We start from the raw sequence: 72,089 nt of genomic DNA, 5'->3' as shown, positions 1-72,089 counted from the left end.
TTATCCGAAAGAGACTCACTGTCCTCAAATAAAATGACCGAGCCTCCAACATTTTAACAACAGTCTTTCCGAACATTTTGTAATGAAATCATCACGCAAATGTGTAAAGACAGAGGGAAGCAGCTCACACGTTATACAGCGTATCATACCAAGTAAAACACTTACCTGGCATATATTATTTTAGTTTCCTCCCGCCATGACGCTGCATGGTTGCCGTCGTTTAAGTGAAATATTCTTGAGTACGGCGTACAACACAAATCAAATAAAATAAATAAATAAATATATTATTTTAGTTATTAGGATTAAAACAAGCGCATGTGACATGCTATCACCCTCTGATATATTCTTTACCGCCTGGTTAAAATCGCCATGACGCATGGAGACAATACAGAATGTATGAGTATAGACATCAGTGGTTATGCCATTTTTTCGGATTTTACAAATAACGTAAAATCAAGGGCGCTCGTCTTAGGGAAGGCTTTATGGGCAGGCTTTATGGGCAGGCTGTTCATAGCATAGTTGTCTGTTGTCTAAGTGACGCTGGAATGTATTCTGTTATTATAACATAATTCTGAGTCACTAGTATGTTCAACATTATAACCTGTTACATATTACAAAATATATGTGTTATATACAACAGAATATTTGTGTTATATATAACAGAATAATATGTTACAATAGCAGAATACATTCTAGCGTCACTCAGACAACAGGTTCTCTGTTGAAATTAAAAGATTAACTATTTTCGTGTATATATAATTAGTTCTTGTGTACACTATTAAGGAAAGTTTCTGTGGCGATTTTCACCTGTTTAGACGAACAGAGCACTTCTTGTACAGATGTAAATAAACAGGCCAGTCGCAATATAATCCGTGTACTATACGTACTATACGTCACTGCCGTCAGACGACTTCGTTAGTCCTAGTCACAGTGCATTACATTAACCATGTCAAGAGAGGACTTGGACTTGACAGAGAACTGTATTAATCAAGCGGACGTAACAATGGAGATGGACAAAGTAAGCGTCCTTGTATTGGATTACTCAATGCACATTTTGACGACAGTAGATATGATCATTTTACACTTAGGCACCTATCCTGCTCATATATATTTTAGCTGAGACTCAAGTGAAGAAAGATATCAATACCAACTTTACGTCGATAATTTAAGAGTATTTGGTCTTACTTGACCCCGGGTGTTGAAATATTTTTTTATACACATTTGGTGGGCATATTTCTAACTGTTGCTGTTAAACACCAAAGCGCATGCCATGCACATATTAATTATCTTGGACAAGGAGCCCCATATGTCGCTCTTTGTTGATCGGTAGGTCGGTCAGATCTTACATTTCAAAATGCGCCATTCACTTAACGAAGGTCCTGGGTGCACGACGACATAGACTTGTTGCAGGATGTCGCAGATATTGCGAATCTGAACTCGTTACATCAGTGAGTGAGTGAGTGCTTGGGGTTTAACGTCGTACTCAACAATTTTTCAGTCATATGACGACGAAGGAATCATTAGGGTGCATGCACGTGTAATGTGCCTCCTTGTTGCAGGACGGATTTCCACCGCGCTTTTATTTAGTGCTACATCACTGAGACGACTTACCGAAGGCAAGTAAGCCGCCCCGCCCGAGCCATTATACTGATACGGGTCAACCAGTCGTTGCACTATCTCCTTCATGCTGAACGCCAAGCGAAGAAGTTACAACTTCCTCTTTTAAAGTCTTAAGTGTGACTCGATCAAGGATTGATCCTGGATCTACCGGTCCCGAAGCGGACGCTCTACGTTACATCAATGTATTTCTATGAGTGAGCACCCATTAACTAGTATTGGGACCATCCATGCAGAAGTAAGACCGATCCATGGGTGCCAGCTCAAACTTATCTCAGGACGCGGGCGCTGAGCTGCATTTAGCTAATTACTCTTTACATAGTCATCGCACATCATCCTCTCCATAACAACCAAACATCGCTATAAAAGTGCTTTACAGTGACTTTGATGGTGTATTTATGTATGTGGCCAGTTAGCTGTGACATGCAGTATCAAAGAATCTCCGGTGTAAGGGCCATCAACCTCAATATGAGTCACCATGCAATCTGAGGTACTTTGCGGATGCCATAATAGCCTGTAAACCTCCAGGGGAACGATTTCCACAGGTTACGGACTGAAATAAAATGGTCATTCTATTCTACCCCAGATGATAACACACTTTACTACTGGATTTATCAAATCTATTGCTTGGTTATATCGATTAGCGAAAAAAAAAACCCACGGAGGTCACACTAGGTGGTTATACGACCAGAACTGCCTGGATTCAACACACGGCTTGCGCCTTCTTTATGTGGAGCGACCGTCCGGTATCTGTAGGTGAAACTATTGAGAAAATGTGATTAAAATGTAACCACGATGAGTCATCGGCTTGTCTATGTAACCTTTACCCTGGGCATGTTTAATTAACAGTCCGGAGGCTTACTGAACCATGCTTGGTCTATAGATGAACTGATTGGAGCTGTATAATCACCCAGTATTGTATCGATGGACAAACAGTAATGTTATGCTATACTTGACGCAACTCATTCCGAAGTCGTTAAGCTGTGTTATGGATTTCTAGGTCTTCTACCAGAAATGCATATTAATTGTTAGCCGCTTGAGATGGCATTGCCCTATATTACTACAGTATTATTACACTCTTGTACGAAAACAAGTTTGTCAGTTATCTAACCATACCATTCATTTATACATCAGAATACCGGTGCGTTAAATTATATTAAACGAAAAAAAGACAATAAAAAATGAGTTCATCATCTTCGGATACACCAAGTTCTGTTTAATAACTATGCAAAATACCCTTTGTTTAAAAAAATTCTTGAGAAGAAAAGATGATGTTATTTTTGTGTGTATTAAATTTTACCTGTGTGTAGTTGGCCATCGATTAAAAGTTCATTTTACCTCACTGATATGAATACATGAAGTATGCAATTTATTTTCAGAAGGGGGCCTCCGTGGCCGGGGGGCTTAGCACGCCAGCAGGGCGCAATGACCCAGCAGCCCATGTGGTCGTTGTGAGTTCAACTCCAGCTCGTGCTGACTTCCTCTCTGGCCGTATGTGGGAAGGTCCTCAGCAACCTGCTGATGGACGTGGGTTCCCCCTAGGCTCTGCCAGGTTTCCTCCCGCCATAATGCTGACCGCCGTCATATAAATGAAGTATTCTTGAGTGCGGCGTGAAACACCAATCAAATAAATAAATAAATTTTCTGAATATTATAGTGCTATTTTCATACAGCAAACTTTGTGACAAACTTCAGTCATTTGCCTGGGGCATATAAACATGCACACGTGACTAAAGCTCGCCTAACAATCTTATGAAATAACTTGGAATATTAGATCTTTGGAAAACAAAAGCGGACAAAGTTCCGACCCATCTGAAAATAAACTTTTCATGCAAGCTTGAAGGGCACCACAGCTTATATAAGCTCAATAAGAATTGTGAGTTTTGTGTGTGAAACGTCTATAATATTTATATTAGTCCAAACTGTAGTGCCCTTATGTAGGTCAGTATTTCTGGTTAATGTTGAAAGTAAGATTTAGCAAAGAAATATAAGAAAATGAAGTCATACGGCTGAGTCATAAAGTGTATATACATGGTGGAGCAAAAGTCTGGAAGGGGGCCTTCGTGGCTCACTTGGTTAGCCCGCTAACGCAGCGTAATGACCCAGGAGTCTCTCCCCAATGCGGTCGCTGTGAGTTCAAGTCCAGCTCATGCTGGCTTCCTCTCCGATCGTACGTGCAGCAACCTGCGGATGGTCGTTGGTTTCCCCACCCACCATAATGCTGACCGCCGTCGTATAAATGAAATATTCTTGAGTATGGCGTAAAACACCAATCAAATAAATAAAAGTCTGTTGGTTTATGCTAATAAACCAAGAACATTACAAGCACTAAAAGATAACATCACACAAGAAATTGAAACCATAAGAGGGAATAACTCTAAGCTTCGAAATGTGCAAAGATCATGTGTTTCCCGAGTAAGAAAGTGTTTGGAGGAAGGTGTAAGTCAGTTCGAACACTTATTGTAAGCTGTAAATTGTTATATAGTAAATTGCCTATGGGCCCAGACTTTTGCTCCACCCTGTATATACACTTTATGACTCAACCGTATGATTTCATTTTGTTATATTTCTTTGCTAAATTTTACTTTCAACATTTACAGGCGGCATAGATTTGAGAATTTCGAGAAAAGTTCGATTGATGTTTATATACAAGTTGAAATCAATTTAAATTTTAAAAAGTTAAACCGCTTTTGCGTTAGGCTGTCAGCTGTTGCTATCAAGGATCGGAAGCAAATCTATATTAAATCGCTTGTTAAATACATATGCCTGTTTTAAAACCTTTTTTGAGCAAGGGAGTACTTTTTCTCAACAACGCGTATGCCAGTGCATGATACCCTAGTGACAACATGTCTCCTATCCGTCATTCCACTTGTTAGCTGTTCCCAGGAAACAAACCCACTACAACAAAAGCATTTACTTTTTGCCATCTTCTTTGTAATCGAATTCCAACACAGCCAAGCAGCTGGCGTTTGATTCAATTGACTAGAGAGATTGGTCGATAGCTCGAGATATCCAAACACTTCAGAGGGCCGACAGTAACGCTTGAAAACAGCGCGGCCGGCTTGGCGCCTCTTAGACCATAGGGGAATTGTCGGGAATTATAATTTGATGGATTATTTCGGCCTCTCGGCTTTTTAAAGCACTCCTACTAGCAAACGATATTCACCTGAATGACACAAGCAGCGAAAACATCTCATGCAAAACTGATAAATCTTCGATTTTAGTCATCGAGGTCTGCTCGGGCCATCAGTGTAGATAATACAGTTTGTCGGACTGGAGGGTATAATGGCTGCCTGGAGATAGCTGACAAGGACCAGGTATGGGATTATCAGTCCGTCAGGTTTTAGATGTGCCGGTGATGAGCATAACACAAGATCCTCTGGGCACTTTTTCAACCAGCTGGAGCGACACAGCGTCGCCTGGCTTAAGCACATAGTCATTTATCACGCAATTTGGCACGATTGCCGCTGTATTGTTTAATCTTATATATGCCGGAGCAGGCACGAAGAGTGTCCAAGTTCCACAACACCGCATATGTGGAACCTAATGTCTTTTGACTACCATGTATGACCGTCTTCTAGGAAAGGAAACCAGAGACAAAACCAAAATCCAAGGCTGTAGTAAAAAGATTGTCAGTGGGTGTTCGCCAAGAAAAGAAAATTGATCCTTTTCATGTCGTGTCCTCTGAGTAATGCAAGCAATTGACAAAATCCAAATCCAAGAAGAGCCGTGGTACCGGTATAGCATAAAATATAAATTAACATACCATTGTTGTTTTGTTATTGGGGTATACTCCAGAAAAAGAAAATTTATCAATTTCTTGCCAGCTGCAGGGTTTCAAAAATAGTGTTTTCCCATTTTCGAGCTGCAGGTATTCGTCACTTTCTTCTTTTTGTCAGCGGACGTTATATTGCATACATACCACTCTTTAAAAAGTTAACATGCACGATACGACTTTGCAATGCTAATGTGTAGGTCTTTGATTATTGATACATATATAAACAGATATTTATATGTATATATTATATCTCTCTAAGATTTCTACTTCATCGTCTCAAAGTATGCCAGCCATGACTAGGTATTAATGAGGAATTGCGAAAATTGAAGGTTTGTTCTGCGAATTTATGCGACCAGACTGTAAGTTAAGGGTGAGTCGCCGACTGTTTGGAAACGGCCTATAAATTACAAACAAAGTCTCATGCCATGCAAGAAAATATTGCAAACCCATATTTTGGATGGTGTACCTTGAGCTATAAGAGACGACAGTTGCACACTGAAGTAATAGATGCCAGGCGTGAGCATCTTTCTCCAGTACTATCCATTAGTAAGTCCAGAATTTAGTTCCATTTAACGGTGTGATTGCTCTGCGTGGTTAAGTGCCGTCTATACAACGACCGGAAGTTATTATGGTCAATAGCCCTGTTGTGGTACCATACTGGCGAGTGCTGTTGATGTTATCCTCCGCATGCACAGAGCAAGTCGATGTCTCAGCATAGAGCGCTCAGAACCAAATAAATCACTTATGGTTGGCTCAGACAGTAGCGTATTATCATCGCCGAGTAATAACGGAAGCCTCTAAACAATTGGATTGACGGCTATTGAAGGAGAGGACGAAGAGAGGCTGAGGCCGCCACGCCGGCGCCAGTCCCGTCATCAGCTGGACCGAGCCGCGGGGAAGGCCGTCTATCCATCGATCGTTTGTCATATCCGAGAGGAGGCGAAGGTGGGAGGCTGGGAAAATGCTATGTTAGTTATCTCTCTCACAAATTATAGCACATCACGGGAGACATGTGATAACTGGTCGTAAGTACATTAGGCGTGTGACCGTATTGCTGATGGGTTTATCCATATGACATGTCGGAAGTATTCAATCTGTAACAGGCCACTGTCTGCAGGGTAAATAGTGATCTTGCTGGCAGGTTCGTAATTGTCATCGTCAACTCTCACTATTGTATAGAGTCTGGGATAGATCGGACAGGCTATTTAAGACTACCTAATCAGTATACTTAAAATATTAATTAACAGGCGTCTTTTTGTAATGCATAAAATTTATTTATAGAGATATATATGGAATCATAATGTGAGCCGTTTCCTCCCACCATAATGCTGGCCGCCGTTGTGTCTAGTGAAATATACCTGAGTACGGCGTCAAATACCAATCAAACAAATAAATCGAATGATCAATTAATCAAGTATATATGCATGCAGGACGTCACCAGTCTAAATCGATCAATCAATCACCGACACTCAAAATGTCAGTCAAGCATTCAGTCAATCAAGAAATCAGTTAGTCCAATCATTCACTATTGTGGTAAAGTACTTAATCACGTAAAAATAAGTGGTATTTTCAAGGTGAAAGATCGAAGACTGTATGATGATACTCACCAGAAAAACAATTTCGAGGAGTGTATACTGAAAAATGGGACTGTTATGTACAAGCAGGTTACGACAGAGTGTTAAGCTAGTCCGATCTTCTTATGCAGAGGACTGTAGCCGTATGTCCACTCAACGTTCTGGTTTAGAGAGACTTGTCCGAAGTGCCTTAAGTCATCTCTTTGACGTTGGCTCTGTTATGCACTAAGCCTTTCATGGGGTCTTCTCCTGTCGACTGTACTCCAGTTGATGGAAAACAGTAGGGGGCTATAGAGCAACAATCTCAGAACGTACAGATTAATGGGCATAAAACAACTTCCTGTTAATTTTATATGACTTTAATGTCCATTGCCTTCAGAATATTGTGCTTGCCAGTATCAACTCTACTGCCTCGTTGAGGCAGGGATGCTTAAGTTTTACACGGCCATCTTCTTTCATCAAAGGCTTCGAATTTGAATCCCACTATCCTGCTACTGACTGGCTGTTCCAAGCTTGATACTGGACTCTATTTTGTCCGTTATCGTTCAGTTATGGTAAGACAGAGTTCATTTCGAATCGCAGTCTATTATTCAAAGGATTGCCCTACAGGGCCATAGGTTAATGTGCTTGAAAGTTTCTACAAGTTCCACCACATACGTGTACAAAATCTCGCCAAAATGGCAATAACTCATCTTGCACGGAAGTAAGGGGCTATTATCACACAGTGTTCTATACTGCTTGCAAGTGCACCTCTTTGATATACATGCATGTTTGGGGTCACTAGAGCTCACAGTGGTGAAATCTGAAAAACAGTGCATTTATTTGTGACAGATTTTCTTTCCATTTGATGAATCAGCTGAGTGCCATTGACTAACTGGCAGACGGATTAGTCGAGAACACGGTATCGTGATTTCCCGTGAACTCTGTCCCATATACCACACCCAGGGAAATATAATTGTATGTCCAGATCAGTCTAACAAGTAACTGAACAAATATAATTATAACTGAGGCAATCTCTCGATGGCACGAACTGTACTTTCCTTTATTTTTGTATCTTGGGCCTACGTGGAAAATAGGACTGGAAAGGGGAAATTGGATTTATTTATTTTTTATTGATGTTCTACGTTGTACTGAAGAACATAACTTGATACCTATGACGACTATGGGTGAGGGATGAGGAGGTACTTGGCAAACATCTTTACATAAAACCGCAGCAGAAAAGTGAAAGCTGGTTTTGAACTCATGACCCTCGAGGTTAAAAGCCAGCCTTTTACAGCGGGTCCAACGCTTTCAAACGGTCGGCCTGTATGGACTTGTCTGCAGGAAATACCGCAAATGTTGCGCAACTATCAAAGGGAGACAACTTTGTGCGGGCAAGTCGTTCGTTGGAGTAGCTGGGTTATTTAGGGGAGATAACCAGATTTCTTGCTGCGAGATCAAGCAAGTATAAGTGATGTCCCTGGATACAGTTTCGCTCCACGCCTTCGTGGTTTCAATGGGTGTTTCTATCACACATTTTTTTTTCGTTTTAAGATATTGGACTCTAGACGTAGTACTAAGAATGTGAATATGGGTAGTTCGCGTCTTACTTTGTTGAGGGCTGATCGTGATCGAGTTGTTCAGACGATTCTTGTCTTTCAATCAAGTGAAGCGATTGGTTCGATCTCAACGTTCTCCAATATAACTGCTCCTCACATATAAAAATGATCATCCACACATAAAACAAGAAATGAGTGATTTGCAAAGTTTGCTTATTTTCGAGGGGTCTTCTCTGGCCATTTTTTTCTGTAGTCATTCACTACACTTTTTTTTAAACCTAATTCCGTTTTACGGTGGTGGGCGCTAGAAGGCGTGTAATATGCTGCTATGTAGGCATTTACATTATCAGAGTATAGCCATCACTGAGGTAAATTGTCAGGAGCTCGTATTTCACCAGCTCCGTGCGATTATTTACTTACAGTCCCACGTTCGTCGCTGCATTGTTTTGCTCATCTCTATTCTGTAAGTCTTAAAATAATATTCAAGAAATCGACCGTTGCGTGTTTAAATCCGTCTCTTGATAGGTTCGGGTGCGGCTTTGTGTCAGGACGTTTTTCAGATTCCTGGCGAAGTGCGATTGTTTTCATAGAGCTCTGGGCGATTTACTCCTCCTCTATATCTAACCCCCTAGTTGTTTATAGGTGAAATATCTTCGAGTAAAACATAAAGCAATCAAATCAAAAGATTGCTTTCTGTATAGTTTAAACCTTTGCACCTTGCTTTTATTTTTAGCAAGGCCTTGAAAGAAAAGTGGCGATTGAAAAGGTTGGTTCTTATGAAGATTAGACTCTGACACCCATATGTCAAGTCAGATCCTTATGTTTTTATTCATCAATGTGTAGATAAGTGACAAAATTTAGCCCGAAGGGAAGGAGAGGCGGTATTTTGCATAAATCACGATGAGGTAATTAAGTAAGAATACGTTTATATAGAAATGCGTGTTTTTTGGTATTTACAGAAACTGGTTTTTTTTACAAGTGGCCAATAATTTACGGTAGATGTTCCAACTTACATGTATATTGTTTACATATAAAATCGTACCATGTCATACTTGTGCATGGTACCTTCCTCTCCGATCGTACGTGGGAACATCTGGCAGCAACCTGCGAATGGTCGTGGGTTTTGCCCCGGTTTCCTCTCACCATAAATGATGACCGCCGTCGTATAAGTGAAATATTCTTGAGTACGGCGTAAACACCAATCAAATACAATAAATAAATCAGTCATACATGAGTGTCCATTGTTAAATAAACATTGTCTTTGCAGTCATATTTAATTAGTGTTTCTCCACACTCTGTAATGCATGTGGTTGGAGTCACATGCAGTAATTACAGGAAATTGTTTAATATTAGTCTAGTCGTTCGATACCCACTGGCTGTTGTTAAAATAGTTCCTTCGAACTCAAGGCACCTGTTACGGGGAGGCTGCAAAAGTCGCGGTAACCCATACTAATAGTTAATCATTATGAAAAGTTTGAAGTGATAGGTTACAAAGTTTTTGCATGATGATATGTTTTTATCAGCCATATTAACATCGTTAATCAGTTACACGCCTTTAACCTGGGGCTAGCCGCCCTGTATGCATCCTGTTAAATAAAATTGCCAGGTTGGATATAGAAACATTTGCAACCAAAGCGCCACTGGATTCAGATTTTTGATTAAAGTAAACATAAAGTAAGTCACTAAAGCTGAATGAATTAATAAAGCAGTATTCCAGAAACGTTATAAGAATAATAAAAAAAAAATTCTACAGCGCTTATCAACAAAATAAATAGCAAACAATTGTCAGCAGGCTTACCTAGCCTCTCATTTGGTAACGCCGTACCATCGGTATTAAACAATGTGACGATGACAAAATACAAACAAAAGCACCTAATGCCCAACGAAAGAGTATCAGCTCTGTTTCGTGTTCAAAGAGCCGATGTTTCTTTTAATCTGGCGTTCGATTGATAACATTTCAAATTTTGGGCTCACCCTGACAAGTTACTGCAGTATCCTGACTAACATGTACGCCGTGTGACATCCCTGCTTATAAACGTTTGGTTCAAAATGCATCAGTTTGACACTGAAACTAGCTGCAAAATTCAATTTATTGCATCGATATCTGTTTATCCACTATAAGAAACCGCACTGACAATCAAGAGCTAATAGGTTTCTTGACGTGATAGCCAATTATCACGTGACGCTTTCAGTGCAGGTGATTGGCCAAGTTCATAAGGGCTTATAAACATGGCTACTCTGAGTGAAATGTCCGTCAGTGCCATAACTAGTCGTCCGGCCCAGCCGTACACTATGTTCTACACGATACGGCCGGATGCCAAGATCAAATTTGCTTATTTTCGGCCACAGAGGTCAATTTTATCGAGACAGGTGTGCACCCCAGAGTGTGGTTTAGTGGTCAAACTTGGTTATTTTATAACAATGCTCTAATTGAATCTACAAAACTTGGGCTTTCCAAACAGGTACAACTTGTGGGTAAGAAAATGTTTTAATGAGTTACGAGCCTAATATAAGTTACACTGATATGTACTCATATATACATGTTCATGACATAAAAATGCGTTTTTCTCTGAATAACTGCGAACGGCTGATCCAGATAGAGAATTGTATTTTACATAACTACCTGTGTAACCATGCTGGCACAACCAGCTACAGTACTAATCCATGTTAGATATGTATCCCAGAACGTATTCCACAACAACGGAACATAAGCCAGGCGTATATCTGCAGTGCTTTGGACATAGCGGTCAGCTAACAACAAATGACAAAATATAGCAGTTTAAGGAGAAATGTATTACAATATTTTCGGAATTTAAGCATTTCTAAAACTGGTACATTGGTAAGTATTTGGCGTTTTTAATTAGCTATGAGCTTCATATAAGTGGGAAATTATATTAACATACACGGAGATTCGCAACATTAAAATGCCATTTCTCCCAAATTACAGTAACGGATATATAGGCTACATGCAAAGTATTATTGCTCCATTCGGCAATATCACGCCAGTTTCTTAATTTATTATTTGTCATCTACATTACCATATAATTCAGAGCTGAAAGAAAATAAAGGTAAAAGTGTTCACTTTTGCATTTCAAGACGGATTTTTACGTTTCGTACTGTATATTAATTGTCATGGTTGAGTCACTGTTCCAGAAATTGTTCGGATAGATTACAACAGTTTCCTGCATTACATCCACACGCAGGGGTGCACACCTGTCTCAATACATAACACTTACAGTTTGCACGGCAACATTTTATCTGACAACCTCAGGAGATAAACTCAGTGCAGGATTGTGGGATTGATGGAATCCGCGTCCACACTATCGCCAAGGCAGCTTCGTCGATTGACCATCCTCCGCACTTGGATGGGTCTTCGGCAACTAGATCTGGTATGTCCTGTTGAAACTAAATGTTCGTTTAATAATCAGACCGCTTCCAATGTAGTTCAAGGGGGTCTTCTGTTGGTGGGAGCATTTCCAGTGATTTCTTCCCCTTGACAAACACGTCATGTCTTCCTTTGTTTACGCCTCCATGTGGATCTGGTACCTTATACAAACGACAAATTCCTGTGCCTGTTCAAAGCCTGCATGTCGACCAACTCCAGGTTTGGGTTATTGACATAAACCTTCCAACTGGCCTTTTTCCAAAAACGGTGAACGATGAACAGGTATCACATCCTGTTATCGCGTGAAAACCCAACAGGTTTTCAATAATTGGTTGAGACAACTTCGTGACTATTTGGTGGACAGAATAATATTTCTGTTGCTTGTAGGAGCCACCGATCATCCACGCTTTCAACATCGCTGGAAGCAAAGAAGTGGATCAACATGAAGAACACATCAGTATCTCTACACAATACCTGGATTCTTCTAACGCCAGTTTTCGCTGAATTTAGGCTGTGTAATATCAAGCGTGTGTCAGCTTCTTCGTGGTTAGCGGAGAGTTCCGGTATAGTTCCATGCAGGCTTGACTGTGTCTGGTGTTCGTCGGTAAAGCCACTGGTTTACATGAAGATTTTTTCCTATCATCATCATATCTTCACTAAGGAATCTTGCCAGATCAGCCTTGTTTTTATCAAGACTGATGAACTGATGAATCCGGGATAGAGGTACATCGCTGCGGTCAATAATTCTCTTTTGCGCTTCGCCCTTTTGGTCCCTTGATGGATGTTGTACGATATCGATCAAATACAACGTCGACCCTTTGAACGGATGAACTGAAATGTCTTATAACTGTCTTTTTAGAACACATTGCTGTAATCTCCAAGCGTTTGATAGTCCCTGGGTTTTCCAGGGGATTGGATTAACGCGTGACCATCTACAATTACACAAGCACATCCGGTGAAAGGGGGTAAAATAGGTTGGAACATTGATACCCGTTGACAAAATACCAAGCAAATCCAACTTTGACGTAGAATTCATCTGACCTTCAGTTTTTGCCAATGATAAAGGTAGGCACGATAATTCATGTCGCAGTATCGTAGCTAGCTGAACCTCCCTGCCTGCTCTGGACGCATTAACCAATTGCTGGATTAACTTTCTGTCGGCTTTAACAACGTTCGTCTCATTGTGTGATGTTGCGTCGGTTTGTGCGTTTCACAATAAAGTGGCCCATGAGGAACTCTGCATGTACTACTGGTGATGTCATTGGTAGGCCTTTCATGTCCGCCAAATACATTGGTCCCCACCTTACGTGGTTAGTGTGATCGTACACCGTCATCCATGGAAGCACTGCAGCGAACGCATCCAGATGAAGCTTCCAGTTTCCTTCACGGTCCGCTCGAATGAAGTCAAGCGGGATTTCCACCATATCCATATATGATGACCAAAACTGGAAATTAGGATGAACTCCAAATTCAGATTTGAACTCTGCAAAAAGTTCTTGTACGTTCGATCATTTGTGTCACGTGCTGCGACAGCTGAAATTCGTTGAAACTCTTTTGTTCGCCGAAGGCTTTTACCAGTCTCTCAACATCTGCATTGGCATCAGTTTGTCGGTTGGTACATTGAAGCCATTCATAGAACGTTAATGCTTCGTAAGCTAATATGTGCCCTCTCGCGGCTTTGTAGTAAGTTTTACCGTCCAGTACAGCCTCAGTGCTGTTGCGTGCAAAAAGACCGGACTCAACCCACACATCATCAAGCCAAAAACTTTGAAGGTGTTGTTCAGTGGCCTTATGGAAGTTGAACATGATATGCAGATTGCCTAGCAGAACTGTTACATTATTGAATTTTTCTGGACATACCCAAACGATCCTGCTGTAAAGGGGCCGATCTACTATGACGACTGTGTTTATCTGGCCGAGATGTCTATAAATAGCCATGAATCTGTTCAAGACGGTTGTCATTGTGTCATTTTCATCAGCTGGTGCATGTAAGATGGGCATCATGCTGGCTATAGTAATTGGTGGATCATCTGTACTGGTTGCCTCGTTAAAAGCCCGCCACGAAGGTACCGCCCCATCAGAATTCAACCGAGACAGGAGCGATGCTTGGTTCTTCAGACTAGCATTGTGTCTCTCCTTGCTGTCATCAAACCATTTGTTGACGTCAATATTCAGGTTTTCTTCAAAGTGTGGACTGGCCGTAGTGCCAGGCAAAGCTCGGGCTGAGTCAAGCTGATGCAGTTTGACAACCGGTTCTTGCTTTGGCGCTTTGTCTCTGCCAGTCTCAATTTGGGCATCATCAGTATCTTTCAGAGAAGGACCTCGCTGCCATAACATCATCTGGCTGCAGTGGAAAGTATTTTTCCCATCCAGCCTGTCTTCTAGTACATCCATGTTGTCGCAGGAGACCATAACCAGCATCCCAGGCTGATAAGGCGTTATACCAGTTTAAATGTAGACGTACCCATTCTCTTCAAATCGTTTAAGAATACTGGTCGCAATTGATATTTCGATACGCCTGATTGCGTCCATGCATATGGTGTGACCTGCAGAATGGAACAGATCAACCAGTGTCTTAGATCGAGTGGCCTGATGTAAACAATGTCCCAGACCTACATGTTTTGGTGTAAGCTTTCGGTTTTTGGAAATGGCATACAAGATGTCCTGGACCATGTTACATATAACACCTTTTCGTGATTGATCCTGACTGATTTCATCTCCGTCTTGTTCAAATATTGGCGTTCCCCTCAACAACACGCCAAGGAACAAATACAGAATTATCATCTCAATATGGTCCTGGTCAATTCCTGTCCAGGCAGATATGTGACCGGGGGTGTTGTCTAAATCCATTCTTATGTTCAGGACACTGTGGATTAGCTCCTGTATGTTGTTCTGTCCCGTGGATACATTTGGGAGTTCTATATCATCTTCTGACTGCGATGACACGCTCGATGTCGCAAGGTTCCTTGCTATTACAAACTCGGATTGGCCACTGGCATACATCAGGAGACATGATTGTAGATTCAAAGGACGCACGAAACTGGCTTTCGATCCGATACATTGGCTGACGTCATCGTAGAAAGATTGCGGTCTTGAAAGATACCGAGATGATGGGGTGTTTGTTTGTGCTTCTTCCAAACTTCTCCCATGTCATAGAGATGGCCCAAGGATAACCCAGCCTGAATCTCCAAACAAAGTTTGTCCAATGAAGTCTTGATCGTATCATCATTTTTTCATTTTTTCCTATATCATTTTTCTATGAATATATAGTGGCAGACTTTATGTTCACTTTAACGATAACTTATAAACTAACACACATCTTACGCGATTGGCAATGATTAAATTTCCGGCATCCGTGAAAACTGTCGACTGATTCTGTTATATATACTCCGTTCTTATATTTCTTACCTTTATATACTTTATATACGTATTGGTTTGTGTTAAACATCGTTTTTGGAAATAGTTCTTGCAATTATTGAGGTGGCGCGCCCATTAGGTTTGACGGTTGGTATGTGAATGTCTGTTATGACGCCGAGATTCATTACTGTTTCAGAATAAGATTTGGGAACACATGCAGTGTATCGGCATTTAACATTAAGATTTTGATATCCAAGTTTACTGGCTATAAAAGTATAGCTGCGATTTTTTTCTTATAATTTACAGCATCGCGGTTTCTTTATATTGGAAAGAAGTTTAAAAAAAAGTGGTGAAGAATTGGAGTAAATCCGTAGAATGTTTACGATGTGAAATTACCGTTGATGCAAGGGGCTGTACAAGGGCAGGTTGTTTTCTTTTGTTGTTGTGAAGTATCTGGCATCAGAGGGTTCACCAATTGGGGTCGGCAAATAAGGGAGGAATTTGATATCGAGGTTGAAAAAATAAAAAAGCAACAGAGACAATTGCAGGGATGAATCGGCCATCGGGTTTGATAACTGCAGGATGAAATGAACAGTTGGGGTTCACCCTTGCAGAGACGAAGAGGCGATCAAATTTGACTAATGCAGGTGGGAACAGGCAGTAGTGGCTTTTTTTTCGTAGCAATTTCTTATGCCTATTTATAAGGATATTTCAAGAATACGCGTGTCGAGAAGAAATATAGATTAAATACTGCTGATGTGCTTTTCCTAGAACTCTTTTATCGATACAGCTAAAAAAAAGTCCAACTGTACCATGTAGGGCCTAACCTCTCAAAAATGATAGACAAATATTTTTGATCACATTCACTATACCATGGCCGTGTGAAAAACATTTCACAGAATAATTTAGAGTTGACGAAGGATGGAGAAAAGTGAGGAGCTAAACGTTTGTGCACTTACTAAGTTATTAAAGGAAATAAGTGTCATTTGCACCTCTGGACTATGGTGAGACATTTAATCGGTAAATTAATGCAAACCAAGGTTGCCTAACATTTTTTACAAGCCACATGATACAATAGGACTATGTTTACCTTTAACGACAAAAGAGTTCCAACTCGAAACTTTCCTATTGCTTTCACATCAGTGAGAACACCTGAACAATATAGGAGTAAATATATTGAGAGGGTGTTAACCTTATATAACCGTATATATTCCCGTTGCAGAAGTTGTAACGAGAGAATCTGTTCCGGCAAAAGCAGGCACGGTAGACAATCCATCAGTCCATAGCGGTCCTTACTTTTCTACAATAGATTACTAAGGTGACTCCCATCTAGTGACAGACAGGTGACAAGGACAGGTTGGGAATGCTTTTTGTATAAGGATATACACCGTGTATGGAGTTGTATTGAGGCGAAAAACACGTGTTCTGTTTTGTTTTATTCTATTCTGTTGTGCAAACTATACATATGTGTAGGCTTCGATGGGCCTACATTTGTAGTCGTGCACTGTTCTTCCCAAAATAATATCATGCGAGTATATTTGTCCTCCTGTCTATTCACCATCCCGTGTAGACAATGAAAAATGTATACAATGAATATTCATATTTGGTCTTACGTAAAATTTTCTCAGGGTATATTTTTGTCCACTGTATCATGCTCAATAAATGCAAATACATCTTCGCTCGTGATATTTGGGTGGATCCTGTAGTGTGTAACTATTGTGTAATCTCGGAGTGGGTGTTACAGGCTGCGACACCAAACATTAAACCTATCAGGAAATTGTTCAACATCAGGAAAGTGACAGTCATTCGCATGTCCATTAGCACGCATGCGGTATTTTAAACGTTTTGTTTCAATTTATTCACGAACTGCTTTAAGCCACACCTAACAGTGGTGAGAAGAAATGATTCGTGGTTTACCGCAGTGCAATCATGAGTAATTATTAAATTAAAACTTCCAATCCTTCGTTGGCTTTTTATAGTTGAATTCTTTTGTATAATGATAATTGTTTATTGGTAATATGTGGGCGTCTGTGGTGTGTTGAAGTTTTTCTGCTTGCGTTTCTAACTTAACAGTAAATGATATGCAGGGATTCGGATGAAACCTTGTTTACAGGTGAGGCTTACGCTCACTACCATTCCATGAAATTTTGGTGGTGATCCATATCGGTGTACGGATTCTGAACTTTTTGTAAACTATCCTTCACAACTGGCAGATGGGACGGAAGTGCATTGTATTGTAGCTTTGTCTCTAGTATGGGAATTTAGCTGAATATTTAGCTGTGAGGGAGGATTGCGCTGTCGGAGGGGCCTTCTAGTTTATGGGCTTTCCCTTTGCTCGACAAATCCTGATATATGCTGTCTGTGGGTCATATAGTGCACACGACAGTGTGCTAAATGTATGTGTCTTTGGTATTTCAGTGAAGATGTCAATTTGAGTAGTGAAGTCTGTGGTTTGTTTGCAATATTATATTACACTGATTTAATATAATGTGGTTAAGATATGTGATAAGTGGATTTTTTTCGCAAGGCATTATGGATACTGCAACCATGGTGTCGCGCGGTTATTTACCCAGCACTTCAAGCCAACACCACTGGTCGTTGAACTAGTTTTTTTTTAAGCACCTGGCACGCATGCCCCACTAATTGACCACAGCAGAAAATATTTCGTATATCATGAGTCCATTATAAGCGGCTTTCACTACAAAGTTTTTTTTTTTTTGGTGTTCAAATGCAGTTGTCATATGACAGATGCCAAGATGTGGTCTTCTGATATATATATCGCAATGATATATGTCTGATACGTAAACATAAATCATCAAAATCATAAACAGATTTTGTATCATCCACCCTTGGTATTAGTATCCACAAAGAGAGTAATTATATTTCTAAAATTTCTGATGGTAGCCACAAGTAAATCTAACTAAACCATCATATTGGAACAGTTTTGTCTCAGAATTGATTCGTATCATTCAGTCAGTATTTGTTACGTAATATTTATTTATTTATTGGTGTTTTCTTTCGTACTCAAAAATATTTCACTTATGCGACCAGCATTATGGTGGGAGGAAACCGGACAAAGCCCGGGGGAAACCCACGACCACTCGCAGGTTGATGGAAGACCTTCCAAGGTACGGCTTGACAGGTAGCCACCATGAACTGGACTTGAACTCACAGCAACCGCATTGGTGGGAGGCACCTGGGTCATTGCGCAGCGCTGGCTAGATCTGAGATCTGTTTAATTCTTCCCAGCTTAGCTTTCAGAAATACAGTTTAATGTGGAAACTATAAGCTGGGAACATGCCCAACCGATCACAGAGCTACGCACTGGGGTGCTAACCCCTCGGCCACGCAGGCCCTCAGTTACGTGATACAGTAAAAGATAAACAGACAAAAACGGATAATTTCTGGAAAATTTCTGGAAATGATTGATTGGGTATTTAATTATATATATATATATATATATATATATATATATATATATATATATATATATACAAATTGTTGGAATATTATGTCTCTCCGTCTCTCAAAAAAATGACATAAAACAAAGAAAATGTTTTGTTTTCACTGCGTCATGGATCAAATTATATAGTTTTCAATACAGCTTATACCGAGTAAAACAGTAGGGTGCCATGGGTTGACAAATAGAGGATATTCCACGAGCGCCTGTAAAACGTTATCGTGTATAAGCAGATCTTACGTCACTTTTATCCTACCGTTATGAATGGAAAATATATTAGTTGAGATATTCTATAGATACGAAATTAATTAAGAAAAGACAACGATAAACGTTGAGCAGAAGGGGGGGGGGGGGGAGGCGATGGAGGAGTGAGAAATACAACCACCCGTTTTCCTTAATTAAGTAAACCCTTTATTTGAGAGCATATTTTGAATTAGAAAACAGTATGTCATTTATGAAATGTTAATTGTTTTTATTGACAATGCTGAAGAGGATCTGCGCTGATTGCCATCTCGCTGGTGTGAACCTGGTTAATACACTCTCGAGCTGTGACGAGAATGAGATTAGTTCTAATAATGCCGGGAGTGTGAGGTCAAGGGGTGTGGGGACAAAGGAGACAAGGGAAAGGGAAAAAGAAAGAAAAATATGTACCGGTACCTCACATAGGTCCTCAGGTGACATGCCCTGGCTCTCGTAAAAGTCTCCGAGTCATAAAGAGTGGACAGAAAACAGATGTCACGTGATAACTAATTAACCATTACCATTGCCTCGGAAGACAACCACTGAGTTGTTATAGACCACCTTCAAAAGAACGTGAAAAAAGGGTCAAGTTTTATGTTTGTAATCAAGGACTAAACAACTACAGCCCAACTCACGCGAAGGTGACACCTATCTTGATGAAACATTTTAAAAGAAGACATACATAAAGTTTATCTCCAAGCTGAAAAATATTTGTGGAAGGTCTTTGCTTCTGATAGATATAAAAGCACTTACTTCAGTTAGCAGGTTTCGGTGATTTCATACAATGAGCACATCGGCACACGCCAGTCAAATACGCGACACATAAAAGCCTCTTTGTTGGCTGTAATTATGATTATTTATTGTAATTACCATAATGCCATAAACATTAAAACTCGCCGAGCAGCTTTTATTCAAAGGCATATGATATTTAATATACATACCTTAACAACATTACCTGTATATTTACAATGCTTATAAATGTTCAACCATGCATGCATACTTTCAGCAACGTGTGAATATATATTTCTCTTAGAGCGTCACATGCATGTACTTGCACACGTACCAATTTTGCACATTTACCTATGAGGGATTGAACCGTGGTCGAGAGGTTACAGGAATTTGTATGTAAATTGTTTGGTCAGAGGGTCCAAACCTAGCACAATTCTAGGGCTAGCCTTTACAGTCTGTGCTAGTCCAAATCCTGTCTTGCATGGGCAGGGAATTTGCGCACGCCACCGCTTTCGCTGTTCTTAGAGCCTAGGTGACAATACGCGGTTTATTAAGCGGTTTTACATTCGTTGAAGAGCGTTTGTCTTCCACCAGTGTAAGTGTGCATATATGTAAGTCACGCGTGGAAATGCTCATCTGTTACTAAGTGAAGGTAAGTGTATTACACCTGAGGCCGATTGCACGAAACCAGTTTGAAATTTGAAATGTGATTTAAAATTGAAAACACTGTACACGATTTAAGTTAAGACAAACCCCACTGACCTTAAGTTGCGGATTATATGAAGCTTTTAAATTTGGACTTAAGTTTGGGCTTAAGTCCAAAATTGCTTTTATGGAATCGGCTTCTGGGACTTTCCTCTACTCATAAATACTGGCCGCCGTTTTCTGAGTATGGCGTTGAACAACAAAATCGACAAATAAATATATTTATTCAGTTGCTGATAAATAGTTTACTACTGGTATGTTACTTACCTCAAGGAAACCAGACGTTACACGCATCGCTAAGAACATAAACTAGGTACATTACACACATCGCCAACTATGTCCTAAGTGAAAGTAGGCGTTGAACACATCGTCAAGTACACCCCAAGGAAACCGGGTAGATTGCATACAGCGTCACAAGTTCACCCCAAAGAAAACCAGGCATTAAGCACAACCTATAATCACAGGGGTAACCATCGCACTTGTTCAAGTGTACAACCCACAGGAAACCATCACACGTATCCAAGTGTACAACCCAGGGGAAACCATCATACCCAGCCAAGCGTACAACTCACAGAAAGTCATCGCACCTATCCAAGTGTACAACCAACTGGACGTCATCACACTTATCCAAGTGAACAGCCCACCTGAAGACATCACACCTAGCCAGGTGTACAACCCACTGGAAGTCTTCGCACCTAGCCAAGCGTACAACGCACATGAAGTCATCGCTCCTAGCCAAGTGTACAACCCACATAAAGTCATCGCACCTAGCCAAGAGTACAACCCATAGGAAACCATCACACCTTACCAAGTGTATAACCCACATAAAGTCATCGCACCTAGCCAAGAGTACAACCCATAGGAAACCATCACACCTTACCAAGTGTACAACCCACATAAAGTCATAGCACCTAGCCAAGAGTACAACCCATAGGAAACCATCACACCTTACCAAGTGTACAACTCACAGGAAGTCATCATACCTAGCCAAGCGTACAACCCACAGGAAGTCATCGCATCCATCCAAGTGTACAATCCACAGGAAACCATCACACCTACCCAAGTGTGCACCCACAGCAAGTCACACCTAGGGAGGCGTACAATCCGGAGGAAACCCTCATCAGTCTCACGCTTTACTCCAAGAGACAAAAACATCTGTAATTTGCAAATATCCTATTTACATATTTAGCTGTATAATTTTAGGAAATTTCCCAAAATATTGAAATATTTCCTATTTATTAAAGCACATGTCTATATTATATCGTCCATTTTGAAACTATTGATATGTAGCCCATTCAGCACTCCACGTTCCCACCAAAAGCACTTTCTCTTGCACATGTAATTCGTTAGTCTGATTACATTGTATATATACACACACATACAGTTATTTAGCTGTCAAATCCTTGTATTCACCAAATGGGTCACAGTATAAGTCACAGCTTATTGTGGTCCCAAAGACTACAAAATAAAGACTATATATAAAAAAAGAAACCATCACACATATTCCAAAGTACAACCAACCGGAAGTCATCACACCTCGACAAGTGTACAACCCAGAGGAAACTATCACACCTAACCAAGTGTACAACCCAAAGGCAACAACCACATCTTGATAAGCATACAACCCAGGGAAACTATAACTCCTAACCAAATACACAACCATCTGATCTCGTGAAGAGTGAGTGAGTGCTTGTGATTTAACGTCGTACTTTACCATATTTCAGTCATATGACCATATGATCATATCAAGTCAACAAAATTCAGTTTTTGTCTGATTGGTGTTCTCTTTTCTGTTTACAACATCATATGGTTATTTTACTCATCCATGAGCGGTCAAGATGGGTGGGTGCGGGAATGTTGTACACATTCAAGGGAAACAACCACACCTCCGATATAAGTACATCACAGGGGACAACATCACACCTCACCAGAAGAAGGTCACACCAGTACTTGTAAACTCAATTAACGGGATTCTCCTTTGTATGAATTAGTGCATCTCCGTGAACGGTATAAATTAGTCTCTGACAAATAATTTAAGGTAATGTGACCTAGAAGAGTGGAATAAAACAAGACAACTTATACATACCGGGGAAAACACTAGCAATGAGGAACAAGTTAAGGGTCTCGTCCACTAAGGGGAGGCATCGCCTGGAGGGAGATAGAGAAATAAACGACTTTATTTCGCTTCTGGTTTTATCATTGCTGATAATAACCCGATTATTTCTCATCTCGTTAAGTTCCTAAATAACTTTTTTTGCGTATAGCATTTCTTATATCTTTGTTTTAGTAGTATAATGCATTTTCTCTCCATTTTAGTGTTAGAGGAATCAAAGTATTCCTTTGGTTGCACGCATTCTTATTCCCTTTTAGTTTATTTATCTAGTGTACTTACACATAAGCAGGCTATCCTTTTTAAATGGATAAATGGTGAGGGTTTTAGGCTATTTCAGCATTATCTTGGACATTACCCAGCATAAATAACGGTAATTTTTTTTCCGTTGTTAATTTTTATACATGTTGGCCTGTCAGCAAATTTACCAAAACAAAAAAAAGGAAATTTTTATGTACAGCTTGACTATGTAGTACAAACAATCCATTAAATTTTGGTAGTTATACGTAACAGAATATGGATTCATAAATGTTCGCGAATATCGACAGATACAGGACAGAAACGTTTGGAGACATTTTCAGCCTTCCTCAGTATAATCGGCGAAGACAAACGGGAGACACCAACGGCGACAGAAACCTTATACTACAGTTTTATAAGTAAAGTCATCCTTATCGTTTGTAAACACGAAAATCGAGGCATCGCTTAACTAAGAATAAACGCGTCATTTGGCTTCAGGGGCCAATAAATTTCATAAAGGCGTTCACACCGAAGAATTGTTAAGTGAGTCCTCATCCAGTTTAACAACAGGGTGTTTATTTGTATAATACAAATGTATTTTAAAATGTGACATTGGCAGACTTCAATAAAACTTTATGTTTATAATATTTATATTGTCGTTTGAAAGTATATCTAACAAACACCATAACAGACGGGTTAATAGTGTAAACCATTAGTTACTCCGTGGAAATGTGCAACCTTCTATCAGCAAATCCCGATACTTCGACAAGAACTGGACGATTTGTACGTGTAGAACAATCGTTTTCTTTTTATTATTTATTTATTTATTTATTTTATGGTGGGAGGAGACCGATCAGAGCACGGCTATCAGCTTGTTGCTGGCAGACCTTCCCACGTGCAGCCGGAGAGGAAGCCAGTATGAGCTGGAATGGAACTCACAGCGTCCGCAGTGGTGAGAGGTTCTTGGGTCTTTGAGTCACGCCGGCGTGCTAACCACCTCGATCACCTCGTTTTCTTTTCATTAATTAAAATATGTGGTAATGAGTGAGTGAGTGCTTGGGGTTTAACGTCGTACTCAACAATTTTTCAGTCATATGACGACGAATGAATCATTAGGGTGCATGCACGTGTAATGTGCCTCCTTGTTGCAGGACGGATTTCCACCGCTCTTTTATTTAGTGCTGCATCACTGATTTAAAGTCTTAGGTGTGACTCGACCAAGGGTTGATCCTGGATCTACCGGTCCCGAAGCGGACGCTCTACCAACTGTGCTATCCGGGCCGGTCATGTGGTAATGAATATTAAATGATTTGTGTATAGACGTTATAAAATATGACTGCAACTGCCTTGGCAGTTATACAGGATACGTTATCATGTTGACAAATCATCAGCGGTGTGTTGAGGCTGATGCCCTAAACAAATCCTACAAGCTAATTACCAATCATTATAACTTTTCATTTTATCAATCTTCTACTATTTCGTGTAACATATCTTGTTTATCAAGTAAGAAATCTTCCACTAGCTGAAAAGAGACGGAATGTTTTCAAGGCACCGTGATGAAATTAGTTTTAATTATCTTAATACAGCCCCTGCTTCATTATCTCTTAATGTCATAAAATATGATTAGCCGATTTGAGAGTTAACTTTCACATGTCTGCATTTAGTTCAGTAGCTTAATTACTCTCAACTGATGTATATACAAAAAAACTTTTTTTTCCTCGTCTGCCTCAGTAAAGCTCAGTTTTTGTTTCACATTCTTGGCGGGAAACGTTTTTATGTTTATACAGTTCCGCCTAAATTTAGCTCCGAGCCAAAGTCCAAATTCCTAGCCTGCCTCGGCACTTGCATCAGTACATTACGTCGTTCTTCACAAATATCCATGAAACCGGAACGAATATTTTTCAAGAGAAACAGGCCCAAAAAACGATTAATTAAAATCATTTATGATTTATCTGGACAACAAAGGTGAAAAAGTATTATATAGGGCTTATACTTTCACACTGGAATGCATTAACTAGATTAACAGTCTGCCGCATTAGATATATGTAGTAAAGAATTTTGTCATGGAGTATTCGGCATCAGACACCAAGACGAACAAAGAGGTTCTGGATTAAAAAGGCCACAGATGTCTGTCAGTTTTTGTTTGCTGATATGCGCACGTCCTTAGAAACATGTAGTTACACGTACACGTGTGAAGACTCGCTCGACAACAGTCTAGGTTGAATATACACAGCATTTCGCCAAGAAACGCAAGCCGCCGGCTCACTTGGCGCTTGCCTTAAGCGACCAGAAAATAGGCCACTAAAAATGATTAAAAAAAAATTATTTTCAAATCGAGTGATTTCTGCAGTTCCTGTTGCACCTGTACCTTGGCATTTCCACCTTGACGCGGTGACCTTGATGACATTAAATGACAATCCAATCAAATGGACAATAACCATTGGTTAAACCGGATTTTAAAATAGAACGATAACCATCTCTGGTTAATGGTCTAGGTATGGGAACCGCAATGCAGGGCTGGTCGAGAGGCGTGTGGGCATGGCCGCGAGGGTGTCTCGTTTTAGCTCTCCAGTCCAAATCCCCGCGGCAGAATTTTTAAGTGTCATCGCTCAATATAATATACGGTAATGGGAGCACTAAGCGAAATCGCAGGCATGAAAGGTGACGGGGGTGGCATAGCGGCGCAAATCTTAATAAACCATATCAGTATGATGTATAGTTTGTGTCATTAGGTCTGAACATAACTATGCTATGCTCTTTCAACTAAAACGAAGGTTTTTTTTTCTTCGCTCCACATGTATGTAAGACTTTTTGCCACCTTAAAAAATCCCCTATAGGGTTTGTTTAAATATTCTCCAGTCGGCCACCCAGCTGGCTCACAAGCTATTTTACAGTCATTAGTCACGGTCATTGTATAATATTGTATTCAAGCGAAACAGCATGTCCTCAGCAATTGCATCTACATACTTTACAAGAAAATGTGAGTGAAAAGGATGTGCAGGAAAAACTTGTTTGTCCCCTTACACAATGAGATCTCATAATCAATGCCGTTCAAGTAGAAGAACATACTATATATAAAACTGGTTTACCGCGCAAACCTGTCACCCCCCAGGCTGGCGAAACTGCCGCGTAATGACAAATGCGCTTCGTAGAAGAAACGGACAAGACAAAACCCCCTAAACTGCATTCGTCAGATGATAAGTTCTAAATTTGTAAGAGTAATTGTTTGCAAGTTCGTCAAGTTTGCGAAGACACACATATGCACTCTACACATATATACACACGACACATAAATGTATATTGGGACCTCCGTGGCCGAGGGCTTAGCACACCATCACGGGGCAATGACCCAGGAGCCTCTCACCAATGCGATCGCTGTGAGTTCAAGTCCAGCTCCTGCTGGCTTCATCTCCGGCTGTACGTGGGAAGGTCTGCCAGAAACCCGCGGATGGTCGTGGGTTCCCCCGGGGAGCCAAACAAATAAATAAATAAATAAATGTATATAGACGCGGCTTTGTCAACTTTATGTCCTGGTATATATCGTTAACACTTTCAAATTAAGTGTTCAAGACAGAACGCAGATTGGAGCGAAGATACAGTACACAGACAAGCTAAAGAGAAACTGGATACCCTCAAAATAATATGTTAAATTTAACAGAAAGTGTGTTATCTGATACGCTAGAACGTATTCTGTTAAAATTAAGATTAATTTTTTGAGGATACTTTCCTTCAGTATTAAAAAAAGAACGCGTGGCGATGATTGCTGGGACATCGTTTATAAAATAATTGTGACAAAAGAAAAATTGCAAACATGCATGCGCCGTCGGCATGTGCAATGCAGAAAATCCAAATGTGACGAGAGGCTTTTGATATGGACATCTGGCCTCTTTGAACACCAAATGAACTGAGCAATGAGACATCTCGTAAAGTTGTTTATACACTGACATACCAGCTTAAGTGAACGAAAAACTGGCGGGTTACTTGAAATTTTTGTAAGAATTATGTCAACAAAAGCCTTTATTCATTTGATTGATATTTTACGTCGTTCTCAAGAATATTTCAGTTATACAACGGCGGCTAGGATCAAGGTGGGAGGAAACCCCCAACCATCCGCAGGTTGCTGAAGACCTTTTGCACATTTTGACGGGATTAGGTATTAACGGTTAGTCTGAATCTGGCTCTTGTATCGCTTCTGGTTTATTCTAGTTGAAACGGGGCATCAAAATGTCCGATGCATCTATTCTCATTCTCAGTGTTCATTTCTATTTCTGATTGCTTGTTTAACGCGGACCTCCATAGGTTTTCACTTATATCAAGACTTTCAGCTCTATGGTGGAGAAAACCAGAGTGGTTGGACTGAAATACTATCCTAACTCCTCAACCTTTTCGCATATGAAACAGCAACTTCCAATGCAATTTATGCACATTTTTGGAGATATTTGATTTTGGAGACATTTGATTTTGGAGACAAAACTTCATTGGTTGGATTGGCCAATTTCAGGGTTTCACCAAAGTATACGTTTATCAGTTCACACAGAATAATGCTTTCAGTATATGCTTGAATGAACATCCTGTAAACTTGTGAAAATGTTGAAGAATTACAGTAATAAGAAAAAGAAAACAATCATTGCAACCAAACAGCAGCTGAACCATGCCACAAGAGTTGGATTCTAACTTCTTTGCTCGGGGAAAAATAGTTTCTGCAAAGGAGTGTTTACGGTCGCATATTTCTAATACATGTAAAAGGGCCACAAAAATCAAAAAGAATCATATCAAAGCTAAACCTTCAAGAATGTGGAACAAAATGAAAGTAACCCTAGAAACAAAAAAAAGTAATGGCAAATAATAACAAACCAACAAACAAAGCCATAAACAAACGACGCGCAACTGGTTTCGAATTCAATCGTTTTATTGGAAAAGGATACAAAAGCATTGGGATTCCGCAACGATTTAGCACTAGCATTAAATCTTAAATGGCTTGGTTTAACTCATCTATAACAGCACTTCATACAAGTTGTATTATACATGCATAAATTAAAAGGACGTAACCACCTGTATGTATCAAAACATCATGAGCTGGAAGATGGGATCTTTTACATAAAGAACGAACGCGGCGTTTTTACTGGTAAATACCGCGCTCATACCAGCACTGTGTTTTCTCAAGAATATTAAAAACTTTCTCGATTCAGAATCATGCGTTTTGGCTTGGGGACATTTTGACCTCTTCCCTACCCCGATGACCGCGTGATCGTGGGGTTTATACCCAAGGTTATAGCCAAGCGCAAGTGAACTGTGGGGCTGGCCTGACCCAATCACACAGAAATGCAATTAGATGTTACAGCAGGCCTATCTCTAATCTGGTGAGTCAGTTTGGTAAATATACACGGCTTTTTCAATCTAAATGTCCCTTAATGAAATCTTATCACCGTTAATTGATGAGAGGCCTTAGAGACACGGCATGAAGTTCACCCCCCCTCAGGCAGATCACCTGAGCCTGTCCTCTAGAGTATGCCCTGGTACACTGCACTAATACCCCACTGTACTCTGATTCCTATCTCTTTCTCATCGTAGATACACGGTCTACCCTACAGTCTCCTTATTCTAAGCTGTGTACTTACTGTATTTTACCTAAAAATTCGCACGAACAATGGCGTTTTTCGAAGCAATCAGAAGCAATTAAATGGTGGTAAAAGTCACACTTTTCTATAGGATACCGGCCTACCTTCCAAACAAACCTGACACACCCTTGTACTACCAATATATCTCTGAGAATCCCGCAAAATGAGCAACATAGTCACGGGCAAAGTTACAGGTCAAATACAGTATTTACTACATGAACTGAGAAATTTTACATTTAAATCAGTCCTTAAGTCCCTTATCAACATTTTGACTTAAAAAAAAATCGTGACTTATCTGTCATCAGATCTGAAAGACATAAACACTAAGATACCCATAAATTCATTATCAACCAGGAACCAGCCCATATCATTCTGTACAGATACAAAATATGAGTACAAGTGTATGTATATTACTACTATACTATACGACTACTGCCTGTCAGATGTAAAATATGTATATATACCTTCCTAAGGTGACAGGATAAAATGTAGTGTCTATCTGCTTTGAGCATTTGAGTTATCACAGACTGAAATGTAACCATAATCTATTTATCATTATCATTTGACATTCAGCTCTGAGGCTCAAGTACTGGCTGTCAACAGCCAGTTCATACACATGTACCTCATGTACCTCAACCCACCACTACCTCTACATGTCAATGTACAGACAGGCGACAAGCAATCAATCATCTGCACAACACAACAGTTACACCCATCACAGGTACATCCTGGTTGTGAGACTGATAAGCTAGGTAAGAATGTTAATTTTTAAAATATATATACGTTCAGAAGACATCAACCTGTATGTGTTACCACTGTGGTCTAAAATGCACTGATGAACTGTCCTGGATTTGACAAATGCAAGAATACTGTTCTCACTCCAGATACATTTACTGCACCCTCAATTTGTCAGGCAAGAATCTGACATTGGAATTCGTCTATAACAAAATGAACACCTTGTCCTTCTATTTATCTTAACAGGCAAACAGAAAACATCATACATTTAAGAATTATAATTTGACAGTTGGCATCAAGGGACAAGCACACACACACACAACATTTTAACCTGAAAAGCAATGGATTAATACCAGTAAATTGTCCAACTGACGACTGTTTTCGGCACAATGGATTTTATTTGCTAATATATACTGTTACACAGTATCAGTAATGCAAGTGTGAAATCCATATAAAACCATATTTTCTGACTTTCTTCTTTCTTTCTTTAAATACTCATTGGACTGTTCCTAATGCTTTCCTAAATTCAAAGAAAAAGCAAAACGTTTCACACAAAATGTAACAGCCTTCTTCTTACCACATTCACTTTCTGATATTCCCCATACTGTCAGACTGTATACATAACTACATCACAACTATCAAAAAATAACAATAAAAAATGAAAACAAGTAAGTTATAAAATATAACTGAATCTGCTGTACTTGGAATATTTAGCTTTTATATAAGCTTTTCTTTCTTATTTAGCCAACACACAAATAAAACACTATTTGACCAGAAAAAAAACACCCACAGCTAAATGACAATTTACTTGCTGGAATTGACCAAGTTTTCAAGTTACAACCTTTTAGAGACTGTACAGTTCACAAAAGGAGGTACAACTTTATGGACTGTACAAGTGTTGATTAAAAAGAAGCTTGTATAAGGCAAATGTTTTTTTGTCATGTTGTTGTCTTTCAACTTTTTTTGAACTTGTCTGACCGAGAAGGTTTTTTCACACATGGATTTTCTTCAAGGAATATTTTGCTCAAATGACAACCTACGATAGGTTTATACATGCAGCGAATAAGGCGCAGTCTTGAGGAAAACACCTCACCCTACTTAGAACCTGAGAAACCCTGACACAAAGGCTATAGTTTAGCCAGTGAAAGTTCTGAACAACATCCACACAGATCATCATTCATCAGCACTTTTTCAGCCACGTGATACCATGTTATCATGGTTTTAGACAACAAAAGGTGACAGCAATGTGTCTGTGAAACCCTTTCTGAACTATTAAAAGTACATGTATGCATGCAGCACCTCTTTAACTGAAGAATGTGAGAAAAGTTAAAAGTTGAAGTTCAGTGTACATATCACTCTCGTCCTGCTGAAATATGAAGCTCTCCAGGACTGAGTTTAAAAGACTGCTGGCGGGCCGGACATTCCAAATCCCATCCCTCCCCCACAACTGCCTGGGGGTGTGGGATCATCATCATCATCTTTAGGCCAGCCTAACCACGACATGCTGTTGTTCTCCTTGGTATTCTTCTCCAAGGATGCTTGAGACTGAGCCTCCCTTTCTTGTTCCTAATGAATGTGCAAGACAAACAAAAAATCTGATATTAGTCTGAAAGTTGATGGTTAGGTTGTTAGCAACATGACTTTTGAACATGTCAAATGAAGATGATGCTATTAACAATGGTTTTAGTCAAGGTAATTGTACCTTTTAGTTCTGCAATTACATTGCAGATCTACTTGTAGGGAAGAGCTTAATAAGGAAGAGCTCAAAAGTGAGAATAAGCTAACCATGAATAATAAAGATGCACTTAAGGAAAACTGATCATTTTCAACTGATCTTTGAAAAAAAGAGAAATGGTCTTCCACTAAAGTGTCTCGCAAATCAAAAAAGAAAAACAGGATAACAATATGGAAATGCTAGGACCATTCTAGTCTGTGACTACATCTGACTACATGTACATGTACATCTGACACTTAAGCCTTAATATTATACCAGAATATCCAAAGAATGAATTATGAACGATTATGGTTTAATGCACCTTCAGCAATATATTGCTGGCATGCTGTGATGAAAATGGCCAGACAAGGCCACTGTTTGATGGCTCTAAATGCAATAACAAATTTACCTCAGTCCATGAAATGAATAGCAGGAGGATCAATGCACAACTACTGAGAACACGCACTGACCTGCAGGAAGCTGCTGTTGTCTTTGTTGATCATTTCCCGCAGGTCCTTCCTGACAGCTGGGTCATGAGCAAAAGGTGATGGAACTTCTCGGGACCGTCTTTTGGACAAGATGCTGCCCATGTTCAGTTTCTTATAGACCAGCACATAGGCAGTATCTTTATTGAAGCGCTGAGTGACACTGGAAAAGTTATTGTAGTCTGCTGTAGAGACTCGGCTGTCGTTGAAAAGAAACCATTTGTCCTGAAGGAAGTCAAGGTCATCCTCTTCCTCTTCGGAGCGAATCACAGAGTCAGCCTGTTCCGGGCTGACCGGCTGAGCATGGCGGGCATAGCAGTAGTAGTGACCACAGTCCGAAGAAGTGCCAGAGTGGACGATGACTCCTGTCAAACCGTACAGCTGTGGATCAGGGTCTCTGTCACTCTTGCTTTTCTTCTCAGCTGACCCATTACCTGAGGACACTTTTGACCGGTCAACGGGCAAGAATAAAGTCCTCGGGTATTTAACATCACGGAATATCTTGGAGCGAGCTTGCTGTTTGGCGTCAAAAGAAAACCTAAGTAAGACTAAGAAAAGATATTCTGGTGTTTCAGCTATCCTTAGGACCCTCTCTCCATCCTGTAGCCCCCCACAGTTCTCACAGTGGTACTGGTTCTCTTCACTAAGACGCTCCTTCTGCAAGAAGTGTTTGATGAGTGCATTCAGATGTATGGTGCCACCTCCACGTGAACTGTCAGCACTACTAGCTTCACTCATTTGGGAACTCCACGAATCAAATCTATTTGATGATCTGGGAGAAGTTGACTTGGTTTTGGTTCCTCCACCTGCCAGGTTCTTACCACCTCCATTGGGTGACCTTCTTGAAGACTTGTCCGGGAATGCCAAGGGTATGTCTGTAAAGGTTTCTGTCTGCGATGAGGTCTGCTTACAGTTCAAACATTTGTAAGTTGTTATAAGTTTCCCTCCAAATATTTTCTCCACGACAGTAGATGTTGATGCCCTTTCTTCTGTTAATTTTGAAGCTACCTCCTCTATCTTTGGTGACTCGGATCCGCTTGAATTGCTGGTTGAACGCGTCTTGTCGCTGGTCATTGATCCTACAGAGGAGGTTGAATCCAGAAGGCCTATCCCAGAATCCTTGTCATCAGCACTGTCATTGCTGGATAGTGACTTGCGGAATTTTGCCTTCTCTTGTTCATGAAGTTGATCCAGCAAATATTTGAGAAACTCTGAGCAGTCCTGTTGATAGCCCAGGACAAACCAAGGAGGGCGAGAGGCATTCAAGAACTCTTTGGGAATATATGCAGCCCTCTGCAAAAGGAAGACGTATTTGTGAAAATAATGAAATTGTGGACCTATTTTTACATGCATATTTATTCCACCTGTGTTTTAAGCTATTCTAAAGAATTTATATGATGTTGGTTAATCAGGTTTTTGAGTAGAGGACACAGGGCAAGTAATTGACCGCTCCTCACCTGGTACTGGACATACCCAAAGCCATGCTCAAGACAGGTAGAATGGAGGACACGTCCTGAACAATAGATTGTTCTCTTGTAATATATGACATACATGCTGCTAAGTAACCAGCTTCCCCAGAAATCATGATCACAACAAAGGAATGAGCAACACGTTACACAGTCAACTACTTTTATTAGGACAAAATTATTTTGGGCAGAAAGGATTTTCACATTCCAAATCCGTTTACATGTGCAGCAATTTCATGTAAATGGAAACTATGACTTACAGTTTACACATATCAATGTCTATACCCATATAACTATAAAATGTCTAACATGAAATATGAAAGTGAAAGGTGCACTGCATATAGGCTATTCATAGCCAAATGAGATGGTGGGAATTCTAGAGTGACTCTCTGTACCTCTGTGGTTAACAAAAGGCTATTCTTTGTAACAAAATAAAAAAATGTACATGTTATCAGCAGAGGTTATCAAACATTCCCCGGTTTGCAAGTCAGCAGTGAAGTCTGCCTAGAACTACATGACAGCTTTACAAATATTGTTTTGTCTTTGTCCAGCAACTATCATATCCAAATTTTTGTATTCATCTCCTCATATGACACAAGAACAAAGCAAGGGTCATCTTAATTACAGAAACTGCACATCATATATGAATACAAATCCAGATGTGAACTGAATATGAAGTGCCGCATAATAAATAGACCCCCACCCGCCATCAGCAATCTGATAATATCTCAGACTTTTTCATGTAAAAGGAGAATAAAAATCATGGGAATAGACACAACAAACTAGAAACAATATCACAGGTTTGTTGGATGATTTGGTATGAACTGCCCATTAACTGAAGATGTCTATCTGGTGAAAGTGGTTTATTCTGGGCATTCTACTCTTTCCGATCATAAAACCTGCCCAACGTCAAGATAAAATAAATTAAAATTTTTTTCAAAACTGCATGCAACCCCAAACAAATATATAAATAAATCTATCTGGAAATATCTTACCTGTGACAGGGATAAGAAGGCGAAGACCTGCTGGAGCTTGAGAATTACCCAGTCCTTGTTGACCGGAGGATGTAGCATGACTATGCGACGGAAGCTGAGGGCAAATAGAGAAACAATACACATGTACACACTGTAGCTGATTATCATTATAGGAACTTCTCAAAAAGTTTCTTAATAAAAAGAAAACCCTATTACTTTTAATACAGTATGATACATCTTGAAATAAATTATGAAATGAATTAAGATTAGGCATCTATTTGGCAGGGGATGTATTGTCATCTTAAATATAAATATAAAGCTACATGAGCCATACACTGCAACATAATGGAAACAGTTGTAGTACATAGTATCTGTCACGATGATCATGAAACTAGAAAACATGAAACTGAAATGGTAGATTACACCAAACAACATGAACAGCATGTTACAAGACAATTTGTACAGAAAGTTATTGATAATGTAATAAAGTTTCGATCAGATGCATAGTTATGTTTTGTTTAGTGAAAAACTGTACAGCATTAATGGGTAAAGTTTCACTGTGATTAGCATCCTGAGCACTGGAAACACTGAAGTTTACCTGTCACACATATAGAGGGCCTGGATGACACTGTTCATGTAGCAGGTGTTCCCCTGGTTAACAAGCCCCACCCTCCCCGTCTCTGACTTCTGCTGGATGTGTGGAATGATGACCGTACCCTCTTTCTGTTGACCCGACCACTTACTCTGAGCTAGACGCATTCTGATCCTCTCATTACTGGGTGGAGGAATGTCCTGTGAAGTGTGAAATAATACATGTGTGAGAAATACATGTAGAAAATCCACATAATGTCATACAGAAATTTCACTGACGCCTATAATACTATGACTTGCTGCTAAGTAAAAGATATCATTTCATCATTTGTTTACATAAACTGATTTTTTTGTTAAACGCATGAATTTGCAAATGGGAAAAAAAGGGTCTATGATGTAGTTCCTTAACACTTAATGTTCACATTTAATACAACCTTAGGCTTGAAATCTCCTAAAACACAGCTCCACCGCTTGATTGTCACAATTCTGAGGCCTGCACATATATTGGCTGAAACACTGTAAGGAATGCTGCATACCTTCATGAGATCAAGAACCGGGTCATAGAGCTCTGGAAATCCAGCATGTAGATTCATCAGACAGTGAAGAAGCTCAGACAGTTTGGACAGACACTGTAGACTACTCTTTGACTTCTCGGCACGTAACAAGCACACAACTTCCGGTACTGAAGCCAAAATCTGCAGGAAAAAAAATGGTCAATAAAAGCATGTACAAACAAGAACAAACAACAAGACGCATAGTGGACTGTACAGATGATATGCAATTTTTGTTTCAGAAGACAATATTCTGAACAAGATGTCCTGGCATACGCTTTCTAAAAAACACAATGTTATAAAAGTTTTGTGGTAAATACAAGGTACAGCATTAACTAGGCTTAAAAGCTGGCATATTCCTACTTTATTAAGAGCACACTTTCTTCAGGCTCAAATTCTACTAGCCTTCCTCTGCTGAGGGAGTAAAGTTACTGGCATGGTCTGCAGATATGGAAACCGGCCAGACAACTTTCCTGTCTACAATCTGACCACTACCATTCCACAGGCTCACTACAGGCAAACTACTGACAAGCTTTTAACATGTTACCATTTCATCTGGCTTGTACATTGTACTGTATTCTTACTTCACCACATGTGAAGTTTACCATACAAATAAACACCACAATGTTTGCCAGCTGCAGTGCATTTCTGCTCAATAGGGTAGCAATGCATGTAAATGTACCTTGTGGAAGGGATCCGGGGAGTGTTGGAAGCTGAGCAGCATATGAGAAAGGACATTCAAAGAGCTTTCACGCACAACTGGGTACCTCAGTTTCTCAAACACCTGTCAAAAGACAATGACAAAGGAATCAGCAAATTCGAAGGAGCTGGATACATACAATGGGTTCTGTCTTCTTTCCAAGTTAATAGAAAGCATAAATTATCATTTTACATTCCAAGAAGAAACATAAGTCACAAAATACATGAAATGTCTAAAATTATTAAAAAAAAAATGACTAAAATGTATAATATCCTTCTGTGCAGTTCAGATTTATTTTGAATTACTTTCAATTAGATCAACGTAATACATATACAAGGTTTCTTTATAAACTACACAGTGTCCTCCGTACAGTCCAGAAATAAAACTTTTTTGTAGTGGATGGAAATAAATATATATGGGAATGACTCTTAAGAATTAACATACCTGCTCCAGCTTGGACTCGGTCACGCCAATCAGGATAGAGTAACGTTTTGCCGCAGCCAAACACTTGAGTAAAGCAATCACCCATAGGTCAATGTTCCTAGCTGTTGGCCAGCTTAGCCAATCGATGGTGTGGTTTAATGCTGCTGTCATCTGACCATCCTGGATATGGGGGTCTCCTACAAGGGTCTTCATGGCAATTTCCACCAAATCTCGAGGTATATGGTGGACAACAGCTCCAAGGCAGACAGATGGGTGATTGCCCTTCTCCGTTGAAGAGATGATGTTAAATATGGCCTTCAGCGACATGAAAGCTGCACTGGAGTCCGTGGTGACCCATAAAAGATTCAGAAAGTTTGCAATGGTGTTCACATCATATATATAAACCTGGAGTAGATTACGGTCTTCAGGAGTACTAAACATACTCATGGCGTTCACTATGGACTGACAAAATGTCCCAGCAAAGTCTCCCTTGGGAATACATTCCCTGTAGTCTTTAAGGAATTCAACAAAAGCCTTCAATGACTCCAGGTCGACATGTTCTCTGACATAGCTTATTGACTTTGCTTCAATGATTTTGAGGAGCTTTGGAGAAGAGTTTGTCAATTCTAGAAGTTGCAAACTCTGATGCATCAGCGTGACGGCCTTGGCAGAGTTGACACATTCGGCGCCCAGCAAGTACAAAACAAACTCAGTGTTGCAGACTTGTTCCAGAACATCAATATTGTTTTTGGCCCAGGAAATATAGACGGTAAAGCCTGATCTCACGATGAGAGGTGTTTCCCCATTGGCCACCCAGTCTGCAGTAAGTTTGAGCACGGATTTGACAACACTTGGAGTGTGGGGCTTGCAGGACGCCTCAGCTATGTTCTTAATAAGCTTCTCCTTGAGGGAATCCTCATGGTCTGAGGCCAGGATCCCACTCAGTATGATGTCCATGTTGGCCACAGCCTGCTCCGACTGAAACAGCACCACAAAATGGTAACCATGGATACAAACACAGTCACAAAGTCAATTTTTTAATCATACAACAATTTTCTGGATGGAGAAACTGGAGTGCCCTGAGTAAATAAGGTCTGCCAGCAACTTGCGGATGGTCGTGGGTTTCCCCTGGGCTCTGCTCGGTTCCTCCCACCATAGTGCTGGATGCCGTCATATAAATGAAGTATTCTTGAGTATGGCGTAAAACACCAATCAAATAAATAAATAAATAACACAATAATAAAATACATAAGGTTTAACCATTTCCACTGGTAAGTTTACTTTTCACAAATTGTACAACATTAATCTTCCACAATGTTGTCCGGCAAACATTTATACATATACTGACAGGGAATTTGGAATGTCTGACGACTTTATTAAGGGCCCCCAACAGATCCCTACCACGAAAACAGATGGAGATTTACACTACATTTAACGATTTAATACATTGTACATTGAAATACATACGTCTAGAGTATATGAGTAACTAACTGCTAGGTATTTAAAATGTGCACAGTATACCTTGTACATACAAAACAGTCAAGTACTGCACAAAGTCTTTGTCAATATAACAAATATGCATTTATCACTGGTCTTTTTGTTATATGCATGCATCACTGAAATAACTGGAGCATGTAATGACATGTTTATTGGTGTGCATGTTTTAATAACAGAAAAACTGCACTATATAGAGTATGTCACATGGTGCTCAACGAACCATTAAACATATGTGGGTGTACACGTCAATGTTTTATGTTTAGCCTATTGAGAATATCAAACTTTTTAATGCCGTTTTTGATCAAATGATGACATTTAATGAATTAAATCACATACACAATTACACTAACTGTATAAAATGAATAGTTTCAGCAGATATCTTATTATAAGAAAAAGGGGGCATTTTTCCTTTATTAAAATCAGGTACAACCGGTTACCTTGAATTTTCAAAAGGGTAATTTTGTTTGAAATGTTCCAGAAACCACCTATTTTATAATTAACAGTTACATGTAGTAATCTATGGTCCAAAAAGATAACATGTACATGGACATACTTAAGACAGCCCTGACAACTAATTTGTTTGAGTCTTTGTACCACTATCAAGAATGATCAAGTCTTATCACAATAACCTCATTTTACACAGTTAAATAGCATATTTTAGTTTTTACATTGCCTCGTAATTATATGTCACACATTAACAATTTCATCTCGTCTAGACAGGTAAATTTCTAATTTGGAGGGGATTTGTGTCCATCAAGAAAATGCATTTTTGTATTCAAATTCATTATACTGTGGCTTAAATTGTTTTCCAACCCATCCAGTTCTGGTGTCAGTATTATAAGTTCATGTGTCTGTATCTCTTGAACCTTCATTATTAATACATAGCTTGTGGGTAGTACAAGCTGTGAGTTCATGTCCAGCTCATGCTGTCTTCTTATCATCTGTATGTGAGAAGGTCTGCCAGACACCTGCGGTTGGTTGTGAGTTTCCCCAGGGGCTCTGCCCGCTTTCCTACCACTATAATGCTGGTTGCCATAATATTAGTGAAATATTCTTGAGTATATTCCGATCTTCTAACGAAATAAATAAATAAACTCAGTTACAAACAAGTCATACCACACTCGATTACACCTAATTTCTGCTTAAAATCCCTTAAGAAGTTATAAGACAAAAAGATTTAAACAAAAAAAGCCTTAATTAGGATCGCCTAACACTGTCAGTGTGCCTGCAAGTCGCAATGACAATGAGGAAACACATCAGAGCTAGCTGGCATGTTCGGTATTTAAACAGATGACTACCTGGACAACATAATCACATGTACCGATGTGTTATCCTTGAGTTCATCAACCACTACATAAAAAAACACTAATTGATGATAATGATGACAAGAAACCTTTACACAACAAAGATAGCTGGATGCATTTTGAGTGGGTGGATCAAACGCACGTCAGACATATCCGCCACCTCAGCCAAAGGTTATAAGGAAATGACTTTAGTGATGGTATAACATTAAAGTGCCATCGGCAATGAACAGTGGAGTGGTTTATCATTCCTTTAGTTTCTTACATATCGAGTTGGGGTCAATAAGTGCATCTGGCGGTTTAGTTTCGCTGACAACCTCCATGTAATAGCTTTCACCTGTTATCTTCTCAAAGCTTTTATAGAGCTTGTGTATACATTTTATAGAATGGTGTTCCATCTTTTACCAACAAAGACAAAATTTTGTATCTTTTAAGCTTCTTTACATACATGTAGAGTTCCACAGTTTTATTCTTGGCTTATATTTTTCTGTAATATAGCTATTTTTTTCAACACTTAAGCAGATTCTAAGTATTTATGATATACTGATATAATACATGTACATGTTACTACAATGTAAAAACTGTATGTGTATTTACTTTATTTATTTATTTATTTGATTGGTGTTTATGCTGTACTCATGAATATTTCACTTAAACAACAGCGGCCAGCATTATGGTGGGAGGAAACCGGGCAGAACCCATGGGAAACCCACGACCATCCGCAGGTTGCTGAAAGACCTTCCCACGTACGGTTGGAGAGGAAGCCAGGATGAGCTGGAGTACGTGTATTTACATGTAATAATGTAATACTATAATCAGGACTTTACATCACCCAATTACTAATTGTTCTAAGCTAATATCAGAGACGATTAATACAAGAGAGAACTCTTCAGGTCACAGTGTCATGACCCTGTGTTAATTGAGTAAACCGGAGTATTATGTACATGTAAATACATGAGTCACTATATCATTTATCTTTAAATCACAAAAATTCCATGACACAAGTGTATAAATAGAACATGTACACAGGGCACATATATATGTAGTTTTTTTCTTATAAAACTAAAATGAACTTTTTAGGCCTACACATGAAACACCCGGTTTAACAGGATTAAAGGTGTACAGCACTGATTTTCAAAAATACCAGCCGCCCTTTAATTGCTGAACATGCTGGACAGCTTTACAATTCACCATGCTGGCGCCATTTCCACAAAAGGTTGTACAGAGCTTTTCCTTCATAAATCATACACCACAGACTGTGTGTATTTATGAAGAAATTTTTATGGATCGTTTTACAAAATGTGTCTCTGCATTCACAAGTACGTTAATTTTGCTCAAATTAAACTTTGAGCCAGAATTAAGAATCAGTCCACAGAGGAGACCAAATCACCTGTACAAATTTTTAAAAATTTTGGTTCATCTACATTGTACTACGTACATGTAGATATATGAGTCTGTTAAAATTTGTTAACTCGGTCAATCAGAGTTTTCTAGAAGTTTTATATCAGGCATTAGTCACCTCTGCACAGCCCATACATGAACACATGTCTGCAATACAGTGAAACTCTCCTCTTGTCAACAGAAAACTATACAGTTTTTCATGCATATATGTCTACTTGACCCTGATTTATTGACAGCATTTTGGAGGATGAAAAAACTGAGGGAAATAAATATACATATAAGATATTTATATACATATTTAAGATACATACATGTATATGTGACACATATAAGAAGTGCACTAAGCTCAAGTACAGGGCAGATATGTAAATATGGTGACAGTTGACAGCAAACACATCTACATGTATTTGACAGATTGGATGTGTGAATTGGATATAAGCAAATTATTCCTGGATTGTTAAAATAGGACAGAGATATAATAAGCAAACCAGATTATTTTTGTTCAGTTCCAGTTTAAGTACATGTAGATCAAACAGACTACATGTAGTTATATATGTACAATATATCTTATGCATATATGTTTGGATGAGTAAATGACAACATCAGAACACAGTAGAGTATACAGACAGGACTTGATACTGCATGTACTTTTTTACAGTGAACAAAGAACACCTGCTTTAAAATTACTATTATTCCAGATTATACCTGTGGTAATGGCTAATGATTGAAGAATTTTTCTTTACGGCAAGTACTTGATAACTGTCAGAATTTATCATCAATTATTTTTGGGAGGTCATCTTATTTATTTATTTGATTGGTGTTCATATATCACTTAGACCTCGATGGCAAATAGAAACAAATTTTGTATTTGTGTACTACACCGGAAATATGCACATTGTACAAGCTCAAATGTACATGTCTATGTTTGTTTCTCTCAGGTGTTGCTAGATTAAAAGTCTACATAAGCCATATTAAAAAAATATCCCACCAAAATCAGAAAGTTTTGTTTAAAAGGTGTTGCTTCCCAAAAAAAAAAATTTAGCTCTCTCAAGGTCATGAGACTAGTATGACTTAAGAGTAGTATAAAAGATTAATTAGCACCAGGAATACACGATCAGTTTATTTCAATGGCTGTTGTTTTATTGAAAAGGTCACCCGGATTTACTTGATCAATAAAAACGGTTTAAGGCTGTGATGTCCTTAATCAGCCTGATCTAGATCTGGAACTGAACTGAATACAAACTACATGTATGTGGAATGTGTTCATTGCAGCTCAAGATTTTTTTTTTGAGATTGTAGACCATGTAGTGGGAATAGAGTGCTCATAAAAATCTTTTGTTTTCTTTTAATAAGTATACATACGGCATTTGCCACACACATTGAAACAAATTCTGAAGAACTGTAAGTATGGCCATGGTGATGTGCTTCTGAGTTAACAAAGCAGGCTTAATGGTCTAAGCTGGATTTCTCAAAGCAAAGGCTACAGGGGGTTTGTATACATTTAATGAGTGACTCACTCCACAATGGCCTAGTTTCAAAACATAAGTTCTTTTTTTTTTTTTTAATGTTTAACCAGGTCAACAAAGCTTTGACCAACAGGACAGACTGCACAGGATACATTCAAGACTACACACATTGATGGTTTATACCGTGACCCTAACAAACATACCTTGCTCATTACAATTTATTTATTCATTTGAGTGGTGTTTTGCGCAGCACTCAAGAATATTTCACTTATATGACGGCGGCCAGCATTATGACGGGAGGAAACTGGGCAGAGCCCGGGGAAAACCCACGACCATCTGCAGGTTCCTGACAAACCTTCCCATGTACGGCCGGAGAGGAAGCCAGCATGAGCTGGACTTAAACTTACAGCAATCACATTGGTGAGAGAGTCCTTGGTCATTGCCCAACACTGATGTGTTAGCCACTTCGGCACCCCTCTCATTAGAATAGCAAAGACATAAACTCTTTGTTTCATCTACCAGCTGAACATTAACAATTAAGAACAGCAAATTTCAAATTAGTATCTTAGTATCATTATAAAAAATACCAACAGCAAATATAAACAAATAGAGCTAAAGTCGCGACTGAAAGTACAAATATCTATCAAATTTTAATAGAATATCACAAAATTTGAAGATGCACTCAATACAGGCACAGCCAAATGAATTGTACAATTAAGACAATAGTCTATCATGGAGCCACCAAGCAGATTCTTTGATGTAAAATATACCTTTCTCTCCTCTTCAGAAATAACGAACCAATAAAAAAAGCCTTCATACTTAAATTTTGCTAAACCAACACTGAACTTCAAATTTTAACATGGCAAAGAGCAAAGGTCCTAATTTTGGAATATACACTGTAAGACCACCTGTCTATGAAAAAAATATATAGAATAAAGGAGTCTATATATGACATACATGTACATATAACTGTTTATTGCAAACTGCATACACACTATATTTTCATGAAGGCAGAGTTATCAGTGCAGATTTATCAGTGCACTTTCCATTCACTTTACAGGGCTATCAGCTTCCTATATCTTATCAGATTTAATATCTGACGGCTACATACATTGCATAGCACTTTCAAGCTTTCTTCGCAAGTTTTTCTTCCCAGATTTCTTGCCACTGCTGTGATCTTTCTGCTTTTACGCGTCCATCAGAATATTAAACTTGTCCGATGATAGTTTAGATAATGGTATATGTTGCAGCGCAGTCATTCAAAGTGTAAACGGAGATGTATCTTGTATAAGAAGCTTCTCATATTAAGCCTTAATTCTAAATTCCTGTATCTGCTGGCAACACTTTCACAGACATTGTCTCGAGGATGGAGTTATCTCATTGTCTCGTCAAGCCTGACTGCTCCCTGCCTACAGCCCGCTCGCCTGACATGGGTACTAACGAGACAGGAGGGACAGGTGTGATAACAGACAGTCTCGACTTTTCACTGGGGCCATAGGTCATCTTTAATAACGTCACTTCAAACAAACTTTCATAGATGGAAACTTTTAAATTTGGATCATAAAAGTAGGCCCTTGCTGAATCGGATGTGAACTTCTGTCCTCAAGCGCATCTCACACATACATGACAGTTGAAAATTTGCATAAAGTAAAAAAAAAAAAAGCAGTGTAAAAAAAAAAATCATTGTAATATAACTTGTACAAGGTCTCATTAAATAATTTGAAAAAAAAAACCATCTTACATAATGAAAAACAAATTATCTAGGTGTGATCAGGCCAGTTCTCATAATTTGTATTCATTGCCTACATGTGGCCTTAATTGGACTTTAAGACAAAAAGCCTCAAATAAAACCATGCACATTTATCAGCATGATTTGACAAACTCTACTCCTTTTCAATTAAACAGTAATGATTTTCCACAAATGAAGTCTTCAGTCATAATGAAATGAACTTTCCATCAATTTTTTAATTGTTTCATGATATGATTAAAACGAAATGTGCTATCTAATGTCATAGAACTGTCAAAAATCATGCTCTTTAGTCCAACTGATTCCTCATACCGCCGCACTCTCTCTACTGAGCAAGTTAATTAATCAGTATTAAAACATTTCTCTGACTGCAATAAACTCTGCTGTCTGTACCTCTGATTGCAATAAACTCTGTTGTCTGTACCTCTGACTGCAATAAACTCTGCTGTCTGTACCTCTGACTGCAATAAACTCTGCTGTCTGTACCTCTGACTGCAATATACTCTGCTGTCTGTATCTCTGACTGCAATAAACTCTGCTGTCTGTACCTCTGACTGCAATAAACTCTGCTGTCTGTTTCTCTGGCTGCAACAAACTGTCTGATTAGGATTCCAAAAACCTTCGATTGGAAGACTATTGTTCTTGCTCAGATTATTTTTCTTCTCTGACAACTGCTTTTCTCCTTTTGCGAGAAAACTACCTGTCACAGCTGTTAACTTTCTACAAATGTTCATTACCAAATTGTTTGGGCTACCTGCTGGAGTATAAAACTTTACCCACCTGTGACCCACTTTTTGACCATATTGGAGCAGTATGGAAAGTTAAAAAAAAAAATTCATCTCCAGAACCGCTGATACAAGATTACGGGGGTATCAGAATTGAAAATTTCATGCAAATCGGTCAAGAAATGTGGAAGCTTGCTATTGGTTATTCTAGTCATGTGATGACATGTGGCTGAATTTTGAAAAAACAAGACAGCAGTTAGATGTTTTTTGACCTGCTAAAGACAAACATGGTTTTAGTTTTCCTACGATGTACAGTTTTTCTTTAAATTGCACTTAAAGCACATTGTCAAGTGACCCAACACCTGAATAGCTAGCTATGAAGCTGTAAATTGGTCAGTAGATAGATCAACTACAGATCTTCATTTTTGACTGCTGGGAAACAAGTGATGGTTTTGCCATTCAAATGTTACTTTTATTCATAGTCAGCTCGTAAAATTGCATAATCTCCAAAATCAGTTGATTCCTGCTAATCTTTGTTCTCTTTTGTCTTCAATTACCATGAAATTATTAGACACCAGACTACCAGTCCTAGCAACCTGAGGTTCAAATCCAGTCCACTCCTTACCATTCTTACCAAATTTATTTCAGTTTTAAGTTTGGACACTATGGTTCATTTGTGTTGTGATGCTGGGTATTGCCTGAATAGTTTTCTTTTTGATGAAAACACAAGATCTTGGTTTGACAAGGTACATGCAATTCACTCACTGGGAGAGTTTCTGGTCTAATATGGATTACGTCTTTTTTATTGCTTGTACTAGACCTACCTGGAGTCTTTCCAGAAGAGCACAGAAATGATTTATTAAATCTGTGGTGGAGAAAGTGGACGCTAACAGCTGTGTGTACAGACCTCTTGGAAGCCAAGAAACTCCATGCAGTTCTAGTTGTACTTGACCTTCATTAAACCCTACTCTGTGATTGTACTTCATCTTTATTAAACAGTACTCTCTGATTGCACTTGACCTTTATTAAACAGTAACCTCTGATTGTACTTGATCTTCGTTAAACCCTGCTCCGACTGTACTTAACCTTCATTAAACTCTACTCTCTGATTGCACTTGACCTTCATTAAATCTTACTCTCTGATTGTACTTGACCTTCATTAAACTTTACTCTCTGATTGTACCAGACCTTCATTAAACTATCGCCGCCAATGTGGCATTAAGCCACGATCATTCACTCATTCATTAAACTGAAGGTCAGGTACAATCCCTACTCTCTAACTGTACTTGACCTTAATGAAATTCTTCTTTCTGACTGTACTTAATCTTCATTAAACGCTACTCTCTCCCATTAACCATGTTAAACTACATGTGCACATACTTTAATACCTAGGATTTTCATAAAACTGCATGCTACCTTGCAGAGGACCTTCAATAAGACTATAATGTACGTACTGTTAAGTACATGTATATTCTCAGGGGAATCATAAATTGTGGCATGACTAAACCACTGGCCTTTACCTAACAAACCTTCTGACTAGCCAAAACAGCAAGAAGTGGATTTGACCCTGTGGCTTCATTGGTAACAGACTGATCCACTGGGGTAACAATGCTTCTAGTTGAATCAGCAGTTGTACAAGATCTAAACAAAAATACACTCCCCTGTCACAAAAGACCTTCATAAAAATTGAAGGTCTGATAATACATGGCCTTCCAAAAACTAATAATAGTGAAGAAAGATAATAATATCTCTCCATAACCATGCAGTAGGCTGGACAAACCAACAATATGCAAAGGACTGAAGCTGTATCTATATCAGAAGTCTACATTAGATAAAATCCATGTCAAAAGGCAGGCATGTAATGGGTTTGCGTCATCAATTCCTCAAATAGCACAGGTGTTGTTACACCCACCTGGATGAGTAGCTGTAGTGTAGTGAATCACGTTCATACCTTAGCTTTGTAGCCTACTGATATGCGTTCTTCTGTTCACTTCATCACTGTTTTCACAGTTGAATAGATGATCAATGTAACTACAAGTATGGTCTGTCTGTTTCATTGACATATTTACTTCACTAAGGCTTTCTCTTTTATTCCCAACAACATATTTTTGTTATCTTGAACCAACAGTAAATTACTGAGAACAGAAATTGATTTCATAACAAACTCTTGTGTACTTTACAAGTGTGTGTCAAAATATATAACCATTAACTAAAACATTTTCTATTTCAAAGATATGGACGCCATACAGAGAAGTGTTGAGAAATACAATTTAATGTATAAAAAAGTAAATACATACTAAAAAGGCATATATTGTGCACACTTATAAGTTTTTAACAGTGTGTCAATCTGGCCTTATGAACCATCAGTCATAACTTGACATATAGAGACAGAACAGGTGAACTAAATACTATCTTTGGGTGTAATGTGTGTTTGTCAAGTCTGCAATTACCTGAATAAAGATAAAGTACTATTCTATCAGTATAGTTCCCTTCAGGGTTTACATTAGTCTACAAGAGCTGTAGGGCCTTCATAAAAATTTCTCAATATTCTTCCTCCTGCGGACCAGTGACCCATTACCTCTGACCACCACTGGTCTCCCCTCTCTCCATCCACATCGCCCCTGCCCCCGGGGGCATGCATTAATATAGCAACTTGTGGTATGTAATAATATTACCCCACAGGGGAATTCGTTTTAATATCCTACACATTTTGAACACAGCAGTTAATTTTGCTGGGTAGCTTAAGGTCAAATTTTAATTCATTAGCATACCTGCCATGGATCTATGCACAAACATAAATGCTCAGGTATTTAAGAACGCTAGCGCCCAGGCGTAGACTTCAACTAAACTCGTAACAAATCCATCATGTATCATGAGGGGTGATAATTATCTGCATACACATATGCTAGTAAACCATACTTCCATATTAAAATGCATTATCATCCCACTGGAATTTCATACTTTCAAAATATTCTGAAAAAGAGCTTAAAAGCTAACTGTTTCAGTGAATAGGCCTACTTCATCAAAGAACACTGAATATTTAATTCATATGTCATTGCTTTAAATGCCTCAGTTTTAAGCATACCCCACATTTTTTTTATTTGTTTGCTGTTTAAAGGCATGCTTGCAGAGTATTTCATCTGCATTACAGCTGAGCGGTCAGACTCATTCCTAAGTGGAGTTCATAGCTGAAGTTCTCCATGTCGTTAGTGTGAAGTCTAAACAAAGGTGTGTTAGTCATCTAGCTGCTTCAATAACATAACACCATCTCCTGATTGCAATACAGGAAATGCACACCTCAGAACTGAGAAATTTGAAACATGTGAATGTCTGCGTATAAAATCAGAAGAGTGGAATGTACAGGTATCAGGGTATCATCACCTTCAGATATACATCACTGATGAGGAATTATTCATAAGGGCATCTGACTACCGTTGTAGTACTGATCCAATCATGGCAGTTCCCCTTAATTATCAACTGTTACTTCACAGGTCTTCGCTGAATGACATGTTATTTTATTCAAGTTGTAGTATCACAGCCATTTTTTTTTTACATATCAAAAATATTATCGTACACTAAATTCTATAAATGTCTATCATTTCCATTAACATTTGCCTTACATACTGTTATCTTTCATTTTTTCATAAAATTCATAACCAGATATATTGTTATATTAATGTTTTGATGGACAATCTATAGGGAGTTTGAATGTTTACATTAGTTTATATTAAAGTGTATGTCTTGTGTACAAGATTAAGGAGTGACCAGGAAAAGTTAAGTCTAAAAGATGTCATTTTTGTGTCTTTATCTAGTATTTGAAACCACAAACATGACTGAAAATGAAAATGTCACTTGAAAAGAACATTACTTTAACACTGCCAGATCAAGCCAGGAAATAATTTTGACAAGATTGGCACATTATCAAAAGAAGTTGCAAGTTTTCTTCATGGCAGTTTTGCCCTGCAATAACCAGCCGGCCCTTGTCAAACTTCAGTTTAGAGCAGGACATTGTCCTTGTCCTTGCCCTTGTGACCTGTAGCTCACTTCCAGGCTTGTGTAGATGCCTCACTTATAGTGCTTTCTGCACTACAGCATAAATATTAAATGTTTTGTTACAAGCTGTGGTTGTAGATACAAATCATCCTTTAATAACCACATCAAAGGAAAAAAGTTGCTTTTTCAAGTTCCAATTCTTCTCTTGGGGACCTTGCTATATGCGAGAAGATCTTGAGATGTTGTTTTTGTTTTTGATAAAGCATATTTTACAATAAAACTCTGCACATGCTGAGTACACAAATTATGGCACATACACCATCTACATGTCATATAATCACCGTCTCAATTAATACGTGTACATTTAAACCTGTCATCTCGTTTACTGTTACATGTACATGTAACATATCAAATAAAAAAAAAAGGTTCAATGATTAACCACAATCAATCACTTAACCTTATGTCTGCATGACAAAAATCAACAAATTAATCAGTACCTCAGCGTCCGGCCACAAAAAAGTTCATCCAAAATTACTTCATACTACTGGCATGATTAATCACTTCCCCCTGAAGTTTCACATAAGCCAATAAATCTTCGCCAACACATACATGTATGGCCTTGCAAAGACTTTTTACTGGAACTCGCAAAGCTCTTGCACTACATCAACTTGTGCAGTGTACACAGTATGCTGCACAAGGTACCTTTTCATACTCAAAACTTTAATATATACAACTATTAACAGTTCCTCTACTGCTATTATGTACAATGCACTATTACACTGATTTGCAGAGTAATATTGTTAAATACATGTAAAACAGGCCGTGCTTCAAATGAAACTTAACGGGCCAGTGCATGCAATTAACTAAATATTTTAATAAATGACTATAATAATTTTCTCTGAATTGTACTTTCAGCTATTATGCAACAAACCGTCAGCCAGACACACCAGTGATCCCAGAAAACTGTCTATGGAGAATCTTCCTTACTTTACAGGTAACGGTTTTAGTGCTGAGGTTTCTGGTTAAGTTCATTGTGTTCTTAAATTCAGCTTTTCCCGTAAGTAGTTTTCATATCATGTGTACAGTCTGAGGGCAGGTTCAGCATGTTAATGGGTGTGTTGTGAACAGCTATACCTCTGGCAATAATAAAAGTATGCACATATATTTATACCAAGATGTATAACAACTGGCTTCTATTACATGTATATCAAACAGTCTGAAGTCACATACATGTACTGATATAGCCTTAATTTATATGTACATATATATCACTGCTGAACTTCTGGTGCAAGTTATATACACCCTTTATAACACATGTAACCTTTATACATGAGGGCGTATAATTGGAGTTTGAGTAATCCCAAACTCAATTGGCATGGACGGCCAACTTTGTGGTTGAAAACCTTCATCCATACCATTCTTAATGCCCAAATATTTATTTATTTATTGATTGGTGTTTTACACCATACTCAAGAATATTTCACTTATATGACGGCGGCCAGCATTATGGTGGGAAGAAACCGGGCACAGCCTAGGGGAAACTCACGACCATCTGCAGGTTGTTGACAGACCTTCCCATGTCCGGCCGGAGAGAAAGCCAGCATGAGCTGGGCTTGAACTCACAGCGACAGCATTGGTGAGAGACTTCTGGGTCATTACGCTGCGCTAGCGCGCTAACTAATGGCCACTAATGCCCCAATACAACACATGTATATTTTTGCACTGGGGCATGCAAACATTTAACAGTACAAAAGAGAGAAGTTGGTTATGAGGCTTCACTGTATAGTTGGCCTACCTTCTTGACAGCTTTCAATGTTCCCATCATGATGAGTGAGGTGCGAAGACCAGATCTGCTTCACCGCTCCTCACCCCTCTCCCCGCTTACACCCTAAAGTACAGGGTGTTCAGTCCACAAGTTACACACTGTCCCACAAACTCAAGAAACTTGTTCACTCTCCTACTAAACTAGCTCCTGGCTACTGTCAGCTACAGCAGGTATACCAATGAGGTGACATAGCAGCTAGCCTTCAAAGTCAGTCTGTATGTCACGAAGAAAAACATAGAGATCAGCAGCCCCTTACAGGTGCATCCAGTCTACAGTCGGCAACTGAGTAAAACTGCTGTGAGTTTCAGGTCCTACTGACAGAGTCTGCACCTGCGGGGGGTGAGTCCACTAGACTGAACGGCTAGGAGCTTTGCACTGCAAGACCACTCTCTCTATAAGCTCCACTACATTCTCATTAAGGGCACAGATATGCACGGCCAATCAGATTTCTGACAGAAACAGGCGACGGTTGACGCTGTCGTGGGCCTGTGCCACAGACAGAAATAATCAGGCCCCCCCTACTCCCCTCCCAGTGTAATTAACAACAGTCAAGAATAGCCAGCACTTCACCACAACTAACGCTACTTGCTGCAGGCTATGAGGTCTATCACTTCACCTAGGTATTAACTGGATAAGACTGCGGTCGCTCAACCTTCACAAATTTTTTGTACAACTACCTTCAAGGTGTGCGCAACCCATTGTCAGGTCCACCTTTATCTCTAATCATTGATCTGTGTTATGATTTTCCTGCATGTACACAGTGTATTTCTCATTAGTGAAAGGAAACCTAAACTTTTCAAACAAACCATAAATAGGTGGAAAAAAAGCATTATAGGTCACTGAACGCCACATTTTCTTCCTTTTTTTGTTGGTCACAATCTGACTGGACACCTAGGGACTTTTTTCGTCAAGATGTAAATCAGATATTCTGAGGCAGATGTAAAATATCTTCCAGGTGCCCCCAGGTCAAGTGCATACAATCTGATTAACAAAAAGCCAGATGACTGCATAGTATCCACAATAAAACAGATAACACACATGTATAAACACTGCTGTAATTGTTTTCCATACCACGTCTAAGGGTTCCTAGGCAAGCATACATTGCACTTACTTCTAGATCTGGAATAATTGTGTTGTTGACAACAATTTAAACGCAACACTTCGGGGCCTCTGTGGCTCATTTGGTTAGCGTGCTAGCACAGCATAATGACCCAGGAGTCTCTCACCAATGTGGTCGCTGTGAGTTCAAGTCCAGCTCACACTGGCTTCCTCTTCAGCATGATGTGGGAAGGTCTGTCAGCAACCTGCGGAAGGTCTGTCAGCAACCTGCAGAAGGTCGTGGGTTTCCCCCGGGCTGTGCCTGGTTTCCTCCCACCATAATGCTGGCCGCTGTCGTATAAGTGAAATATTCTTGAGTACGGCGTAAAACACCAATCAAATCAATTAAAATCTTTTCAATTCTTGCTACTGTGGGTTCACAAAAACACCCCCCCCCCAAAAAAAAAAAAACGCACACAACAAAAACACTGTATTTTACCTGTAACTAAGATATTTTAGTCAAAATATTTGCCTTCATTTGTCAGCCAAAATTAAGAATGGAATACACTATTCCTTAGGGTTTTGAGTTTGTCATAAACTGAAAACACACCCAGCCTGTGTGTCATTAGAATACTTTTATTTACATGTATTTATTTGGTAGGTGCTTTTAGCTGATGTACTCAACAATTTTTCACTTACACAAAAGCGAGGGGGATTGGACACAGAGGGAGGATTGGCCACGGAGGGGGGGGGGGGGGGGGGATTGCGCATGAAGAGGGGATTGGGAATAGACAAGGATTGGGCACAGAGGAAGGAATGGGGCTAGAAGGGGGAATGGGGCAAGAAGAGGGGAACAAGATTGCCGTAAAAATTTTATAACTCGTGGTGGGAAGATTTTACGGTCCCATTTGTGGAGAAAATTCTGAGGTTAAATTTTAAGGTAAGAAAAGTTGCTCACTTTTAACCTGTATAACCCTACCTAACCATTGAGCCTGCTTTTAGACAGAAGAAAATTTCATGCGACTTTGTTCTGCATTATAATTTTTTTTTAAATCTAATTTTCTGAAAACAATAAGGCGAGCTGAGAAATGCCCATCCACAGACAGTTAAAAATAGCTGCACAAAGAAATCACAACGCCTATTAATTAATATTAACAAGTATCATTACATCAAGTAATACAATTAGCATTTACATGCTCGAATGTAATAAAAAAAAACTGTTAAGACAAACTATTCTTAATTTTAAATATAAATGTTTACAGTTTGAGGTGGTGACAGGATAAACACATATGTACTTACATGTACTGTAATACAGATATGTGGAACACACCTTTTTTAAATTTTGTAAATTTTAGGTGTCATCTTTGACACTTTCTGACATACATGTACATGTACTGATGAATAAAACAACAATTCAGCCTACATACAAAATTATAAATATCCCGTAGATTGGCACATTATCTGAGGTGAGAGAGACCCCTTAGCAGAACGAGTCTGACATAAGTCAAAATTTGAAATAAGACCTTAGAGTTTATTTTTGGGCTTTAGAAATTAAACTTTTGTCCATCTCAGCAATGGTATCTTATGACAAATATGTTCCAATTTCAACTTACACCATCAAAAATTAAGCATCGTAAGGAGGTTTTAAATTTTGACTGAAGTCAGAAACGACCTTGTGGAATCGGCCACTGACACTGGGGTAAACCACAACCAAGTTAATGAAGAATTTTGTTCACTTTGACAATGGCAGTCAGCTTTATGGGTGGATGAATAGGGGACACTGGCGTAAACCACAACCAAGTTCATGAACTTTGTTCACTTTAACAATAGCAGTCAGCTTTAAGGGTGGATAAATACAGGATCCTAGTGTAAACCACAATCAAGTTAATGAAGAACTTTCTTCACTCTGACAATGGCAGTCAGCTTTATGGGTGGATGAATAGGGGACACTGGGGTAAACCATAACCAAGTTAATGAAGAATTTTGTTCACTTTGACAATGGCAGTCAGCTTTATGGGTGGATGAATAGGGGACACTGGCGTAAACCACAACCAAGTTAATGAACTTTGTTCACTTTAACAATAGCAGTCAGCTTTAAGGGTGGATAAATACAGGATCCTAGTGTAAACCACAATCAAGTTAATGAAGAACTTTCTTCACTGTGACAATGGCAGTCAGCTTTATGGGTGGTTGAATAGGGGACACTGGGGTAAACCATAACCAAGTTAATGAAGAATTTTGTTCACTTTGACAATGGCAGTCAGCTTTATGGGTGGATGAATAGGGGACACTGGCGTAAACCACAACCAAGTTAATGAACTTTGTTCACTTTAACAATAGCAGTCAGCTTTAAGGGTGGATAAATACAGGATTCTAGTGTAAACCACAATCAAGTTAATGAAGAACTTACTTCACTCTGACAATGGCAGTCAGCTTTATGGGTGGTTGAATAGGGGATCCTGGGGTAAATCACAACCAAGTTAATGAAGAACGTTCTTCACTTTGACAATGGCAGTCAGCTTTATGGGTGGATGAATAGAGGACACTAGGGTAAACCACAACCAAGTTAATGAAGAACTTTCTTCACTTTGACAATGGCAGTCAGCTTTATGGGTGGCTGAATAGGGGACACTGAGGTAAACCATAACCAAGTTAATGAAGAACTTTCTTCACTTTGACAATGGCAGTCAGCTTTATGGGTGGATGAATAGGGGACACTGGGGTAAACTATAACCAAGTTAATGAAGAACTTTCTTTACTCTGACAATGGCAGTCAGCTTTATGGGTGGCTGAATAGAGGACACTGGGGTAAACCAAAACCAAGTTAATGAAGAACTTTCTTCACCCTGACAATGAGCCAACTTTATGGGTAGAGGAGTAGGGGATCCTGGGGGCAAACCATAACCAAGTTAATGAAGAACTTTTTCATATGCGACATGCATACAGATTGGGATGCCATATTGGTGACTGTTCTTCAACGGAGGCAAGACAGTGCAATTTATGGTCTCCATGGGAGCGGATAATCCAGAAATTTCTTCCCAGTTAGAAGTAACTTTTTTAAAATGTCCCTTTGTGTTGTTTTAATTTGATTGTATGTTAAATGTGATGATAGCAAAGCATTCTGAGTAATTCTAGACCAGTAATGTCTAATAACTTGCAATTAACATCATTGTATTCTTTTTTAACCTAATTCTGCTTAGGCCATATGGTGTCAGGGGACATCTAAGGTGCTATGATTTGTGCATTTACATGAACAGTCCAAATAAAACCTTGACTGAAGTATTATACTGACAGGAGGCCTTATTTCAGCGGTTAATTTGTGTGATAATTTGCCAGCTATCACCCTGTTGTGGTTGCTTGGCATGATTTTACTCTCTATGCTGTACGTCTTTTTATTATACCTATACTGTGGAGTCACTTTGCTTGAATGTACCCGACAACCGCTGAATTTCAAAATCATACTTGAATGTAGACAAAGATCACACACAGAGTGTTCAGACTGGACAAACTTAATTCACACTGAACTGAAAACAATTCACCCAAAGCCTAACGAGAGCCAATGCCTTGTGGTGATAATCTGGCATACATGTATTAACAACGTGAAATTAATTACCATCCTGAGTTAAGTCCTTAGTTGATACCTTAAAACATGGCCCAAAAAAACTACCATACTATGTGTCATCAATCATATGAACATAAGCTGGACCCCATATACACATATAAAGGACATGAAGGTGTTTCTATGGTGTTCCTTCAGATTTAATTAGGGACAAATGGAGCTTATCTGGTTTACGACCAATGAATACTTATTTATATATGTTATACGGGATACTCTATCACAGTATGAACATAAACTTCAAAACCACAAAACCAGCATGTTTGGATGGTTCATCAGAAGATGTTCAACACTAAACTGTGCTAGTGAGACTAACCCTGTAGGGCTAAAGAGCATTTGTCATTTTCAGATTTGAAACAATAAATGTAATGAATTATCTGAGAAAAAAAAAAATGTACTAAGCCCACAATGACTTTTACCATTTACATACTTTTTTAATTTACACATTTATTATACCAAATATTACTTTTAAGGTTCCTAATCAAAGGAACAAAGTTATACCTCTTGATAAACTTAACATGGTAAAGTCATTGAAACAGTTTGAATATAACTGAAACATTGAATCGTATTAAATATCGTTTTAAAAATGCCTTCTGGGAGGGATGGTGTTCATTATGACACTGACCAGTTTTAATCATGATGTCTACTATTTTCCTGGTGATTACTTCAAGAAGCAAAAACGTCTGTAAAAGACAGGAAGGAACATTGCTTTATGTTAATTATTTTCATTTTTTTTCCATATTTTACAGAATGCTATTTTAATATCTGGATGCTCAACCTCACTAATAAAGGCTGTGGCGCACCACAAAACAAAGTCTACATCCGCTCATAATTATACAAAATAGTGAAGAAAAACACATATATGTACTTTTGGCTAAACACTGGCCTCTTGATCTCTACAGCTCTATCATGTGTCTATCATGATTTTGTCTCCAAGAGCACTACATAGCTCAAAACATTTTTACACAACAATCTTTACTTAACCTTTGTACCTCGTTAAAATGAAGAAAAAAAAATGATATTAATAATAAGACAAACGCTTGATTGACAGGACTATTGTGACACCTGTACCTGCTCATTCATCAAAAGAAATTTACAGTGGGCTCTGCACTTTTTCAGAGATGATGATAGTTTGCTCTAGAATACACAAAATGTCTAAATATACATGTTCTTGTATATATATATATATATATATATATATATATATATATATATATATATATGCACACACACCTTAATTCCTCTAAGTTTGGGAACAGATATTAGTAGTGTTGAAAGCAGAATACTACATTTCTTTACAAGCCTTTTGGAAAACTAAAGATATGAGAATGTTCCGACTTTCTAACCATGTGAGTAAAAAAAAACCCTCAATATTCCTGCTAGGATTACATTTTTATTGGCTAAAATCAGCAGACCAGGTGTCCCAAATTTTAGAAGAGATAGGGTATATATTTACAGTCATCATCTATCACTGAACTGTCATGTCACAAAAAGCCACATCCTTTCATGAAAGTGCTTCAGTCTTACGACTAGACGTACACGATAGTATCTGATCTGCTTAATTAGTAACATACATGTGTAACATATTTTCCTTTCCTCTTTATAATCAGTATTACAAAAAATGAAGGCCACTTAATCATAACTTTGCATATACATGAACTTGATCTGAGGGCAGCTTGCACAAATGGATCAAAAGCCTATGATTACTGTAATGACTATGATATCATAACAGTAATGCTACAAACTTACAATATAAAAAAAACCTCTTGCACAGATGGATCATTGAAGCCTTGACTAAATTACTAGGATATTGTGATTGTAGCCTTGACTTACAATGCACACCCTCCTGTACATGGAGATATTACCCAACTAGGAAGTTTAATGTAAATTTATACATGTACAACAAGAATGCCACAGTAGTATTAATTTACAAAGCCTTTATATATGTGTATATGTTTATATGATTGGAGATTTACTTCATATTTAACAATTTTTCAGTCATATGACAACGAAGAGTCATTAGGTGTTTGTACACATACTGTGACTTCTCCTGTCAGGGCCCACAGAGTCCATGCCGTCAAAGTGCTGCCACCACTGAAGTATCATGCCGAAGACACCTGACATGACACTTCACCCAGTGACACTATTCTGACACCGGGCCAACCACTTGTTTACTTGCTCTAATCTCTCAGTGTTAAGCACCAGGTCAGGCAGCAACAAGTACTATTTTTATACTCTTTGGTAAGACCCGTCCTGGGTTTAATAGTGGGTGTCCATAACTTTAATTACACTTGCAAACTACATTGCCGTAAATATTTTAATTTGCGTCAAACTCATGATATGTACAAATACTAGCCTTAAATAGATTGATAGTACATATAAATTTACATGTATATCTGTGTGTATAATCACTCTGTACAAGACAGCCCTGGTAATCTGTTCATGTGCATGTACATAGTGTTTATTACCAAGAGGAAATACCACTTTATACAGAGCTCCCCTGTAGGAGACACATGAAACAGAACTTCAGCTGAATAATTAAAGTACTTTGCAATTTAAAAGTAATTTTAAATTTACTGCTAGAAGTGCTTAACATGGGTTCTGATACACAAAGAGACATGAAGGACATGAATTTTGTGATTTACAGAAATTAACACACAGGCAGGGCATCCACACTGGAACATTAAGTGCTAAGCCACTTAATGAATATTGAAGCAATGAATTTTGTAATTATGTGCATTTTGTTTTGTTACTGTGCATTACATGCATGCAAAACCGGAGCTCAATATGTGCAGTACTTTTTGAAAAACATGTAACACATTTAACCTAATATAATTTCAAAAGACAAGGGGCTAAGTCATAAAGATAAATAGTTTGTAATTTAAAGTAATTAATATGCATGAAGAGCATCAACCATGGAGCATCCATCTCATGATTAATTGTGTTTGACATGTATGTGAAACCTATACTTGATAAATTTTAATATAGCAACCCTAACAATTATCCTAACACTGCTTTCACTGTTCGTGGATGTCGATGTTGCAGTATCAGATATATGTAAGCTACCCCTGTACTTCGTAGAAGTCAGCTAAACAAACAACCACATACATAGATCTTAACTTCTTCATTTTATAAAAAAAAGGTGTTCCCTGCCCTATCCATAATGCTTAAAGGTCTCAGGGCACTTTGAAGGAGTTCATTGGGTTCCGAGCAAGATCAACGATGATGTAAATATTTTTTAAAAATTTGACCGTTGATGAAAAATATGCATAATATAGAGGGGTAATTAGCAGGTATAAAGATAACCCCATAGTTTTCTTCATTTGGCATAGAAACATAATCTTTGTTTTTTAGTTCCTTTTCATATATCATTTAAGCTCCAAGAGAATGTCTAAAAGGCAATTCTGAAGTGTTAGTCTTGATAAAACTAGTCTTGACAGATTGATCTTGAATCTGTGGCTTAATATTAGCACGCACTCTACCACTTTATATAGCTGCATGTAGGTAATGTGCTCACCGTTACCCAGTGCAAATCAAGGGTAAAGTTGGGTCAATTAAAGGAGAAGAAAACATGAAAAAGATGCCAAAATCAGATGAAAGAGCGTCAAAACTTATTTGCAAATATGGTCTTTAATATTTTTGGGGATTTCTTTTTTCCAGAGAAAAGGGTATTTGAAAATATTTTTGTATGTTGAGTATTTGGGACAAACTTTTGGTATTTATCGTTGTTGCATAATAATGTTCTAAATAAATATGTGATGTTTGTCTAATAAATTTATTTGAATGTAAATTTGTTTTTTATATCGAAACATGCATTTAACCTAAATTATGATAATATTTATGAACATATTAAAAATATAAATATGATCCCAATTGAGGTTTAATACATTTGTTAGCTGAAAAGAACAGTGAAAAAATATTTATTAAACCTGTCTTACATCCTCATTTCTGACATTATTAAACAAAGACTATAAATACCAAAAGTTGGTCCCAAATACCCACCATACAAAAATTATTTTCAAGTGTCTTTGTCTCCTTCAACAATAACTTTTCGCACTCTTTCATCTGAACTTTATGTCATTTTTATGTTTTCTCCACCTCTAAGTTCACACAAGCTGATGATGTACAAAAATGAAGCATGGTCACCCAAAGAGATAGACATACAACTGAGATATCATACACCCCTGATATGTACATGATGCAAATGTTATCCTCCAGCATCTTGAATTTAAGCTAAATTGTCACACTGAAAAAAATCCTGACATGCAATTTTACAGGAAGATTGCAGGTTCAAAGGTGAAGGTTGTATAAATAAAGCATGATGTAAATGAGTTAAATGTATTTGTCTCTTCAATATAGTTGAGCAAATAGCAGCAGTAGTCTATAGCCTGAGTATCAAGAAAAATTTGGTAAGAAGATGGATACAAAATTTACATGGAGATCCATTAAAACATCCATACCAATACAAACTATCTATATATATTTCCTAATTTAAAAAAATTTGTTTCCTTCAACAGAATTTATGAACAGTATGCGTGAGGAAGACTGCATGCTTATAGGTTTAATATACTCTACTGTTCTTGTCTGATATTCTTGCAAAAAATCAGAGAGTTATAGTCAGATAAAAGTTAAGTTATAATTTCCACTTGATTGAACTAATTCTTGTGGCACCTTTGCTTTTATTCTTTCACTTCTGAGATCCTGTAAACACATTATCATTTAGCAGGGTTAATACAGCAGAAATAACCTAATTTAGTGTGCAGAAGACACAGTTCAGTAAAACCTTCCCTGCCCGAGGATAAAGTGAACAAGTGATCAGGAACAAATACCTGGTAACTGACCGTGTTAACACACCTACTAACCTTCAAATGCTCATAAGGAGAACATACAGCATTTGCCTGGCTGCAACAGTTTTTTGCACCACCCTATTAAAGTAAACAGTTATTAGCAATTTACTTAAATACAAAAAAACAAAAAACAAAAAAAAAATGCAAGTTTGCAGAAATGTAGTACTATGGCTCAAAGTGTAGAAGTTTGTACACTAGCTGGCAACTTTACTTTTACAATATATACTGATCTGTACATCGCATATAAATGATTCCTATCACTATAACATGCCCGTAAACTGAAATCAACATACATGTACATCAAGACAAATAAGAATTTCAACAGAATCGGTTTTGATATTAAACTGACAATAAATACAAATGATTCACAAACTTCAGTTATTTGATTGCACTACAGTGTAGCCATAGCACAACCTATTTTTGATTACTGATGATACACTTTAAACATTTATTTACATTTCAAATACAGTTCTGACTGTGTTTTTCTTTGCAGTTCAACTGGACTTTATTTCATGTATTAATTATTAACAATTGCTGAATATTTAATGTACCCCTATTTTATCCAAAATTTTGGACACCTGGTCTACTCATTTTAGCAAACGCATATGTAAATCTAGCAGCAAGATTGAGTTTCTTTTTTCTCACATAGTTACACCATCTAATGAACAGCATGCTCATATCCTTACTTTTCCAAAAGGCTGGTAAAGAAATGTAATATTCTACTTTCAACACTGCTAATATCTGTCTCAAATTCTAAAAGAATTAGGTATGCATTTAGTGCTATATTCAAGAAGGCTTCTCTTTATACGCTTTTAAATAATTATGTACAGATGGATTAAAGCAGCTAGTGTGTAAACCACTGAGTGATACCAGAAGTCCATTACCTAGAAGTATGCAACTTCCCTATAGCTAGTCTCGTGCCAACTGCTGGAGAAATATGCCAACCTCTTTGGTGGAAATTGTGAACTGAATCATGGGAAGTCTAACTGTGAATGGCTGCTAGAAGAACTGGTCACACCTTGAAACCGAAACTCTGTATTTAAAAACTATGACTCTGATAAACATTGTTATGACTATTTTTATATTTCCAATCAACTCTCAAACAATTACTATCGAAGACATTGTCATCTTTTCAAAAAACTTTCTGCTGTCGTAATTTTTTTTGTCCATTTCAATACAATCGTGGTGGGATCCCACCATGCATCAGCCGTGTCTCAAACGTTAGCTTCACAACAGAGAGAAAAAAAAAAAAAAAAGAATTTATAGCCGCACAGATACATTACATCATGTGTTAGAGATGGAAGAAAAGTGTAAAGTGCTGTGGAGGTTAGCTATAGGGAATGCATACTTCTAGGGACTTATGGTGATACTGATCATTAACTTGCCCATGGGTTGTGAAATTCATATGAACTTAAATGCAACATTTGTGGAAGAAACGTCTTAAAGTAAATGTACACACAAACATGAAGGCTGCACTAACTGCCCCATAACTGTGCTGTCAACCACTTATTCTCACCTATGAACAATGAGAGAGGGCAACTCTATAAATTTTGTGACCAGTGAGAGGGTTGAACCCAGTTTGCATGCACCAGAAGTTTGGAGACATGCACTTTTATACCACTGGTACATCCTGCTTTCCATTTTGTGATTTAATTACATCTGTAATGACAGTGGTACGTACAGGCTGACTGCTTCTGCTGACAGTTTTGGGCTTTCAAAACCTGTCCCTGCCGCCTCACTGAGCCCACATAATCAACATTCTGGCTATCAACAACCTTAAATTGTATACTTGAAATGCTGGGAGATCTTATCAGTACCTCAAGTCACGATTTTGCAAATTAGAAGTTTATTTTTTTAAATTTAATATCGACGTCTTGTTGTGCAAGGACCCCAGGGGAACAGCTTAGAGTAGGCATTAATATAGCTTGTTGTTCTTAAGACTGCATTCCACAAGTTCACATGTGCAAATATGCCACCTTTAAGGCAAAGTCATGCTTTCTTCACCTCTGAATGGCAGATTGACAAATGGAAAATTTTAAAAGGCGAATTTCTTTGATAACCACTTTGATAAACTTTTCTATCATATTCACCATCAGGCACATCAAAAGTTATAGTTTCCATTTCAATATCCTGCAGTATAAAAATACACTCACATTTCCATGAAACAAATGTTAACAAATCAATACTATGCAAGTAACACAATAAATAAAACCACATCAATGCCTATCATCACAATGTGTTCAAAAATCATAAGTATCCACAGCTCCTCCATGGACAGATATCTATACATTGATCTAAGTACATACTTATCTACTGTAATAATCACTGTTCCATGAAAGAACATGATGAAAAGGAATATCTGTGAGGTCACTGACACCCTGTCACAAATGTAAATGTGTATGTACATCACTGGACATCACTTTTCTGGGCATTTTCAGTTTAATTGTCGAGACAAAACTACACTGGTTGGACTGGCTAGTTTCAGGGCTTCACAGAAAGTATTATTTTATCAGTCAACACAGAATAATGCCTTCAGAGTATGCCTGAATAAACACACTGCAAACACGCGAAAAGGTTGAAGAATTACTATACTGACTGTTACATCATAATAGCATCATCCAGATTTAAGTGTATACATAACATGCCAGCAAAGTACATGTTTAAACCAGCACAAGTTGACCTGGAGCACATCCTGACATTAGCATGAAATATGCACAAACTAAATGATAGAGGCAGCCAGCATATTAACTCTATCCACTTGCATTGTTGATGATCACAAAACCTTGAAGTGATGCTCTAATATTTATTTATTTATTTACTTCATTGTTGCTTGTTGCCATACTTAAGAATTTTTCACTTACAAGGTGGCAGTCAGTTTTAAGGGTGGAAAAAATTGGAGTGCCTGGCATTATAACCACAGACCTTTGGCAAGTTGCTGATGAACTTTCCCTTGTTCACCATATTGGTTGCAGACAAGTGGTCTGCAATGAACATTAGACTGCACAAACAGCCAGGGTCATTGAGCGCTTATTGTCACGGAGGCCCTGCACCCAGTGAGAGCTGGGGAATACACATATTCCCTGTCTAAGGCTTGGTTTGAGCCTGCACCTTGTGTGTCTGAGTAACTGGAGGCACTGTATGTTTTCCCCCACCCATAAACCTGGACCACAATGTATGTGTAAATGTAAAAACCCGCATTGTGCTCAAGATTATGGACAGCAAATATTTCAGATACATTATGCACATATGCTGGGAACTGATACATGCATATGTTAGTGTACAGAGTTAGGAGCCAAAAGACACTGCGATGTACTGTACCATTTCATAATTTTAGTCAAAAAATGTATTACAAGCAGGCATCAATGAATTTGTGTATACAAATGCAGCAAATGGAAAAAAATGTCATAAGAAAGTATAGCACTATGTTTTCAAAAACTTGTTTTCAATGTCATTGTCCAAAAATAAAAGTGAAAGGTTTAATTGTAAATTTTGATATCTATTATCTATGATAATAAGGTCATACAAAAGGAAAAAGTGCATGCACATTAGCAATGTTGATAACATAAAGTGTGAAGAAGAGATGGTAAAACAATAGTTCATTTGTATAACCATTTACAATTGATATTTGTGAGCACAAAGATGGCAAAGATTCCTGAAATACTGAGGTAAAAAAAACATTTTGTTTGACCGCAGCATTTGATTATGAAAAACAAGCCTTTAATTAAACACTAATTACTCAAGGTCCTGAAACTGAATTAGACATCTTCTCCAGTAAATAAGCTATTTGACCATAGATTTAAGAATAAAAGACAAGAGAAAAAAAGAAGGAAAAATATGTGGTTTTATAACCTTTTCACATGTGGAACTGGGAAACAGTTTATTACTTAAATACTACTAATTAAAATTATTCCATCTGGTAATTTCTTTTCTCACTTTCTATGGATACATTGGACAGCTAATTAGCAAGTCACTATTACACAAAAGGCAAATGAAGTGGGAAATGAAAGAATGATGGAAGTCAATCCAGCGGAAGTGGACAGTAAAGTGTACACATACAAAGCTTTGATTTGTTTGTGGGCTGTACAGTCACTTGTTATTAAGAATACCATTTACTCCTTGCAAAAAAACAAAAACATGAGTGCACACACACACAAACCATACAGCAGCCACACATGGAACATGAAGAATGGGTATTAAACTGTAAAGAATGAGCAGATAAATGGGGATTGAAGACTTTTTGTGATGGAAACAGGAAAACAAAAGATGAATAGTTAAAACTATCAAACTACCTTTAATTATCATTTCTGTGTGAGCTGACTATATACAGATACCTTTCACGTATGAAGAAGATATAAATTAGGATGTCACCAGAATGAGGTGTGAGTCTGACAAAAGAATTGGTCACTGGCTCTGAATATTAAAAAACTAACCCTGCAGTGGCAATAGTTGAAATAGACTGATATCACTACCTTTATATTCTGCTATTAAGTAGGCTGTGAGGATAGGTGTTGAATTTCCTTTCACCTCATCTTCAAAATAAGCAAACTGTCTTTGTCCTTCGACAGGTATCAGAAATGCCAATCCCTACCCTTACAAGTATGTGACTCTGTGTTCTAGCACACCTAATGTACTGAACGCAGTTATTTCCCCTTGTAATGTAAATTAGTATTTTGTACCGTTAGTATATGAAGTCTTAAGGTTCACATGTACTTGTATGGTACCTCATTCTAGAAATTATTATTATAATTTTAATCATAGTGCATTTTTGTATTTTTAAATTTAAAAGTTTAAGTTTTTTTAATTTAAAGTTTATTTGACTTAAATGGTGATTTAAAAGAAAAAACAACCAACAACTTAAATTTAGCTATTTCGAAAGAGAGGAGGAAACTGATCTAAGTGGCCACTGGAAATTTGTTCTGACGACTATATGCATGTAGTTAAAAACTGTATGCTCCAGAATACACTTAACCTACAAAACTCTGATAGGGCACCACTATGACAGTATATAAACATGAACAGCTGTATGCAAACAAAAACATACAAATCAACACGCCAAAACCACAGAATTAAGTGTAACTCATTTCCTGCAGTTATATCCCTTGAGTTACATGCATGAATTGTACATGTAGCTCTAGGTGTAAATACTTTAGGATGATTACATCAGAACCCAGACAACATAAAATCTGATAACAATGGGGTGGGGGGGGGGGGGGGAGAGAGAGAGACACTATATGACCCGTGAACATGTGAGGAGATTTCATTGTCATCAGACAACATAACAGTTCCCATCACTCATATCAGGTTAAAATGCTACATAATCTTGGCTGTCAGTTACAATGATCAAAAGTGTTGCATATATATGGTGCTGGCACTATAGATCTGAAAAATGACAACAATTGGTAAAGAAATCAAAAGAGCAATGTACATGTATGTACTTGCCATAGCTCCTAAATGACAAATGACCATGGTGCCAGGTCAAGTGATCAGAAGTGCTATGGTAGCACTATAAATGGGAAATGGCCAAAGTGTCATGTGATCAAAAGTCCTACAGACTGGCACTACACAGATGACAAATGACCACAGTGGTCATGTGATTGAAGTGCAATGTACTACCATTATGGGTGACATAGGTGTCCATTTCAAAAGGGAGAAGATTTACAAACAGTTCAGCAGATCCATGTGAAATAAGAATGTATGGAAAATTTTCTCTACTACTATAACTGGAAGCCTCTGTGCTAGCGTAGCACAATGACTCAGGAGCCTCCCACCCACGCGGTCGCCTTGAGTTCAAGTTCATGTGGGCTTCCTCTCCTGTAGATGTTCTTGGGTTTGCCCCAGGCTCAGTCTAGTTTTCTCTCACCACAATGCTCGCCATGATCACATACACGAAATAATCTTGAAATCTTGTAAAGTAAAGCATGGTGTATGCTTATACACAAAACTGAAAACAAGCCCAGTGGCTTAGATCTCCTGCTATTGTGTCATTAAGAGGCAAATTACCATGCTCTCAGTATGTGTTAACCCATGAAAAAAGAATGCTGTGGGTGCCAGGAAATCCAAGATGGCTGACAGCAGCCATACTATGAAAGTGGGTTACCCTGAGCAACAATAATCAATCCAGAGGTTCATAGAAGTAATTTTTCCAACATACCAACCACTACTTTCTTGGTGAAATGGAGTATTTTTTCACTTGAAATTGAGGGTTTTTTTGTTTCGACAAACCATTTGAGATACTAAAATTGAATATTTTGCTACGTTACAATACTTCATTGATTGAAGTAATTATCACTGCCTATAGATGAACTCAAGCTGGCCTCCTATAGCTAGTTGATACTGCAAGCTGATAATTGGCACACATTGTAGTTTAATATTGTTACATCTATTTCAGGATACCAGTTCAGTCAAGTGTTAAGACCTGCCTAGAAAGCTTACAACCTAGGGCATCAGTCTAGATTGACTGAACTCACAACATGAGCGATTGGTCTTGACATCACATTTAAAAGATATTCAGTACTCACGAATCAAGACAAATGGTCATGCATTAATGGATTATGGAATAAGTCTAAAAGTAACCATCTCCCCCCCCCCCCCCCCCCCCCCGTTTTTACTGCAAACTTAATCTGACATTTGGCACATTTTGCTCATTCTGCTCCATAGTCTTCGTGCCTCCGCAGTAACATGGCTTTCTGTCTGTCAGACCTGACAGCGATCTGACCAAAACATGGAGACATGGTGTCAAGCAACAACCCGATTTATTAGGTTACAATGTCAACATGACATGTGAGCTAAGTCACAACTGTGAATTATCTTGGATTTACCAGCCTTAAAGGAAAAGAAAATTTAAATATCACACAAACACCATTAAAAAGAGTCTGCATTTCCTTGCAGGTGTCTGCCATAAAAAAATTCTAATATGTACTTCAAGTTGATAAATTATAAATAACGTCGGTGCCAAAGTCCACTGTGGGCAACTCCATTTTGCCCAAAAACTAGTCCCTGAAGTCTTCTGTGTTAGGAGGAGAACTGCTGTTGGAAACCGCTGCAGTGCAGTTCGTACATTTCCAGTAGAACTCTTCTTCCCATAAGGTAGCGAACAGTACAGTTCGTTTTCCGCTTGATGATCGGGAAACCGGAATGTTGGAAGTAGGTTCCAAGTTTTCACGCACAAGCCGGCAGATTTAACAACTCTCATTGGCTGAGAGGCAACACACCCCCAGCATTAATTACAGGGTGTTAAAGATGGAGCGATGAACTAAGTGATTTATGCCAGCTTTGCTGTTTTCAGACTTTACGTGTATGGCGAGGAAAAATCGCAAAATTATGCAGCAGGCACCACCAGATACAAAAAAATGTGCTCTTTTCAGGCTATAGTGTCACTGTTTTAAGTTTTCTTCTCCTTTAAAAGCTACAGAATGTGGCAAAAATTGGCGGAGGAACAAAGAGTGTCTTGGTGAACATAATCTAATGGAGTTTAGCGCAGTAAATGCATGTATTTTTTTCATTTTGCACAGGGTTTTGTGGCATGGTGTTTCCACGCACTAAGGTGTTTTTAAATACCACTATTTCAACCTGGAAGACTCCTCAACTGATATCTATGTCTAACCCCATGTTAAAAGATAACAGCCGAGATCCTTGGCTAGCTAGAAACTAATCTGCATAGTGCCTTCAGATGAATACTCTGTGTATGATCTAAATTCTCCTGAAATACTATCCTTACTTGTCAAAATAATCGAAAATTTCAATCAACAAAAGCAGTTCAAAATGAAGCCTGATTAGACTTATTGAGTGGGTACTAATCACATGAAAGTTTCCTCGAAAATCAGTCACCCGTAATGAGAAAATAAGGAGACCCACAAATAGTGATTTACTCCATGGAGTATTAACTATAATGGCATTTAAACAGAGGGCCTACATATTTACAGAGATAGAATACACTGCTACGTCATGTATCAATAAATTGTCACTTTTCCCACGACAAATATGGCTGGACTTAAATGGCCTGAAGTCCCGTCTGGCACATACCTCCTTGTTCAGTCCTTGAACAAAAAAAACACGCTTTTATAGCGAATCAATGTCGCTGGTAAATGCATGTTCCTATCAGGAAAGAACGTTTTGTGGCTTCTCAATTTTGTGGCTATAAGCCATTTATCAAACTTCAAACTCCACAAAACAACGAAAAGGAAACCTGGGGCAAACTGCGTGCTTGCCTTGAAAGGAGTTGAAGATATTAGCACCACCTGACATCAGGGGGAGGAAGGCAGGCAGACTGTGTGCGCTCATATGCAGTCACTCGTGCTATGCTAATCTCAAAAACAGAACAATTGGAGACCCAACTAAGTCAAATTATTTGTAAGGACTGATTTGGCTGAAACTAAAGAAGCTTACTATATGTCATGTTTGATTTCACACGCCCCTCCACTTCCAAAAATTGCTTTCTTGAATCTAATCAACGCAAAGGGTCATGAAGATTTCCGTGAAAGTGAGATAACATGTGACGCAAACAAGTTGTTTCACGGAACTTTATAGATGTTTAAATTGAGTTTATGTACAATTTTGAATATTTCTTTCAAAAAGCAACCTCAAACTGAATACATATAAAAAGTTTTTCATTCAACTGACAAACCAAATACCGGCTCATCTGGCTTCTATGAGCCCCTGCAATCGCAACCGTCTCTTGTCTGCTCTCAGAGGTCAAGCCATATAAAGTAAAAACTTCAGTGGTTGAAAAATGGTTGAGATACTTTATTAACAAAGATAGGTTTGAGTGACGAACAGACTGAAGGACAGAGAGAATTCCTCAAGGGTGGGGGACAATACCTATGATTTAATCAACTGAAAATTTAATGTGATTGCTGACGAGTACAATTTCTGTTGCATGTATGTAGCGTTTTTCATGTTGTGTTTGTTGCAGACATATATCTGCCTGTTAAGTTCATTTAGATTCCTACAGTGGTTGCAAGCCTAAGCTCTGCGTTTACCTACCTGATGATTTATGATGGTTGACAATCTGCCTGTGACAGCATCTAACAGGTTCACTCAGTTCACACCATCTCCAACATCTGCTGCCAGATATGTTGACTGTTGGATGCAGCTATTAAACTGTACATGTATGCCTGCAACAAAAATATACAGAGTGCAAAATTTTCGTATTTATTTTCAAAGACAGTTTGCATAGTACAGGTGTGAAAGCTGAAATGCATATTTTGAGCCTGAATGTAAGTATTTATTTCTTTGGAATAACAACAGTATGTTTATCATTATAAAAACACATAAATTTCATAATATGTAATTGATTGAATCATAATTTAATTATTTCACTTTATTTTAAACTCTTTACCCTAGGGGTGTCACGAAAATGTTACTTTGTACAAATAAGCAATTTATTAATTAACAAACATGAAATGACACAAAGCAGAGCCACAGACATAATTGCACTGTGACATTCAAATACTCCTCACCTTTCATCATCTTTTATAAAGAATAATAAACAAAACTGATTATTACTGCTCACAACCTTCACTCCAAAACTCATCAAAACTGTGAAAACAAGGCTGCATAAAGCGGGGGCGTTACAAGGGATTGTATGTACATCCAACATGCCTTCATCTGCTCCTTTACCTCTCAAAGCATTAACACTGGTGATAGCCTTACAAAAATACCTGCCTAAACTCAGGTTTCAAAAACTTTAAATGCTTCAATGCAGACAGAAAGTATCAGATGTCATGTATGGCAAACTTAAATAATGAGAACTGTACTCACCACTATGATCAAATAAACACATTGACTACTGCTTTACAGGCTGGATTTGATGTATATTTTGTCACATTGTTACAGAATATTAAACAGATAGTGCATGCTGAGGGATGGGATTATGGCTATCAAGAATTGTTAGCTCAACAGAAGTAATATTTAACGAGTGCCAAGCACAAGTTGAACATCACTTGCTGGGAGCTGACAATTTCTGACATGCCATCTCCAGCATGTATTTCATTCTATAATACTGAAAAAAAAAACATTGTCCTGGCTCAGATAGCACTTTACATCTCAGAATATGGACATTGATAACAGAGCTAGCCATTGTCCATTTGTTTAATGAGTGAGTGTTTGGGGTTTAACGTCATACTTAACAATTTTTCAGTCATATGACGACAATCCAAATTATTTACAAACAAATATAGAGGCACATAAAGGGAGATAACTGCAGTAGAATAAACACATAAATGTGTGATATTACTTTCTGAGCATGACATAGCTTTGCTTGAGCTTGTACATCAATGTTTTGCGGAACATCATGTGACAGTGTACATACTGACCATTGGAAACCAAGAATGAATGTGGTATAATGGTATTTGTTATGGTTAATATTTTACTGTTTGTTTGAGGTCTCTGGATGATGTGGTTCTATAGTTTCGGTGACAGTTCAACTTGCTATTATTTCAACACTACATTTGCATATCATTTCATAAGTGATGATATGGTTTCACTGGCAATTTTCTGTAGGTGAATGGGCTTAATTTAATACATGTATACATCAAGCATGTCAAGTGAGCATAACAGAATATTTATGCACTAGACTGCTATTTACTGACTTATAGCATAAACATTTTCTGCTTAGGTGTGAAATACGGTTCAGTTCATTGGTCTTTAAAAATATTTCTTTATCTGATTGGTGTTTTATGCAGTACTCAAGAAAATTTCACTAATATGTCGACATCCAGCTTTATGGTGGGAGGAAACCAGCCAGAGCCCGGGGAAAACCCACGACCATCCACTGGTTGCTGACAGACCTCCTTAAAAACACGCTGATTTCTTGGAGAATCTCTCTTTTGCTATGAAATCACATGGAATTCAAATAAAATCATAGTTACCATATTCTCTCACCCTATCCTGTTATATCAAAGTACCAACAAGTTCAGCTAGGCCATCCTCAGAAGCTCAGCATGCATAAGGTTTTATTACAGCTTACCTAATTACATTTTCACAAGTTTCACCATTTTGAGATGACACGAATAAGGTAAGCAAAAGGAAGTTTGGAATACGGAATGACCTTCTCAGAATGAGATTGTGGACATCAGGATACTCCTCATTTTACTTCTACCTATAAGGTTCAATCACGCATGCACAGTGGAGAAAATTTTATCTAAATGATTTGGTAATACAAAACTGCAAATGTTTTGCTGAATGTGGCCGAAAAGTCTATGGGTCAAGAGAAAGATGTTGGGTAGGCCTTTACACCTCATGGCCCACTTCATTCCATAAAGTGCTTTGGGAATAGACCAACTAGATTTTTGAATGCACTGATTAAACACTGGTGTAGGTAAATATCAGGAATAGTTCAAAATGGATTTAAACATTTAATCGAACTACTGGGAGACTAGGTTGGACTACTGGGAGACCAGGTTGGACTACTGGGAGACCAGGTTGGACTACGGCTAGATAAGGACTCCTGTGTGATAAATGTTTTTTACTGAGGATACACTGTGTCTAGCCACATGTACACATTTCACTTTTAGTGTTCACCCTCATACCAAAAGCCCAGCATTTACAAGTATCATTAACCGGAGATTGTGAGGGTGTACAAATAGGCCTAATCCAATGATTTAGCGAAATCTTAACACGCAAATTTCGACCGTTTGGTAACACAATTACAGCCCCAGGAGCGAAATTAACATCTTATGATACTCTTAACAGTTAAACTAATGAAAACAACGTTTTCCACAAATTCTAGCCTACAAACCTTTTTAAAGTGCAAACAGTTTACCTGAAAATGTATTTTTTTCTTTGAAATTTGACGACTGTCTGCTTTCTGTCGGCATGTGTTATGTACCTCCACTGACAGGAGAGCTCTAATATTCGCAGTTAAAGTACTCTGTATACAAGTATTCTATTCGCAGTTCTGTGATGCCAGTGGGCGTAGTGTGATTCACCTTTGGGCTTAAGGAGGGAATTTAGCACACGGGCGGTTTCTATCCGGGAAATAAATGTAATGGATACAATATATGTACAGTGATGCAGAGTTCATGGTGACATTTATATCTATGAGAAAAATTAATCTGTTCACTTGTGGGGTGAGCAAGAAAGAAAGTAGCCGAGGACATAAATCCTAGTGAGTTCCGAAGGTCTAAGCAAACGGTTTTAAATATAAAACTTTGCAATTTCACACAGTTTTCATTAGTGAAAATTTTCCCGTCACAGCTGAAATAGTACTAAAACAACAACCATCATGCCACTCGGACATCGTACATTTCAGACAGATATTTTAGATTACCGTGCTAGTACTGTAGAGACTAGAGTCATCGAAATCATATTGCAACTTTAGTCTACTTGTTGAAGAGGACAGTCTCATCCGATTGGTGACCTGGTCCTATGTGCCTATATGTAATATAATTAAGACGTACATAGACAAAAAAAAAACAAACAAAAAAAAAAAAAAACAACAAAAAAAAAAACAGAGCAGCGACGACGGTGTGGTAGCTGGTCACAAGTGTTGTAAATGGTCACAAGTAACCGGTGAAATGCGGCCTCTTGTCGGTTTAGCTCAGTTAGGGTTTTTATTCTCTGTTCATGTAAATGCATAAACGGTAGGAAATTACACGCCCCCTAGCACCATGGCAAGCAGAATTAGGTTAAAAAAAACTACAGTGAT

General features: G+C 38.3%; 1 protein-coding gene across 1 annotated transcript; it reads right to left on the bottom strand.

Moving 5' to 3' along the window:
- Window positions 1-27,624: 27,624 nt before the first annotated feature.
- Window positions 27,625-71,266, bottom strand: LOC135472273 (ubiquitin carboxyl-terminal hydrolase 35-like). The gene is made up of 9 exons (XM_064751706.1): window positions 71,205-71,266; window positions 68,426-68,556; window positions 36,009-36,965; window positions 35,547-35,648; window positions 34,850-35,008; window positions 34,321-34,514; window positions 33,744-33,837; window positions 31,268-32,575; window positions 27,625-30,649 (listed from the first exon to the last, which is right to left on the bottom strand). Exons 3-9 carry the CDS (start codon window positions 36,942-36,944, stop codon window positions 30,479-30,481), a joined length of 2,964 nt encoding a protein of 987 aa, XP_064607776.1. The 5' UTR covers window positions 36,945-36,965; window positions 68,426-68,556; window positions 71,205-71,266; the 3' UTR covers window positions 27,625-30,478.
- Between the last annotated feature and the right edge of the window lie 823 nt (window positions 71,267-72,089).

This window comes from Liolophura sinensis, chromosome 8, assembly GCF_032854445.1.
Source record: "Liolophura sinensis isolate JHLJ2023 chromosome 8, CUHK_Ljap_v2, whole genome shotgun sequence".
NCBI lineage: Eukaryota > Metazoa > Mollusca > Polyplacophora > Chitonida > Chitonidae > Liolophura > Liolophura sinensis.
This window is presented reverse-complemented; position numbering and strand designations above follow the sequence as displayed.

What these genes read in the sequence shown, in the direction of transcription:
- LOC135472273 (XM_064751706.1), bottom strand. Translation starts at nt 36,944, where the DNA reads ATGGACATCATACTGAGTGGGATCCTGGCCTCAGACCATGAGGATTCC. An exon ending in CCGAGTCCAAGCTGGAGCAG is followed by an intron (nt 35,649 to 36,008) that starts GTATGTTAATTC and finishes GTCTTTTGACAG; the next exon opens with GTGTTTGAGAAACTGAGGTA. An exon ending in CCTTCTTATCCCTGTCACAG is followed by an intron (nt 32,576 to 33,743) that starts GTAAGATATTTC and finishes TTCCTTTTGCAG; the next exon opens with AGGGCTGCATATATTCCCAA.